Consider the following 65,974-nt stretch of genomic DNA (forward strand, 5'->3'; position numbering starts at 1 on the left):
GGGGGGGGGGGCTGTGTTATGAATTTGGTAGAGCAATATGTAGAGCAGAGTAGATCTGAGTAGGTAAAATGCTCCGGGATGTCGCGATAGCTAGAACCCACTATGTACCTTTAAGTTAGTATGTGTAGGCGTATGCCGGGATAATTGCGTATATATTTCCTGTACGGGGACAGGAAGTGCGAAGTAGTTAGGGCGATAAGGGTAACTTTGTGTGTTTTCCCACCCCTGTGGTCAATCCAATGTCCCTTTTGGCACCGCACCTCGACAGTAGGAATTCATGCCCCTAGCGCACCTACATTAATTAATTCCCTTCCCTTTCACATCAATGGAACACCGACCGAAACGCACCCTGCTGAGACACGATGAGAAGGGGGTGGATCTTTTGACGTCACGGGGAAGGGCGGACGAATGGACGTCACGTGGGGGCGTGACAGTGCGTGAGGGAAGTGACGACACGAAGGAGAAGAAGAAGAGTTCGGAGTTGGACACGAGGCAGAGCAGACGCCATTTGGGGGAGCTGAGAGGATTCAGTCGTGATAGAGTGCACTGGACATTTTCCCCTCTCGTTCCTTCCTGCCTTCGTTCCCTCCATCTTTCCTGCGATTGGATCGCGTGCTTGCGTGGGCGGCTGTCGTGCCGAGGTTCGCCCCGTTGGTGGCCGTATTCCATTCGTGGCCTCTTGCGTACCATCGCCAACCATTCACGATTTCCAAGGCGCCGTGCAGAGACGACAGCCCCAGAAACCGTGGTCCTTCGGACGGGGCGAGCGTTTGAGAGTTGCGGGGCGAGAGGACTGGGGTCGGCGAGCGAGGCGCGTCGGGGAGACCCTTCCCGCCCATGTGTCAGGGCCTAGCCATCCGAGGCCTGCACGATCTCCACGCTCCCGAGCGAGCAGAGCTAAGAACGCACCACACACACACACACCACACCCTCTTTGTTCATTTCGTCGTCTGCCCTGTGGTTTGTTTAATAACTCTGTTGAGCGGGAGTACTCCATATAGGGGGTTTAGAGCATCATATTTCTTTGTTCTCGGAACCGTTAATAAATCCTTATATTATTTTCTGAATATATCTGAACGCAGTTTCCTGTTGGATTTTAATAGGTAAGGCTGCGGAGCTTTGCTGTGTCCGCCATTCCGCGCGTTTGTGTTTGATTTGGAATCCGCTATTGAGTTCTCGCCTCGGGAGTTAAAGCCTCGCAATTGGCCATCCGCAACTGTGGTGTTAATCGCGGTTGCGTGACAATACTTATGCAAGTTAGATATTTCTGTATTTCATTTTTGATTATTTTGTAAAACTTTCTAAAAAAAAAAATCCACTTTGACATTATGGGGTATTATGTGTGGATCAGTGACAAAAATATCTCTATCCATTTTAAATTCAGGCTGTAACACAACAAAATGTGAAAAAATCAATGGGGGTGAATACTTTCTGAAGGCCCTATAAACGGCAATTAAATGCTGATGCAAGTTCCAAGTTTGAATACACAATGATGCATTCACTAGGTAACTAACTCAGTATGACACACTCCCTTTATTATGTCTTATGTATCCGTTTGGTTTTGCTATCATTAATGTTAGCTCTTACACGAGCCTCGATCTTGTATACAAAAAAAAAATGACAGTGCTGAGACTTTTACCTTGAAGGCTTAAAATAATTATGGAGGGAATTTATGTTGTAATGTTGTTAATCAATAGCTCCAATAACCGGTATCTTGTTTTAATGAATGCGCTGAGAATAAAGACTGCATTGAGTGAGATATCAATAGCGTAAGGCTTGAGAATGCACAAAGTAATGAATAATTATTTTGTAATCACACATACAAGCCGCGTTATTCGTAAAAACAAAGGTCCGGTTCAAATTCGAACCATTGTCACACATACATGGTCTACTTTGATTCCAAATCAAATGTCAAAGGTGTAATATGAAAATGAATCTTGAAGTTGATCATTGTACTTCTTTTTTTTTTTTTTTTTAACATAACTTGTAAGTTAAGTATTTGTTCATGCTGAATATGTATGTCAGGAGAAGTTCGAATGGTCACACTTTATTCTTCTATAAACAATTAGAGAATTGATTTCTCATTAAAAAAAGGCAAATTAAAAACGTACTCTTTGCTTCATAATATGGATATTGTATATCCACGTAAGCAAATTAGTAAACCATTCCATCATTTGTATAATTAGAAACTATTCCATAATATGGATATTGTATATCCACGTGAGCAAATTAGTAAACCACTCCATCATTTGTAGATCATTTATATCATTAGTAAACTGCTCCATAATATGTACATTGTACGTATATCCACGTGAACAAATTAAGAAACCGCTCCATTATTTGTACAAGTAGTAAACCGCTCCATCATCTGTATATCCATGTGAGCAAATTTGTCAACCACTCCATCATTTGTATATAATTTGTATAATTAGTAAACCAGTCCATCATTTGTATCATTAGTAAACCACTCCATCATTTGTATAATTAGTAAACTGCTCCATAATATGGATATTGTACGTATATCCACATGAGCAAATTAGTAAACTGCTTTATCATTTGTATGTCATTTGTTTCTTTAGTAAACCACTCCATCATTTGTATATCATTTGTATAATTAGTAAACTGCTCCATAATATGGATATTGTATTTCCACGTGAGCAAATTAGTAAACTGCTCTGTAATCTTACTATAATTCACCAAATGTCTGTCCGTTTGTCTGTCTGTTTGAAGGTGCCGTAAAAACTGCTGAACCGATCGCAATGATATTTTGGGTGGATAATCCTGGGATCTCCAGGAGTAAAATAGGCTATTTCGTTTTCCCAATTTCAGCTTTGGTCTCCAGCATTCTCAGGTTTGGACTCCCGCATAACATTCGCGTTCGCATAACGTTCATTGTGACGATGTTCTTATTGTGACGATGTTGTTTTCCCGGGTGCCGCACAAACGGCTGCACCGATCGCTGCACGGCTGCACCGATCGGACTCGGTGACCTCGGACAAAGACCTTTTATAAGGACACGGGTTGAATCCCTGCTTGAGAGAATTCTAACCCATTTCAACTGAAGGAAACACGTATCGGGAGTACATACGACATAGCGATTGTGAACACGATTATCGATCACTATTCACGATCACGATCATCACGATCATAGTGTATCGATCACTGTGGGACATTTGGTGAATTATAGTAAGATACTGTTTAGATTTTGATGATTTGCGTGTGATATGATTTAGCGGATGTTTATATGAATCGTTTAAAATAAGAAAAGCCTTCAACTTCTGATATTTTACCTTTTCATTTGGGCCTCCCAATTGAAGTCCCGCCCGTAGGGTGGGTAACGTTGCTAGTTTGTATAATTAGTGAACCACTCCATAATATGGATATTGTATATCCAGGTGAGCAAATTAGTAAACTGCTCTATCATTTGTATATCATTTGTATAATTAGTAAACTGCTCCATCATTTGTATATCATTTGTATCATTAGTAAACTGCTCCATAATATGGATATGTATATCCACGTGAGCAAATTAGTAAACCGCTCCAACATTTGTATATCATTTGTATCATTAGTAAACCACTCCATCATTTGTATATCATTTGTATAATTAGTAAACGGCTCCATAATATGGATATTGTATATCCAGGTGAGCAAATTAGTAAACTGCTCTATCATTTGTATAATTAGTAAACTGCTCCATAGTATGTTCATTGTATATCTACATGAGCAAATTAGTAAACTGCTCTATCATTTGTATATCCATGTGACTTCTCCACAGAGAGAGGAGAGGAGGGTGTGGCTTGGCATTTCCCGTGAGCAGTCTAGCACTGCCATCTCTGCCTAGGTAAGGGCAATCTCCTCCCACTTCCAGTCACCCCCACATTTTATGTTCGTGGGCACTGCGTGCGTCATCAATGACGTGCCATGCTCCTCTCCCCTCAATCACCATTGGCCGTTGCTCATCCTGGTGGGTGGGATGATTCCATCATGAACTCTCACCAGATCTCTAATCTGGAGCTGTGGTGATCTCGGCCGTTCTCCCGCAAAAACTGGCACATTAAGGCCTAGTGAACACTAAAATAATCATAAATAACGAATTCCAAAGGGTAAAAATTAAAATATTTCAACAAATGATTTGGGAGTGCATAAGCCTCCGGCCATTCGGTGAAATAGCCCATGATCACAAGGATGTATTTATTCCATTGGCAGGTGCAGGGTATGGGGCCCAATATGTCCATCACCATCCGCTTAAGGGGGACCCCACCTGAAGGAGCTGTATTGTTTTATATGCCGTTCATGCCGTCGCCATTTTGTTTTATATGCCGTTCATGCCGTCGCCATTTTGTTTTATATGCCGTTCATGCCGTCGCCATTTTGTTGTATATGCCGTTCATGCCGAACATATCGTCGAACCTGTCATATATCACAATCGCCATGCTCCACCTTTACGTTTTCATTCAGTGTGAAACACAAACAAACCGATCATCAAATATCGAAAGCATGTTACGTCTCTCCAACAATACGGTACAGTACGTATAGGCCTTAGGCATTATGACTCCCCTACCGCTTTGGACAAATTAAGCCCAGGTTTCTTAATACAGTGGTATCGTTTCAATCGTATCGTTTTCATAATGATAATAATAATATTTTAGTAAATACAAATATAACACTTTAATCCCAATGTCCTGAATGGAACGTTGATGAATTGAGGTGGTGTAAAAACAGAAGTAAGGAATTCACCTTGGTTATTTTTAAATAATATAATTTTTGTAATAATAACGTAACGTTATTATTATAGTAAATCTAATCGTAACACTAATCCCTTTGTAGTGACTGCAACGTTACTGGAGGTTAAATATATATCTTATGTATATTAAAGTAGCGGAAGTTTTGTGTCCGACCGTCATGCTACGTCATTACGTATATGATATCATTACGGCGTAAACACCAGCTCGCTGGAGAGCTGCAGGAAAGGTCATTCCTCTTTGGGGTATATAGATTACAGTCGATCTATGGTCGAGTCTCAAGAACATTGGGTGTGTTCATTTACCAAGTTTCTTATGGAGAGATCGCCAAGTGGGTAAAGCATTCGAGCAAGCACTCCATTCAAAATCGTTAAGGAACAACTGGCTTGGCAAGCGCTAGTTAGCAGCTTGGTAAATGAGCACACTTCCAACCCTTGTGGGGTATATAGATTACAGTAGATCTTCGCTCAGTTTCTATAAGTAAAACTTACCTCATGGATGTCGGGATTCCTCCAAATTTCTTTGTTTAATGTTATAAACAGCATTAGCGACTGTTTAAAAAGCTTATCATGTGTGTTTGTGGTTTATAATATTTTACAAGCCCGGCTAGGCCGCTGTTAGACTTTTGGTCTTGTTTTTACTATCCTTCTTGAATGATAATTTTGTATTCTCATCACATTTTCTGGAGACTTTTACACAGAAATTTCATATTAATTGAGGAAACAATCAAGGAAAGATTGGAATCTGTTGGAATGTTGTATTTATTGGCCTTATAGCCACATCCTCAGCACAACACGAGTCATTGTAACATAATGTGTATCAAGGAGGGAGATGGAAATATGGAGGGTGTTGGAGGTGGTAGGTATCCCTACCTGTAAGGGATAAGGGTGTGAGGATGAAAAGGAAATTAGGAGAAGGTGAACGAAGAGGATTTGCGAAAGGTCATATTTAAGGTTTCCAGGTGATGACACCTATGGCAACCTTGACTGCATGTCGCACAGCAGGAATCTGGTCGAAACGCAGACGCTCGAGCAGCTCAATCTCACCGAGCAAGGTCTCCCGAGCTTTTGGGCACTCGCCCAAGACCGTAAGCGCTTTGACGCAGTGGAGACGACCTTCTTGGTAGTCATCTCTCAACATCTTGAGGAGTGATTCCACAGCTCCAGCTTTCACCAGTGCAAGTTTTCCTGGAAGGTTGGGGCGTATAAACAGGTGGCACATCGAGGAGTTTACCACACTGCCAGATCCATTGACATTCCACAGCAGTGTTCAATCCTTCTCTGCATGATTTCATAGCAATGGAGGCACACACAGGTTCAAGCAAGGCCAAGGACGGTGGACAAAGGTATTACTCCATCATGAGCGTGATCGATTGCCCACATATTAATCATTTAGCTCGAAATTGGCTGACTTCTTTACATTTACCTGATGAGCTTCAGAGTAAATATTCACTCTCAGAATGATTTGAATCATCTTTTGATGATGTATTATTGATGATGCCAAGATGCATCTCAGAGGTACAAGTGTATTTTCAAGACATTGATGGGGAAACAATGGATGCGTATTGTACAAGCTTTCAGGGAATTATATCACATATTCAATTTTTATTTACCTTCTTTTGTGCCTTTGTTTGTCAAACCTTGAATGAGAAAATTCATTCCCACCAGGCTGGGGAAAAGTCGAGCCCATCATCTCGGAGCAGAAAAACATTGCGGCGGCTGGATGTCAATTTAACTTGGATTTCTCTCACGCTACTCAATCTATCAGCCATACATATTTCATGCTTTTGGAGGACACCAATTGTGGAACTTGCTGTCCTCTTGTGGATGTGAAGTGCGCTACAGGTGAATCGTGCACATTTTTGGTCTTGCCCTTCAAAGACGACGTCTAACCTCACATCTCACACCTCACAATGATATATAACCACCTTTAGAGGCCATTTTTCCCCGCAGAGCAGGGGTTGGCCTTTTTCGGGCAGCGTGGTCCCCTTTTTGAAGCAATGTTTTACAGCCGGATGCCCTTCCTGCTGCCAACCCTGTTAGTCACCTCTTGCGACACACAGGGAATTACCAGTGAATTGGTACTCAATTTCCCGACCTCGGAAGGATGACAGGCTGAGTCAACCCCCCTGGTGTTAATTCAGCGATTGATCCGAGGATCCCAAGCCGGCACCCTAACCGCTAAACCAACACCAGGTTCACACCTCAAAATGTATACTATGCACAAACAGGCGGGAAGTCTGGTGCTTATCAAAAGGAAACACAAACACAGTCAATTGATGAAAAATCGAATGGATGCTTCAATAAAGACAGTGGAATGAAGTGACGTGTGTATACAGTCACGTGAAAAAGTAAGTACACCCCATGTAAAGTTTTGACTTTTTCAACATATTTCAACATACAGCTATTTGATCTTCATTTCAACAATATTGATAGATAAAGGTGATATAATATAACAAATATCATGAAACATTTACATTTTGTAGTCGGTTGTATAATTTAAATAAACATAAATGCAAATTTAGCGTGTGGAAAAAGTAAGTACACCCTTGGCTCCAATAGGTGGTATTGCCCCCTTTGGCAGAAACAACCTCAAGTGGGCGTTTCTTATAACTGTCTACCAGTCTCTGACATCGACTGGGAGAAATTTTTCCCACTCCTTCATGCAGAATTCCTTCAGCTGTGGGATGTTTGAGGGGTTTCGTGCATGCACAGCTCGTTTCAAATCTCCCCACAACATCCCGATGGGATTTAGATCCGGGCTTTGACTTGGCCATTCCAGAACCCTCCATTTCTTTCTTTTCAGCAATTCCTTGGTAGATTTACTGGTATGTTTAGGGTCATTGTCATGTTGCAAGGTCCACCTTCGGTTGAGCTTCAACTCTCCGACAGATGGCCTCACATTATCCTCAAGCATCTTCTGGTACAATGAAGAATTCATAGTGGATTCTATGATGGTGAGCTGCCCAGGCAATGATGCAGCAAAGCTGCCCAAAAACCATAATATTTCCACCACCATGCTTTACAGTTGGTATCGGGTTCTTGTGGTCAAATGCTGTCTTTGGTTTTCGCCAAATATGTCTTCTGGTACTGTGGCCAAATAGCTCTACATTTGATTCATCTGTCCAGAGCACATTGTTCCAGAAGTGCTGGTCTTTGCCTAGGTGTTCATTGGCAAACTTTAGTCTTGCCCTGATGTTCTTTCTGGACAGCAAAAGTTTCCTCCTGGCACACCTCTCATGTAGATCCAATTAGTGCAGCCTCTTTCTCATGGTAGACTCGTGCACTTTGACATCAACAGTAGCAAGAGCTACCTGTAGGTCCCGTGATGACATTCTGGGGTTCTTAGAGATTTCTTTCAGCATCTTGCGGTCTGCTCTCGGGCTGAACTTGCTGGGGCGGCCTGGCCTGAACAAGTTGGCAGTTGTTTGGAATCTTCTCCACTTGTAGATGATCTTCCGGACAGTCGAATGATTGATTTCAAATTGTTTGGAGATCTTTTTAAATCCCTTCCCAGACTCGTAGGCATCTATAACCTTCTTTCTGAAGGCCTCAGAGAGCTCTTTTGATCTAGGCATGGTGATGCCGCACACTTCAACAACAAAGAGCAAACCAAACTAAATGTCTGAGGTTTAAATAAGACAGGTTCCTCCAAGATCCTCTCTAACGATGTTCTAATCATTTGCACCTGAGCTGGTGCACCTGATTCTAATTTTAGGTATTTGAAGTAGTGATAAATGTCGGGGTGTACTTACTTTTTCCACATGCGAAATTTGCATTTATGTTCATTTAAATTATACAATGGACTACAAAATGTAAATGTTTCATGATATTTGTTATATTATATCACCTTTATCTATCAATATTGTTGAAATGAAGATCAAATAGCTGTATGTTGAAATATGTTGAAAAAGTCAAAACTTTACATGGGGTGTACTTACTTTTTCACGTGACTGTAAGTAAAGATGGAATCACTTAATCGAGCAATTCTCTTTTCTTCGATGTAGTAAGCTTATTCTCACATCGGTAATCGAAATTAACATACACATTCCAGAAAAATTAAGTTCCATATCTCATTTAATTTGTGAGCAGTTGATTTGGTCAGGTTAAAGGCATAAAATGATCTTTTGAGAGATACCATGGGATCCTGAACATCCACAATTTCAATGCAGGTTAAACGGGTGGTTCTCCATCACTAGTGTCCGTAACACGCTGTGCTCTGAGATGAAGTGCCCATTGCAGACGCCATGTTGGCACTTCGTTCCGATTTGATTCCATAGGACAGGGGTTCTCAAACCCCCAGGGTCATGACCCGAACTTGAAAACCCCTTCCCCCTCAAAATCCCGATTTTTTTTACAATTTTTATCATAGGTAATGGTACCAAGTAGGTACTGGTACCATTTGCATTGCGAGGCAAATGTGATTTCAAATTTTGGGTCATGGACAAAAAAGTTTGGGAACCATTGCCATAAGGGAAAGAAGAATAGCCTCACTGTGGTTACAAAATGCAACACAAATTTTTTTTTTCACCTCCCCTGTCCACTCAGCTCCCTCGTTACTGTTTATGATTTTATACAATTCATCTCCGACGGTTTTAATGGTTTGGTTCGATATCAGTTACGAGCCTGACAGACAGCTGGGTCTGGTTTCAGGCACCTAGTGTACCCACTCTGTGCAGGAGCAGCAGGAAGGGTTATGTTATTAGCCCCTTTGGGGTATATAGATTACAGTAGATCTAGGCTCGAGCCTCAAGAACATCAGAGGTGTATTCCGTTACCAAGTTTCTGCATTCCAACTCTCTCTGTGGGAATGAATCTTTTGTTCATAAAAACCTGTACGTGGCCAATCAATGTACGGCAGACACTTTGCCATTTTGCGTAACTGCATTGGCTTAAAAAATCCGGTAACGGGCTGATTGGGAAGCGCACATTAAAAAAATCCGGTAACGGGCTGATTGGGAAGCGCACATTTAAAAAATCCGGTAACGGCCTGATTGCGAAGCGCACATTTAAAAAATCCGGTAACGGGCTGATTGGGAAGCACACATTAAAAAAATCCGGTAACTGGCTGATTGGGAAGCGCACATTTAAAAAATCCGGTAACGGGCTGATTGGGAAGCGCACATTTAAAGAATCCGGTAACGGGCTGATTGGGAAGCGCACATTTAAAAAATCCGGTAACGGGCTGATTGGGAAGCGCATATTTAAAAAATCCGGTAACGGGCTGATTGGGAAGCGCACATTTAAAAAATCCGGTAAAGGGCTGATTGGGAAGCGCATATTAAAAAAATCCGGTAACAGGCTGATTGGGAAGCGCACATTTAAAAAATCCGGTAACGGGCTGATTGGGAAGCGCACATTTAAAAAAATCCGGTAACGGGCTGATTGGGAAGCGCACATTTAAAAAATCCGGTAACGGGCTGATTGGGAAGCGCACATTTAAAACATCCGGTAATGGGCTGATTGGGAAGCGCACATTGAACGCGCATTTGGCACCATTCAACGCTATTTTTTTAGGGAGGTGCGTACGGGCTTGATTAAACCTTCCTAATAATTTAACACTCGACCTAAACAATGGCAATATGACGTAACAAAGCCAGACAGTGTATAATCAGCAGGCCTATACCCTATATATAGAGGCCTATACAGGCCTAATGTATAAGGCCCACCAGGAAACATAATGGCGACCATATAATTTTGTCTCAGCACTATGGTGGGTGGAGTCAAGCGACAGGTGTGGGTATGGTTGGTTGCTGTCTGACCAAATGGGTGCATATTTTAAAAATCGACCCACAACAATAACCCCAACAATCGCAATGGGAAGCTTTTGTAGACAGACATGTCGCAGGTAAAAACAAATTTACCGTTGTGTTGCAGGTCAGAGGAAATAACACGATCAAGCAATAATATACACCGGTAAGGACTTCATTTGTTTTGATACTTCAGGTTATGCCATTAGAACGACGTAAACTATATAATAATACGCTTGTTCGTCCGTCCGTGTATAACGCTCTTTTCCACCCATTGGTTGGACAGGTGGCCTGACTCCACCCCCAATAGTAACCTGAAAAATCATAGGGTCGACATTTTGGTGACATACGAAACCAAAGATATCTTCAGAACTGTCATTTTCACAATCGCCATGACATCTCGATAATTTTCCCTTCAGTGTAAAACTACAACCAAAGCGACTGATAAAAGGATCATCAGATAACGAAAGGTTGTAGCCCACAGGTGTCACAGGCGTTGTCGTTTGTATGCAGCACAAGGCTGTGGGTAGCATCATTGGCAGAGGGGGCGGCTGTGCCACTGATTGGTTAGTCCTCTGTTGGTTCGGGCAGGAATTTGTACATTTATTCATGGTGACGGTAACAGCTCGCCCACTCTTTGCGAAGGACACCATGGGATCTTTAACGTCCAGCAACAAATGCTAGCAGACGGGCACCTGTTTAATGTTCATCCGAGGGACGCACACACGTTTATGAAACACCCCACCTGTGAAACACAGGGATGACAGTTTTTGGCTGGGTCGGGATTCAAACCCAGGCTAGACAGTTTAGTTGTGCGTACCTCCAAGCCATCCTATCAGCCCTATGGGAGTTGTGAAGTGCACAGTATAGTTGTAGGCCTCAGGCTTCAGTCCTTAAGCTTCAGGCCTCTGGTGTCAGTTTATGAGCCAGTGCAATAATTGGAATCTAAACGAGCTAAATCACGACAATACGAATATAATACTAATAGGAGTATCCAGCATTGCCCTATGATGTTCTCATCCTGTTGGCATTTTGGAGAAATCAATTTGGTTTATTTTCTATTTTTTGTGGATGCCTAAAGCACTTCCCTACATCCACCAAGGAATATTTATATTTAATATTATAATTTTACACACACACAAACAGTGCATTCAGAAAGTATTCAGACCCCTTCACTTTTTTCACATTTTGTTATGTTGCAGTCTTATGCTGAAATCGTTTAAATTCATTTTTTCCCTCATCAATCTGCACTCAATACCCCAAAATGACAAAGAGAAAACAGGATTTTAGAAAGTTTTGCAAATTTATTAAAAAGAAAAATCTGAAATATCACATTGACATAAGTATTCATACCCTTAACTCAGTACTTAGTTGAAGCACCTTTGGCAGCGATTACAGCCTCGAATCTTCTTGGGTATGACGCGACAAGCTTTGCACACCTGGATTTGGGGATTTTCTGCCATTCTTCTCTGCAGATCCTCTCAAGCTCTGTTAGGTTGGATGGGGACCGTCGGTGGACAGCCATTTTCAGGTCTCTCCAGAGATGTTCGATTGGGTTCAAGTCAGGGCTCTGGCTGGCCACTCAAGAACCTTCACAGAGTTGTCCCTAAGCCACTCCTGCGTTGTCTTGGCTGTGTGCTTAGGGTCATTGTCCTGTTGAAGGTGAACCTTTGGCCCAGTTTGAGGTCCTGAGCGCTCTGTATCAGGTTTTCATTAAGGATATCTCTGTACTTTGCTCCATTCATTGTTCCCTCAACCCTGACCAGTCCCCCAGTCCCTGCTGCTGAAAAGCACCCCCACAACATGATGCCGCCACCACCATGCTTCACCTTTGGGATGGTATTGGGCATGGGATGAGCGGTTCCTGGTTTCCTCCAGACATGACGCTTAGAATTGAGGCCAAACAGTTCAATGTTGGTTTCATCAGACCACAGAATCTTGTTTCTCACAGTCTGAGAGTCCTTCAGGTGCTTTTTTGTAAACTCAATGCGGGCTTTCATGTGTCTCTCACTGAGGAGAGGCTTCCGTCTGGCCATTCTGCCATAAAGCCCAGATCGGTGGAGTGTTGCAGTGATGGTTGTCCTTCTGGAAGTTTCTCCCATCTCCACACAGGATCTCTGGAGCTCAGCCAGAGTGACCATCGGGTTCTTGATCACCTCTGTTACCAAGGCCCTTCTCCCCCGATTGCTCAGTTTGGTCGGGCGGCCAGCTCAAGGAAGAGTCCTGGTTGTTCCAAACTTCTTCCATTTAAGAATCATGGAGGCCACTGTGCTCTTGGGAACCTTCAATGCAGCAGAGATTTTTTTGTAGGCTTCCCCAGATCTGTGCCTCGACACAATCCTGTCTCTGAGCTCTGCAGGCAGTTCCTTCGACCTCATGGCTTGGTTTTTGCTCTGATATACATTGTCAGCTGTGAGACCTTATATAGACAGGTGTGTGCCTTTCCAAATCATGTCCAATCAATTGAATTTACCACAGATGGACTCCAATCAAGGTGTAGAAACATCTCAAAGATGATCAAGAGAAATGGGAGGCACCTGAGCTAAATTTCAAGTGTCATAGCAAAGGGTCTGAATACTTATGTCAATGTGACATTTCAGTTTTTTATTTTTAATAAATTTGCAAAACTTTCTAAATTCCTGTTTTCTCTTTGTCATTATGGGGTATTGAGTGCAGATTGATGAGGGAAAAAATGAATTTAAACGATTTCAGCATAAGGCTGCAACATAACAAAATGTGAAAAAAGTGAAGGGGTCTGAATACTTTATGAATGAATGAATGAATGAATGTATGTATATTTATATTACATACACACATATACACCACGGGCGGATCCATGGGGGGTTGACTGGGTGCAGGAGATCTCCTCCCCTCTCCACCCATACCTTTTTTTTTACCTCCGCCATCTGGAATGGACAGAAGTTGATTTCACCGCTGTCAGTTTGTTTGCATGCAGGATATCTGAAATGATGATTTAGATTAAATATGCTGGGCAGGTTGAGTGTTTGACATGGACAAATTGATTTCAATTTTGTGAAAATCCGAATCCGGATACGAGAATTATTAATTTTTTAAAGTGATTCTTCGCCATTGAGAGATACGGCAACAACGATATATCGAATGATATTTCAAAAGGTTGTGGATGGATTCGGCCGAAACTTGGTGGGCAGGTTCAGTGTATGACTAAGAAGAATTGATTCGATTTTGGTGAAGATCCGGATCAGTATCCAATTACGATAATTATATATTTTTATAATTGATTCTTCACCATTGAGTGATAGGTTTAAAAACGATATATAGGGTGATATCTTAAAGTTGTGGACGTTATATATCTAAACTAGGTGGATGAGTTGGTGAGGCGACCATAAGAAGCCGATTCGATTTTGGTCGAGGCCCGAATCCAGATCCGGTTTATCAGTGGGATACAAAGCATAACCTGTTCAACCTGGTGGAGGTATGCTCCCTACCGAGTGGCGTTCGAGTCTGTCACGTCTGTAACCAGGTAACCAGGTATTAAATCACCGATAATTCAGGCAGATAGCGAAATCCCGCGGGATTTAACGGGCCACGGGGTTTGGCAGCGGAAGTACGTTCGCCGCGTGGGATTGTGGGGGCTTCATGTTCGAGCGGGAATAGCGGCGGCCATTGTTCGTGAAGCTGTTATATGCGGGCGCGTTTGAGGCGAGACCAACGGTAAATATGCTCGCATTTTCCATTGGAAAACATGTTTGAGTATAAAGTGTGACGGCGTCGTGTTTGATTTACGGAATGTTGCGCATAATAGTCGGAGGGTTTTGGATCCGAGAGCTGAGCACATGTTATAATGTTTCAGGAGGAGTGTAGGTTTTTTTCCTGGTTTTGTACTGGTTTACAGCTGGTTTTGTTACGAGATACGACGCATAGTTTTTGTGACAAGATCAAAGTTTGCTTTGAAAGGGTGGGGGGGGGGTGTGGGGGGAGGGGGGGAGGGGGGTGTGGGGGGGGGGGGGGGGTGGGGGGGGGGTGTGGGGGGAGGGGGGTGTGTGGGGGAGGAGGGGGGGTGTGGGAGGGGTGTGTGTGTGGGGGGGGGGGTGTGTGTGTGGGGGGGTGTGTGTATGTGGGCTGGTGTGTGTGTGGGGGTCCGTCCATCCGTCCGTCCGCAGCATAACTAACTACCCGATGATATCACCCGATCTTGATGAAACCTGGGTGGGAGGTTGATATCATGATCTAGTTGTGTCCTGCCTAGAGTTGGCGTATTGCGCCCATTGTGGGCGGAGCCACGCCCAAAAAATACGTCTTTTTAGGGGGTAATCGAGTTCAAGCTACATCTTCTCCTAGGGGTTTGGTAGAATCTGACAGGGCTTTCGGTATTTAGTTAGGCCAATGTCATGTGTCTAGCCCCACGGAGCTCGATTTTTCATTTTCGCCCCAAGGTCAGAAGGTCACGAAATTTAGAAAAGTCGATTTTTGATAGTTTTATTACATTGTTTGCTTCCTGGTAGGGTGAAATGTCGTACATGATCTTATATTATCACATACATCATGAAATACAAGTTTTCCAAAAAATGTCAGAATCCTCGACCTTTGACCTTTGACCTTTGAAGGTCACAAAGGTCAAATTTTCAAAGTTTTTAGAATCGAACCGAATTTTCGGTATTGTGTAGCTAACTAACCTCATAACTGATTATACATTATTTTCTATCTCATTTCAAGGTCAGTAACCTTCGTTTTGACATTTCAAGGTCACAAAGGTCAAATTTTCAAAGTTGTCGGAATCGAACTGAATTTTCGGTATTGTGTAGCTTAACTAGTCTCATAACAGATAATACATTCCTATTTATATATTTTCAATGTCGGTTTTGACCTTTGTCATTGAATACTGCTCGCTCATAAACCATCGTCTCTCCTGACTTGTACTTTTTTCCTTTTTTTTTTTTTTTACATCGTTGTTGTGAAGATCCATCACAAAGATTCCAAAACCTTCAGCTCTACTTCAGAAGTAGTTGGTCACAGGCCCGAGGCCTTTTAGTTGAGTACCATACCTCAATTTTCCTGAATTTTCCTGCAGGGAATGTAAGTTGATGGTTGGATATCACTTGCTCCAAATAAATTTACTGTTTTCCTCGACTCATTTGCAATTTCTATTGTTTTGTGTACTTGGATGTGACCCTCTTTGAGATATTTTCTTTAACAAATGTAAACAAGCAGAACATCCATGATGGATCTATCATTTAAAAAAAATTTTTTTTTTTTTTGTATACAAGATCGAGGCTCGTGTAAGCTAACATCAATCGCACAAAAAATAAAACGGACACACAAAACATACAATAAAGGGATCTGGAGACAAGATGTGGAGAGAGAGGGAAGCACACAAGTACAACAGCAGAGGACATGGACAACGGGAGATCTGTGGGCGTAAGGGGGGCTTGGGGGGGGGGTGAGGAGGCATGAGAAGGTGGGGGGGGGGGGGGGGAGAGGACACTGCACATGGACACTGCTCGGACCTCCAGGAAAGAAATGTCAGTATTTTAAAAAGAAAAAGTGGATCTGGGGTGATTAAGCGGGGGTAGATGAGATCAAGGTTTTGGATGGGGAAGACAAGAGATGGTGGTGAACAGTTGTTTTAAAAACCTGGAGGGCGGTGTGGGATTAAAGAGAGAGAGGGTGTTTGTTCCAGAGGCGGGAGAAAAGAGGAATGAAAGAGTGAAAGTGAGCAGAGAGTCTTGATTTTAGTGGTTGCACCCGAAGAGGGTTACTGGCAGATCTTGGGCGACCTGTAGGAATATTTGGGGGACAGAGCACTGATAGAGCTGGGGGAGCTCTGCCGGAGAGGAGTCGGCAGAAGACAGAAAGACCACTTACCTGATTGCGGTGAGTGAGTGAAAGGCCCTCGGAGTTAGCTTCATCGCGGGAGATTCCAATCAAAACCAAATTGTCTGTCACAAACAAAACCAGAGTTTCCACTTGGTGTGTCGACTCGTGTATTGGTTCACGAGTTATCAAACAGTGTGACCACAATATTCGTCATGGGTAAGTGTCTGTCTGTCTGTCTGTTTGTCTGTCTGTCCGCAGCATAACTACCCGATGATATCATCTTATCTTGATGAAACTTTGGTGGGAGGTTGATATCATGATCTAGTTGTGTCCTGCCTCGAGTGGGCGTATTGTGCCCATTTTGGCGGAGCCACGCCCGAAAAAGATGTCTTTTTAGGGGGTAATCGAGTTCAAGCTACATCTTCTCTGCGGGGTTTGGTGGAATCTGACAGGGGTTTCGGTATTTGGTTAGGCCAATGTCATGTGTCGAGCCCTACGGAGCTCGATTTTTCATTTTCGCCCCAAGGTCAAGTTCACATGGTCACGAAATTTAGAAAAGTAGGTTTTTGATGGTTTTATTACATTGTTCGCTTCCTGATAGGGTGAAATGTCATACATGATCTTATATTATCACATACATCATGAAATACATGTTTTCCAACAAATTTCAGAATCTTCGACATTTGACCTTTGAAGGTCACAAAGGTCACATTTTCAAAGTTGACGGAATCGAACCGAATTTTCGGTATTGTGTAGCTAACTAACCTCATAACTGATTATACATTATTTTCTATCTCATTTCAAGGTCAGATAACCTTCGTTTTGACATTTCCAGGCCAGCACCACACACAATTACGTACAGCTGGCTCTTAAAGGCCTGCGCACACAACGCATTGGGGCCCTTTGTAAACAGGCATGTACACCGCATGTCCGGGGCCGACACCTGCCATGTGGGCCTCCGACCCCCCCAGTCCGGGCCTGTTTCAGTTATAGTCCGTCCTTTGTCATTGAATACGGCTCGCTCGTGAACCATCGTCGTCTCCTGACTTGTCTCAACTACAAACAAAAGTTGCTTCCTCAAAGTAAGACGTGCATTGATTTCTGCATATTGCAGGCCATGAGCTACCACTTTGGACAAAAACACCAACAAGAAGACAAACGAGCCACACATTACAGATTCAAGTTGTATGCAACCTTCAGAGTCCCAGGTATCATCTTTTCTGGCCCTGGAAACTGAGTTGCCCCGGCACCATCGTGCATCTCCACATCTGGTGCCTCTCCTCCAATGATGCTTCTGCCACTGCTAGCTCCTGCCAATGACTTCGGACCTGCTCGTTGAACTACAGACCCGCTTCACTGAGCACACGAGATGGATCATGCAGGCGCTGCACCTCATCCCATCTGTGAACTGCGGATTTCAAACAAGATGACCTGCCATCGCCAATATTAGTTGATACAGAGGTGCACAGTCGTCAGTTGGAGTGAAAATGGAAGTCAACATCAGAGGTCGCAAACACAGCAGCAAAAACCCTCAAACAGACAGACAGATCATTCTTCCCCGACATCCACTGCCTGATAGGTCTCTTCTGCACGATGCCCGTAACTGGCGTAACATCATGCGAGTGTGAGCGTCCATTAGCGGAGTGAGACGTCTGCAGAGACAAGAATGTATGAAGATAAGATGAATGGAATGCTACTAACGCACATTCGCTATGGCATGAATTTAGATAGAAATGGCATGATTGATGACTTTGCCAGGCGAAATCCACGAATAATGGAGCTTCCTCTAGTTGAGCTGGTGCACTACCAGAGCTGACGATGTACACATAGTAAACCTTCACTTCACTCAGTAGGCCGGCCGGCCCAAGCTTACATTAATCACTGTTGAGGTCAATATCTGTCTTTTAGCTAAATATTGTCAGGTGAAAAAATAGAATAGGCTATGAGCCAGACCCCCCAAATTGACCGGTCGGTACCATACAGATGGAGTAAGGCTCATTGTGATTTTTAGCAAGATATATGTCCCCTAGATATGAAAAAAAGTGATAGCAGTGTATAACTCTCGGCCATCTCTGTGTTATCACCCGAAATATTATTATACGCCCGCTTCGCTTCGCCAAAAAATGTGATATTTGCTAAAATTGGAATAAATATGTTTTTAAGGACCACAGAGTGCCGAGATCGAGATCGAGATCGTATTTGTTCGAGAGATCATGATAAACCTAGAGTGTGGAGCAAGTTTGCATGCATTGTGAAATATAATGTTGCTGATGTTACAAACCTACTTTAGGATACTAGCTAATACCAAAAATTACACTGAGATACCAAAAGTAGTAGACGAATAAACCTAAAATGTTCAAAAGCTATGTTTCGTTCCAAAATATCAAAATTAGGGGGTACGGTTGAACATATTTTACACTTTGCCAGAACCAGAACTCTGGGAGTTTTCATTTTTGAAATATTGACAAAAATGTACAATGTGAATTCTGAACTCGAAGCGATTTCGACCACTTTTTCACTAAATTTAACATATTTTTTGTCATTATATCAATATTTTGATAAATAACCCCCACAAATGTTCTATATTTCTATTACTATGTTAGTTGGCATCCAGTATGCAAATTATTGGCACTCTGTGGTCCTTAAAAACATATTTATTCCAATTTTAGCAAATATCACATTTTTTGGCGAAGCGAAGCGGGCGTATAATAATATTTCGGGTGATAACACAGAGATGGCCGAGAGTTATACACTGCTATCACTTTTTTTTCATATCTAGGGACATATATCTTGCTAAAAATCACAATGAGCCTTACTCCATCTGTATGGTACCGACCAACCCCCTTGGCTCATAGCCTAGAAGATGAATACATTGATTTGAATAAGGCTTGGTGGTAGATTTTGCGATATGTGAATATTTTAACCTCAAGTGAACCCCCCATAAAAACAATGTCTGGATCCGTCCCTTCACACACAGACGCAGACGCAGACGTAGACGCATCTCTTGTAGTATAGATGCATATTGGCAATGGCCATGTTTTTGTTTGAAACCCGGGTTTTTTTATTTATTTTTGGGATTGATCAAGGCAACAATCTGTTGCCGATACACCGCACAAATAAATACGGGCCATTCTTTTACGGGGCTTTTACTGCGGACGTTCTGCGGGTCCTTGTTATTATTTCCGACTATTTTCTTGTAAACGACTTGGGCAGGGACCATAAAACCCATGTCATTATTAAGAACTTTGTCCAAGGAGTTACGGGAATCTCACAAGATTATGGAGAAAACAGCTGTTGTTATTTACTTTTAACGATGTGTGTGTATATATGCATCAGGAAGAAGAAAATTGGTTTGGAGTCATTTATTGGAATAATTAGGCTGCTCATTGTCACACGAGAGACGCAATTCCACGGAGTTTCTGCATATCTTGCGGGATTGGACAGGCGATCATGATGGATCATGACATGTAAGACCCATGCTGTTGCTGTTTCAATCGCGGATTCTGTGAAGTCGGTGATGGCATGATGGGGGAGGGGAAAGAGTTACATATTCTGCTGTTTCAATGTGGCACAGAAGAAAATGTGTTATGGTCGATTTGGGAATGCCCTTTTGTTATTATATGTGAGAGGATGGGAGGACAGGGGATTGGGGTTGGGAGGAGCAAAGATGGGGCAGAGTTGGGAGGGGGGTTGAGGAATTGTGATGATGAGATTGGGAGGGGATTGAAGCCTGCAGGTTTGGAAGGGGAAGTTGAGGACTTGCTTGTGAGAGGAAGAGTTGAGGATTTGGGGTTTGTGAGAGGAGGAGTTGAGGACTTGGGGTTTGTGAGGGGAGGAGTTGAGGACTTGGGGCTTGTGAGAGGAGGAGTTGAGGACTTGGGCTTTGTGAGGGGAGGGGTTGAGGACTTGGGGTTTGTGAGAGGAGGAGTTGAGGACTTGGGCTTTGTGAGGGGAGGGGTTGAGGACTTGGGGTTTGTGAGGGGAGGGGTTGAGGACTTGGGCATTGTGAGGGGAGGAGTTGAGGACTTGGGGTTTGTGAGGGGAGGGGTTGAGGACTTGGGCTTTGTGAGGGGAGGGGTTGAGGACTTGGGCTTTGTGAGGGGAGGAGTTGAGGACTTGGGCTTTGTGAGGGGAGGGGTTGAGGACTTGAAATCACATTTAATTGTGCGGATGTTCCGCTGGTCCCTGATCGTACCAGATACAATTTTTAAAGTGTCTGTTTGTTACTTGCGAAATGGAAGATTTTTCAAGTACTTTGGTTGGTCTTGTGTATTTTTCTGTGTTTGTTTATCTATTTATTTGTGTGTCAATCGCCTACAGGTCACAATTTTAAACTGATCTTCACAAAATGGTAGAGTTGGCACAAAGGAAAAGCCAATTTATTTTGAGGTCAAAAGGTCAAAATAATCGAAAGGTCAACAACTTATTTTCATGATTTCGAAAGTATTGTGCTATGCATGACATATTTCGTGTTTTTGCTTTTTACTTACGAATTCTAAGATTCATCACCTCAGGATAAGAGGGTGCAAAACCGAATTAAATCTATTTCTCTTTTCATTTTTTCAGGTTCTGCTCATCTTGGGCTTTGTGAGGAAATTAGATTTCCAAACATTTGCGGGCACACAACTGCGACACCTGCACACTTTCCCCTCGGCACACAAAGACCACGGTCCATGAGTGGGGAAGGAAGACAAAGCAGGGTTGGCGGGGTGCAAGGGCGCAAGGGTACACATCAACACAAGGCAATGCGACATGAAGGGCGTGGGTCTCCCTTGACATTTCACGTGCCTTCGATACGGTCTGGCACCCCGCTCTGCTCACCAAACTCTCCTCCTTTGGTATCCATGGAAATCTCCACGCATGGCTGGCGGACTTCCTCTCTGGTCGTAGTCAACGTGTGGCCCTGAATGGGTTTCTCTCATCTCCTCTTCCTGTTCAGGCTGGAGTTCCACAAGGCAGTGTTCTGGGCCCTGTGCTTTTTCTGGTCTTCATCAATGATCTCTCTGACTCTCTTGAAAATCCTCTCTATCTCTTTGCTGACGACTCTAATCTCTGTCGCTCCATTCCTCATCCCTCAGATCGGCAGTCTGCAGCCTCCTCACTCTCTGCAGACCTGGACAAAATCACAGACTGGGCAAACAAATGGAACATGTCTTTCAATCCTGATAAATCTCACACTCTTACGATGTCTCTCCGAAAAGACCGACTGGAAAACCCTCCCATCCACTTTCTGAATAATCCTCTCCAAGAAGTTCTGTCACTCAAGCTTTTGGGTCTCACTATTTGCCATGATCTTTCCTGGGAAAACCACATTTCAAATCTGGCCTCCAAAGCCAGTCGCCGACTGGGCAGCCTCCGCCGTGCGAAGTCCTTCCTTGGCACACCTGAGCTCCTCACCACATACAAGGCTTTCATCCACAGCTCTATGGAATACTGCTCTCCCCTCTGGTCTGGTGCTCCTGCCTCACACCTAGCTCGTCTTCACGCTGTTGAAACCAAAGCGTTCAGAATCATTGGAATCTCCCGTGATGAAGCTAACTCCAAGGGCCTTTCACTCACTCACCGCAGGCTGGTTGGTGGTCTTTCCGTCTTCTACCGACTCCTCTCTGGCCTTGCCACCCCAGCTCTCTCTGGACTCTGTCCCCCAAATATTCCTACAGGTCGCACAAGATCTGCCTGCAACCCTCTTATGGTTAAATTGCCAAAATCAAGACTTTCTGCTCACCTTCACTCCTTCATTCCTCTTTTCTCCCGCCTCTGGAACAAACTCCCTCACTCTCTTCAATCCCACTCCACCCTCCAGGTCTTTAAAACAGCTGTTCACCACCATCTCTTATCCTCCCCCATCCAAAACCTTGATCTTTTCTACCCCCGCTAATTTCGGTCCCCTTGTGTTTTCTACCTCTCCCCCTCCCCTCCCCCCCCCCCTTCCCATGCCTCCTGCCCCCAAGCCCTCTCCCTCCCACACTTATCCCTGCTCTCAAATGTTGTGGTTGTGTGCTTCCCCTTCTCTCCCCATCTTGTCTTCCGCTCCCTCTTTTTGTATATTTTGTATGTCTGGTTGATTTGTTTGTGAAATAAATGTTAGCTCTTTCACGAGCCTCGATTCAGTATACAAAAAAAAAAAAAAAAAATTTAGGTTAGTGGCATTGTGATAAGTCCCACCTGAGATAGAAAAGGTCACACATTGCATATAAAAAGTCCCACATGGATTAGAAATTGTCCCATGTGGATAGAAGAAAATCCCACATGGATAGAAAAAATCCCACATGGATAGAAAAAATCCCACATGGTTAGAAAAAATCCCACATGGAATAGAGAAAGTCCCATGGGGGGGAAAAAAAAAAATCCCAAGATGCATATAAAAAGTCTCACGTCGAATAAAAAAAGTCCCACATGGAATATCAAAAGTCCCATGTTGCATATAAAAAGTTCCACGTTGAACAGAGAAAAGTTCCACGTTGCATATAAAAAGTCCCACGTTGCATATAAAAAGTCCCACGTTGCCTATAAAAAGTCCCACGGTTTATTTTTTTTTTTTTTATTTTTTTATTTTTTTGTATACAAGATAGAAGCTCGTATAAGAGCTAACATTAATAACCGACCGACAAATGCATTGTTATCCCTTATCTGGTCCTGGGCCAGCCTTATACTGGCTCTCCACATCAAGCTTGATCACCCATCTTGCCAACAGCTCAAGCGTTGTTCTCTTTGCTGCTCACTAACATCCTCCATCGCCATCCTCTGCTGGCATACCTGATGCTGGATGGCATCCTTGAGGTCCACCTTTCACTGCTATATTCTAACATCTGATGTGTGTAATTCTAACATCTGAAGCTCCACTGGAGCTTCTTTTGCTTCATCTTGTCTCATTCTGCTCTCTCATCAGAGGCTACATGTCAGATTTTTTTCTTTACCTTTTGTGGCTCTTTTTCCATAATATGAGCCGAATGGTTCATTTTTCAAATATTAACATACCCAGGACTTGGTAACATTTCGTTACCCATGTTTGTCTGATCTCTGGGTGACTTTTAACAGTCTTGTTTGCATTCCAGGTTTTTATATGTTTTAGATTCAAGCCAGTTAATTACTCTGATTTCTCATGGTAATCTCGCATTGGAGAAACTTCACCTTGATCACCTCTCGGCATAAGCATGTAATTTTTTTCAGAAAACCCAAGGATTGAGCTAACCGTAGCCAATCCAGAGATTAATGATGGGCTAATCCACGGCTCAGAAGATGGCCACACGCTGGTTAGCCCAAAGCACAATCGTATAAAAGCTGCTCATATTGCTTCTCAGGTGTAGTGGAAAGTTAAGCCTGAAGCACAATCGGAAAACTGCTCGTTATTCCTAATGGATCAACGTTACCGGATTTCCATTTTGCCTTCAGATACCGTTCTTGTTGATTGTTTTGTCTTAAAAGATCGCCTCCCATTACCTCATCCCTTTTGGATGTTCAAATATACTTCCAAACATAGTTGCATGATCCTTTAGGATAAAAAAAATCTGAAAAAACTACTAAATCTTAGCTTGTTCAACACAGAAATCCTAAAATGGCCCGGACAATATTATTGGCACCTTTTAGAAGTTGTTAGAAATAATAAGATTTCAAGCAGGTGATTCTCCTTTACTTTGGAATTTAACTCACCTTTGGTGAGTTGCAGGTGCCTGCAATATAAAGATCACTCATTCAACCAGTTTGAATAGAGAAAATGAGTCATTCTGCTGTTTTGTGTCACCGCAATGAGCATGGAGAAAAGAAAGAAAACCAGATAATTGTCTGAGGAGGTCAGACACAAGATTGTAGCGAAGCATGGACAATCTCAAGGCGACAAGTCCATCTCCAGAGACCTTGATGATCCTGTGTCCACCGTACGCAATGTTATCAGGAAGTTTAAGGCCCATGACTCTGTAGCCAAACCTCCCAGGACGTGGCCGCAAGAGAAAACTTGATCGAAGATTGCAGCAAAGGATTGTTCGAATGGTGGAGAAAGCGCATCGATCAACTGCCAAACAGATTCAAGCTGACCTTCAGAAACAAAGTACGACAGTATGACTTCAGACACAAAGGCAGCTCGATGAAAGGGGTTCCATGGGAGGAGACCCAGGAGGACCCCACTGTTGAGAGAGAGACAGAAGAAAGCCCAACTGGAGTTTGCCAAAACACACCTGAACAAGCCAAAATCCTTCTGTGGACAGGTGAGACTAAATTAGAGCTTCTTAGTAAAGCACATCATCTCTATGTTTACAGAAAACAAAATAAAGCCTTCAAAGAAAGAACACCTTCCCTACAGTCAAACATAGAGGAGGTTCAGTGATGTTTTTGGGTTGCTGTGCTGCCTCTGGCACTGTGTACCATGAATGTGTGCATGCCATCATGAAATCAGGAGATTACCAAGGCATTTTGGACGCAATGTTCAACCCAGTGTCAGAAAGCTGTGTCTCTGTCTAAGGGCATGGGTCTTGCAGCAGGACAATGGCCCCAAACACACTTCAAAAATCACCCAGGTATGGTTCAAGACAAAATGCTGGACTGTTCTGAAGTGACCAGCAATGAGTCCAGATCTAAATCCCATTGAACACCTGTGGGGAGATCTGAAAACAGCAGTTGGGAGAAGGCACCATTCAAATCTGGGAGAACTGGAGCAGTTTTTAACAAGAAGAGTGGGCCAAACTGCCATTAGAGATGTGTAGGAAGCTCATTCATGGCTATAGGAAGTGTTTAACTGCAGTTATTTTGTCCAAAGGACGTGCTTCCAAATATTAAGTCAAGGGTGTCAATAATTTTGACCAATGCCATTTCTTTTTATTTTCTGATTTTAAAGGATATATTAAGTTCTGATAAAAAAACAGGTTCTGTAATATTAACAGTGAAACTAGAACTGCCACTTTAAAACTGCTGGCAGTGATGACCAGTTTACTCGCACCCACCTTTGATGCAACCCCACTTTTGAATACAACCCCACTTTTGATACAACCCCACTTTTGATACAACCCCCACTTTTGATACAACCCCACTTTTGAAACAACCCCACTTTTGATACAACCCCACTTTTGATACAACCCCCACTTTTGACACAACCCCACTTTTGATACAACCCCCACTTTTGATACAACCCCACTTTTGATACAACCCCACTTTTGATACAACCCCACTTTTGATACAACCCCACTTTTGATACAACCCCACTTTTGATACAACCCCACTTTTGATACAACCCCACTTTTGATACAACCCCACTTTTGATACAACCTCACTTTTGATACAACCCCACTTTTGATACAACCCCACCTTTGATACAACCCCACTTTTGATACAACCCACTTTTGATACAACCCCACTTTTGATACAACCCCACTTTTGATACAACCCCACTTTTGATACAACCCCACTTTCATTGGACATGCTTTGACGCAACCCCTTGGATACAACCCCGACACACACACACACACCGCACACCACGCACACCCACACATACACACACCCACACATACACACATACACACATACACACATACACACAAACGCACACACACACACAAACACACACACCACACACACACACCCCTCCACACATACACACACACACACACCACAACATCCAACCCCCCCTCCTCCACATGCACACCCCAACCCCTCCCCCCACACACATATACACCCACACACACATCCCCCCACACACAATCCCCCCACACACACATCACCACACACATACCCCCCCCACACACACACACACATCCCCCCCTCCTCCACACACACACCCCAACACCCCCCCCCCCACATACACACATATACAGCACCCACTACACCCACAAACAAACACCCCCACACCCCTCCCCCCACACACGCACCCCTCTGCACACACATCCACCCCCCCTCCATACGCACCCCCCATACACACACACACACATATCCACCCCCCCCCCCACCCACACACACACAGACCTCTCACACACACGCACCATCCACACATCGACACACCACACACACATTCCCCCTCCCCCCACACGCACACCCCTCCACACATGCACACACACCCCTCCACACATACACCACACACACACACATCCAACCCCCCCCCTCCTCCACACGCACACCCAACCCCCCCCCCACATACACACATATCCACCCCCCCCCCACCCCCACATACCCACACACAAATACCCCCACACACACACCCCTCCACACATACACACACACACCCCGCACCTCCACACATACACACACACACACATCCGCCCCCCCTCCATACGCACACCACAACCCCCCCACCCCCACACACACACATATCCCCCCCCCAACCCACACACACATGCACATCCACATACACACACACACACACATCCCCCTCCCCCCACATGCACACCCCTCCACACACACACACATACACACACCCCCTCCACACATACACACACACACACACACACACACACACATCCAACCCCCCCTCCTCCACAAACACATATCCACCCCCCCCCCCCCCTTACACACCCACACACCCACACACATCCACACACATCCACACATCCACAAACACACACAAACACATCCCCACATGCATACACACACAAACACACATACACACAAACCCAGACCCCCCCCCCCCCCATCACCCACCACACACCCCTCCTCCCCACCACACACACACACACACAAACACACACGCACACATCCCCCCCAACCCCCCACCCCTAACGCACACACACACACACACCACCACACAAACACACGCACACATCCCCCCACCCCGAACACACACACACACACACACACACACACACACACACACACACACACACCACACACACACACACACACACACACACACACACACACACACACACACACACACACCCATCCCTGACACACACACACACACATCCAACCCCCCCTCCTCCACATGCACACCCCAACCCTCCCCACACACACACATATCCACCCTCCCCCACACCCACACATCCACACACACACATCCACACACACACATCCACACACACATCCCCCCGACACACACATCCCCCACACACACATCCCCCCCACACGCATCCCCCCACACACGCATCCCCCCACACACACATCCCCCCACACACGCATCCCCCCACACACACATCCCCTCCATACACGCATCCCCCCATACACACATCCCCCCCATACACACATCCCCCCATACACACATCCCCACACACACACATCCCCAAACACATCCCCCACACACATCCCCCCCTTCACACATCCCCCTTCACTCACACACACACACACACCACACACACACACACACACAACACACACAACACACCATCCCTGACACACACACACACACCCATCCCTGACACACACACACACACCCATCCCTGACACACACACCACACACACATCCAACCCCCCCTCCTCCACATGCACACCCCAACCCTCCCCACACACACACATATCCACCCCCCCCCCCCCACACCCACACCCACACCCACACACACATCCACATCCACACATTACCCCCCACACACATCCCCACACACACATCCCCCCACACACACACATCCCCACACACATCCCCACACACACCCCCCCCCTTCACACATCCCCCCTTTCTCTCACACACACACACACACACACACACACACACACACACACACACACACACACTCACACACACACACACACACACACACACACACACACACACACACACACACACACACACACACATCAAACCCCCCCTCCTCCACGCATACACCCCAACCCCCCCCCCCCCCCCACATACACACATATCCACTATCCACCCCCCATCCCTAACACACACACACACGCATAAACCCCCCCCCCCCCACACATACACATCCCTCCCCCCCCCACACCCACACACACACACACATCCCCCCACCCCACACACACATCCACACATCCACACATGCCAATCCATGCACTGATTGCAAAAAAAGCGATTTTTAAAAGAAAATTAACCTGAAATTGCAGAGACAGAATTATTTATTTTATCTGAGAAGCCAAACGAGGTTTCTTCTGCTTTAGTTGCTCACAACTTTGTGTCGAATGCGATCAAGTTAAAAAAAAGTCAGAATTTGACCAAATCTGTTTAATTCGTTTGTTAATATACCTCATCTATTGACAAATCTGCATTTGGAATTTTATTTGAGGTTCAAATGACCGCGGGAGATTGCGTTATCGTGATCACGTTCTGGAAGGACAAAACGGTGTGTTTCTTCTTCTTTCAACAATAAAGACATAGCTTTGAGACCGTACTTCCAATTATCTTGAAATTATGCATACTTGTTCCGCTTGATGAGAGCTACATTGCATTACAAATTCAAGTCGATCCATGCAGTGGTTCAAGAGTTACAAGCTTTTAAAAATTTACCTTCCATTATTTATTGCGGCCAAACCATGTGAGTTATCAAAACGTCTCAAGTAACATTGAAACATCCCCGCATGAGGAACATTTGTGTAAAGTTTCCACTCAATATCTTCACAAATTATGGAGGTGACACCATTTCTTGTTTGAGCTTAAAAACGTCATAACTCTGAAACCATGTGTGGGTTGACATCGAGCTCAGAGGCTTTTTTGTTTGTCATGTGTGTGCGAATATGCATGCCAGGTTTGGGCTCGACCCGTTCAACCGTTCCTGAGAAAAATGGTTTTTTGTGGTTTTTCAGGAAAAACAAGATGGCGGCCGAACCATGTGACGTATGACTTCGAAATTTTTTTCATTCTGAGTTTTTTTACCTAAGCATCTGGGAAAAAAATCCCATTTTCGGCGGAGAAAATTTTTTGTTTGACGAATTCTAACCTCTTAACGTTAGCATTTTTAATATACTCTATACACATGTCTTTTGTTCCCATTGAAGAGTTCTTTAGAATGAGCCATTCCTCATTTTTCCATTGAGCGGTTTCGGAGATACAGAGGGCAACGTTGAATGTGTTTTACAAGATGGCGCCCACACCACGTGACCTATAACGTCATAATTAGCATTAAAAAATTCTATGAACCGAGACGATCATTTGATGAAAATTTCCTGTCAATCTGACCAGCGGTTGCTGAGAACATTAATTATGAAATTTTCGAAGGTGCAAAATAAGGCGGAAGAATAATAAGAAAAACTCTAGCAGTAATAATAGGGTACTCTCCATTTCATGGAGAGTCAACCTAATAAAGAATTGTGGAGACCAAATCCTTTTCAACTAATTTTTAAAGGCAAGGCACCTCCATTTTTAGAGAAAATTGTGAGTTATTTGAAAAAAATTGCAAGGGTGCCAATATTTTGGGCCACGACTGCACATACACTGCTTGACCAAATGTATGTGGACACCCGAACATCACACATATTCAAAATGAATGGGCATTAATATGGAGTTGGTCCTCCCTTTGCTGCTATAACAGCCTTCACTCTTCTGGGAAGGCTTTCCACTAGACTAGATGTGAGAACATTGCTGCGGGGAGTTGCTTTCATTCAGTCATGAGAGCATTAATGAGGTCGGGCACTGATGTTGGGCAATTAGGCCTGGCTCGCAGTCAGTGTTCCAATTCATTCCAAAGATGTTCAATGGGGTTGAGGTCAGGGTTCTGTGCAAGCCAGTCTTTCACACCGATCTCGATAAAACATTTCTGTATTGACCTCGCTTTGTGCACAGGGGCATGTGCTGAAACAGGAAAGGGCCTTCCCAAAAATGTTGCCACAAAGTTGGAAGCACACAATTGTCTTGATTCTAGAATGTCGTTTTATGCTGCAGCGTTAACATTTCCCTTCACTGGAACGAAGTGGCCGAGCCAAACCATGAAAAACAGCCCCAGACCATTATTCCTCCTCCACCAAACTTTACAGGTGGCACTATACATTCAGGCAGTTGCGTTCTCATGGCATCCACCAAACCCAGATTCGTCCGTCGGACTGCCAGATGGTGAAGCGTGATTCATCACTCCAGAGAACGTGTTTCCACTGCTCCAGAATCCAATGGCGGCGAGCTTTACACCACTCCAGCCGACGCTTGGCATTGCACATGGTGATCTTCGGTTTGTGTGCGGCTGCTCAGCCATGGAAACCCATTTCATGAAGGTCTCGACAAACAGTTGTTGTGCTGACGTCGCTTCCAGAGACAGTTCGTAACTTGGTGGTGATTGTTGCACCCGAGGACAGACGATTTTTAAACGCTATGCGCTTCAGCACTTGGGGGTCCCGTTCTGTGAGCTTGTGTGGCCTACCACTTTGCGGCTGAGCTGTTATTGCTCCTAGACGTTTCCACTTCACAATAACAGCACTTACAGTTGACCGGAGCAGCTCTCGATGGGCAGAAATTTGACGAACTGACTTGTTGGAAAGGTGGCATCTTATGACCGTGCCACGTTGAAAGTCACTGAGCTCTTCAGTACGGCCCATTCTACTGCCAATGTTTGTCTATGGAGATTGCATGTCAGTGTACTTGATTACATTTATACACCTGTCAGCAATGGGTGTGGCTGAAATAGCCGAATCCACTAATTAGAAGGGGTGTCCGCATACTTTTGGTCATGTAGTGTATATGTATGTATGTATGTATATGTACAGTGCATTCAGAAAGTATTCAGACCCCTTCACTATTTTCACATTTTGTTATGTTACAGCCTTATGCTGAAATCGTTTAAATTCATTTTTCCCTCATCAATCTACACTCAATACCCCAAAATGATAAAGAGAAAACAGGATTTGCAAAGGATTTTAGGATTTTAGAAAGTTTTGCAAATTTATTAAAAAGAAAAAACTGAAATGTCACATTTACATAAGTATTCAGACCCTTTGCTATGACACTTGAAATTTAGCTCAGGTGCCTCCCATTTCTCTTGATCATCTTTGAGATGTTTATACACCTTGATTGGAGTCCACCTGTGGTAAATTAAATTGATTGGACATGATTTGGAAAGGCACACACCTGTCTATATGAGGTCTCACAGCTGACAGTGCATATCAGAGCAAAAACCAAGCCATGAGGTCGAAGGAACTACCTGCAGAGCTCAGAGACAGGATTGTGTCGAGGCACAGATCTGGCCTGGTGTTGGCTTCGTGGTTAGGGTGCCGGCTCGGGATCCTAGGATCCTGGGTTCGAATCCCAGTCGATCGCTGAATTAACGCCAGGGGGGTTGACAGCCTGTCATCCTTCCGAGGTCGGCAAATTGAGTACCAGTTCACTGGTAATTCGCTGTGTGACGCAAGAGTCGACTAACAGGGTTGGTGGCAGGAATAGTGCAGCGGCATAGCAAAAATTTAAGAAGAATTGTGCATTTTGTGATGGAAGCACCAAATTTGGCACAATGATAGAATGTTATATTTAGAACATTTTCAGATATGGAACCACTTTGAAATTCACCCAAGGTCGCCGCCATATTGGATTTCAAAATGGCGGCTTTAAAAATCTGTAACCCTTAGGGGGGGTGGCGGAAACAAATCCTACAGGCACAATTATTGCCCCATTCACCCTATATCTTTTCTAACATCAGTAGACACATTACAGCGGCGATTCTGAGCTCAAGGGAACATCTAGGGGTCTGGGGAGTGAAAAATTTGAAAATTTCGGCCAAAAATACCCCTAAAAGAGGTCATTTGGTGTCAAATTTCAGGGGGGGTCGTGTATTGTCCTGTAGATAAAACATGCTGGTCCGTTGATTAACCCCTAATTAAACGACTTTTTTGTTTGTTTGCTCCATCCAGGTTTCAATCATGTCGAAGCAGTTCAAGTTAGTTCATGTTACCAAGCATGTAACTTCAACGCCAAAGACGCCACTGGACTGGGAACTCTGTGTTCTGTGTCAAGTTGATATAGGAGAGTCCCTACAGTGTCCTGCTGTCACGAAAAGAACTGATGCAGGTGCTGGATACAAGACACTTGAAGACAATCTATCAGCATTCAATAAACTAGGCAAGCTGCCACAAGACGTGGACTTGCAACGACTGGATGAAGGCCAAGGGATAGCTGCCACTCTAGCTGCCCACCAAGCCAAGTGGCACAAGTCATGCAGGGTGAAATATAACACTACCAAGCTACAGCGGGTACAGAAGAGAAGTCATTCAGAGGGAAGCCCTATCCCCAGTACAATCACAGATAAGTACAAGCTTACTAGGTCTCAGGCAGCTTGTGTTGATAGCATATGCGACAATTTGTGCTTCTTCTGCCAGCAAGAGCTTGGTTTGGAGTTTCATCAAGCAGCGACATTGGAACTAGATAAACACGTTCGCAAGGCTGCAGAGTTTCTTCAGGATACCACTTTGTTAGCCCAACTGAGTGCTGGGGACATGGTCGCAAGAGAGGCCAAGTACCATAAGAAATGTTTGACATCCCTATACAACCGCGTGAGGGCAGCAAAAAAGCTTGCTGAGCAAAGCCAGAGCACAGTAGATGTCATTTCAGCAATAGTCCTTGCTGAACTGGTAACGTACCTAGAGGAAACTGCTAAAGAAGAAGACACTGCTCCTGTATTCAAGATGGCAGACCTCACCAAGCTCTACACAATGAGAATGGAACAGTTCGGAGTTGTGCTGGAAACACGAGTCCATACAACCAGACTCAAGGAGCGTATCCTGGCACACTTCCCTGATCTGCAGGAGCACAGGCAGGGAAGAGATGTCCTGCTGGTGTTTCAGGAAGACATTGGCAGTGCATTAGCCAAGGCATGTCAACATGATATTGACAGTGATGTTGTGCACCTGGCACGAGCTGCAGGGATTATAAGGAAGGATATGTTCCAGTCATCTCAGCCTTTCAATGGGCCCTTCTCAAACAAATGTCAAGAAGAGTCTGTGCCACAACTGCTGCTGACAATGGTCTCCATGATTTTAGAGGGCGCAGGCATCAAAGATCAGGCATGTCAGTCATCGGCATCGGCGTCTGTGACAATAGCTCAACTTCTCAAATACAACAGTGTGAAGCATGAGAGGAGAGGTGCAGGCACAGACGTACGACACAGCATTAGTCAAGAGACTCCTTTGCCAATATATCTTGGCTTGATGCTTCATGCCCATACGAGAAAGAGGGAACTGGTTGACACATTATCTGGACTAGGGATCAGCATTGCCTATGATAGAGTGCTACGGATCTCTGCAGAGCTGGGGAACGGGGTCTGTCAGCGCTTTCGGGCGGAGAAGGTGGTCTGTCCCCCAAAGCTCCGCGGTGGAGTGTTCACCACATCAGCTGTGGATAATATAGACCACAATCCCAGTTCCACGACAGCACACGACTCCTTCCACGGAACTGGTATTTCATTGATACAACATCCAGACTATGACAATCAAGGCACAGACCGAGGTATTGTCATCATCGGGGGTGTCTCAAATGTCAAGACTGTGGAGGACCTTCCACGGTATTACACAGATGTACAACCAGTTAGTTCACTTGCCAAAAGCCACCCTGTACCAGCTGGAACCCAGGCGTCGCTGCAGAGGAATCCTGCACAAGCTGAACTGGATAAAGAGAAGAGGTGGCTCCAGACTGTGAAGGATGCATGTGACAGTGGTGACACACAGAATCCAGGAAACATTTCTTGGGCTGCACATCACGCAGAGAACCAATCGGCCAAGGATACTAGTATCACAGTCACACCCACTGCCTTGCTTCCCCTCTTCCATGACCAAGCCCACTCAGTGGCAATCATCCGCCATGCCATGGATGTCGTGAAAGCAGCGATCAATGAGCTAAACCCTGGACAGATACCCGTCGTCACACTGGACCAACCACTTTATGCGATCGCCAAGCAGGTGCAATGGAACTGGCCAGACACACATGGTGAAGATCTCTTTGTGGTCATGCTGGGTGGTCTACACACAGAGATGGCAGCTTTGAAGACAGCAGGAGACTGGCTGCAAGACAGCGGTTGGACACAGGCATTGGTTCAGGCAGAGATAGCAACAGCTGGCACAGCAGACTCCTTCTTGCGTGCAGCTCACGTCAGCCGTACAAGACGCGCCCACCAAGTAACTGTTGCTGCCCTACACATACTGCAGCATCGTGCATATGGCATATACAACGAAAGAGCAACTGCAAGAGATGAGGAACCATTGGAGTTTGAGGCATGGTGTGACCAGAGAGCAGCGGCATGTCCACAGTTTCAGTACTGGGCCACTGTACTTAACCTGGAGCTCTGTATACTCCTCTACATACGTTCACTGAGAGAGTCCAACTTCACGCTGTACATGGACACCCTACCAGAGCTAGCTGCATGGTTCGCTGCATTGGGCCATATCCACTATGCTCGCTGGTTACCAGTCCACATCAGGGACATGGTTGGCATTGCAGAGAAACACCCAGATGTTGCTGCCAAGTTCCATGCGGGGCACTTCACATCCAAGAAGACTAGGCATGCTTTCTCCGCCATCTCCCTAGACCAGGCTCATGAACAAAACAATGCCACGGTCAAAGGCGATGGCGGGGCAGTGGGCCTAACTGAAAATCCAAGTGCCCTTCGACGGTGGATGGAGGCTGGCCCCGAAGTTGCTCGGGTCATCACAGAATTTGAGACCTCACAGCAACTGCGCCAAAGGGGAGAGCACACCCACCACCATGAGCAAACCGACAGTGTGCAGAAGAAGTTCGTCCAAGATGTCCGTGCACTGACAACAGTCATCGAAGAGATGGGCAGCCCCTTTGAAGAAGAAAGCACAGATTTGCTGGTCCTGGGCACACTGGAGATCTTGGGCCCAGCTGTTGTAGATACTGTGCGTACAGCTTTACAGATTGGGAGAGATCAGTTCCATTCATTTGAGAAGGAACGTCTGGCAGACAGATCCAAGCCACTCAATGATGTCATCAAACGCAACAAACTCCCGTTGTTTTCATCCATCAAGGTCAAAGCTGCCCAGAAGAGCAAACAACAAGTAGCCTCTGCAAAGAGTGATTCAGAGCTCTTCTCCAGACTATACATCGCATGCCAAACCAGAGATGGGGGTCTCGAGCAGTTCTTCAAACATGAGAACAGCGCACATCCGCCAGCACTCTCGCAAAATGGACAGCTCCGCTTTGGTTCCAAAGCTGACTTGTTGCAGCCCTTAGAACAGCTTGTCGAAACAAAGTCGGACCCACCACAAGTATCTTCTGTGATCCTCGATGGAGCTGTAATAGTTCAAATGCTGAGCCCAGGCCAGACCAAAACATTTCTTGACTATGCCACAAAAGACATCTTGAAATCCAATATGGCGTCAGTAAATCAACTTCTAAGTAGAACCATTCAATTCCTTGACCTCAAGTTTGTACATCCAGACACTAAAATCAAGGCTGTAGCTGGTATAGAACCAGAAATATTTGTAATTAAAGATTTTTAAGCCGCCATTTTGAAATCCAATATGGCGGCCACATTGGGGTGAATTCCAAAGTGGTTCCATATCTGAAAATGTTCTCCATATAATATTCTATCATTCTGCCAAATTTGGTGCTTCCATCACAAAATGCACAATTGGTTTGCTATGCCGCTGCACTAGAAGGGCATGCGGCTGTAAAACATTGCTTCAAAAAGGGGACCATGGTGCCCGAAAAAGGCCAGCCCCTGCTCTGCAGGGAAACATGGCCTCGAAAGATGGTTCTATACACCTTGATTGGAGTCCACCTGTGGTAAATTCAATTGATTGGACATGATTTGGAAAGGCACACACCTGTCTATATAAGGTCTCACAGCTGACAATGCATATCAGAGCAAAAACCAAGCCATGAAGTCGAAGGAACTGCCTGCAGAACTCAGAGACAGGATTGTGTCGAGGCACAGATCTGGGGAAGCCAACAAAAAAAATTCTTCTGCATTGAAGGTTCCCAAGAGCACAGTGGCCTCCATAATTCTTAAATTTAAGAAGTTTGGAACAACCAGGACTCTTCCTAGAGCTGGCCGCCCGGCCAAACTGAGCAATCGGGGGAGAAGGGCCTTGGTAAGAGAGGTGACCAAGTACCCGATGGTCGCTCTATCTGAGCTCCAGAGATCCTGTGTGGAGATAAGAGAAACTTCCAGAAGGACAACCATCACTGCAACACTCCACCGATCTGGGCTTTATGGCAGAGTGGCCAGACGGAAGCCAAACAGTTCAATCTTCGTTTCATCAGACCACAGAATCTTGTTTCTCTCAGTCTGAGAGTCCTTTCAGTGATTTTTTTTGCAAACTCCAAGTGGGCTTTCATGTGTCTTTCACTGAGGAGAGGCTTCCATCTGGTTGTTCTGGTTGTTGTTGTTCCAAATAACAAAAAACAACAAAACAACAAAAGTCCTTGTTGTTCCAAACTTCTTCCATTTAAGAATTATGGAGGCCACTGTACTCTTGGGAACCTTCAATGCAGCAGAAATTTTTTTGTTGGATTCCCCAGATCTGTGCCTCGACACATTCCTGTCTCTGAGCTCTGCAGGTAGTTCCTTCGACCTCATGGCTTGGTTTTTGCTCTGATATGCATTGTCAGCTGTGAGACCTTATATAGACAGGTGTGTGCCTTTCCAAATCATGTCCAATCAATTGAATTTACCACAGGTGGACTCCAATCAAGGTGTAGAAACGTCTCAAAGATGATCAAGATGAATGGGAGGCACCTGAGCTAAATTCCAAGTGTCATAGCAAAGGGTATGAATACTTATGTAAATGTGACATTTCAGTTTTTTCTTTTTAATAAATTTGCAAAACTTTCTAAAATCCTGTTTTCTCTTTGTCATTTTGGGGTATTGAGTGTAGATTGATGAGGGAAAAATGAATTTAAACGATTTCAGCATAAGGCTGCAACGTAACAAAATGTGAAAAAAGTGAAGGAGTCTGAATACTTTCTGACTGTATGTGTGTATTTTGGTCCGGTTTTGTTCAACCTTGGCACAAAGACAATACATGCGAGTCTACATATGCAGATTTTGTTTTGTAATCCGACTAAAGATTGCCGACTGATAGCCTTTAACTCCGTACATCAGAATTACTAAAACCAAGGGGGCTATGACATTTTATGTCTTTTTGTCTCCCGTCGCACCGCGGAGCGAAAGGGGGACTATGGTTTTCCCCTCCGCCCATGTGTCTGTCAGTGCATGTGTGCGTGCGGGTGGGCGTGCGTGCGTGCATGTGTAAGCGAAGGACCACATTCGAATTTGGTGTGTGGGTGGAACCCACGTCAAAATCCAAGATGGCCGCCGCCATGTATGTCTGATGCCATGTATGTCTGAACCTTGTGAGCTGAATATCTTGAAAAATAAGCGAAGTACCAACTTCTAATCTGGTGTGTGGGTGTATCTCGGCACAAGCAAGAATGCCGTTTAAAATTGGGTCGCCACGTCAAAATCCAAGATGGCCGCCGCCATGTATGTCTGAACCTTGTGAGCTGAATATCTTGAAAAATAAGCGACGTACCAACTTCTAATCTGGTGTGTGGGTGTACCTAGGCATAAGGAAGAACGCTGTTTAAAATTGGGTCGCCAAGTCAAAATCCAAGATGGCCGCCGCCATGTATGTCTGAACCTTGTGAGATGAATATCTTGAAAAATAAGCGAAGTACCAACTTCTAATTTGGTGTGTGGGTGTATCTCGGCATAAGGAAGAACGCTATTGAAAATTGGGGCGCCATGTCAAAATCCAAGATGGCCGCCACCATATATATGTTTGAACCTTGTGAGCGAAATATCTTGAAAAATAAGCGAAGTACCAACTTCTAATCTGGTGTGTGGGCGTATCTACGCATAAGGGAGAACGCTATTGAAAATTGGGTCGCCACGTCAAAATCCAAGATGGCCGCCTTTCGTCTTCCACTTTGTCAACTCGCATCACTTCACCGACGGGGGACCTAGGCATAATGCTTGTTCTCCTTGTTTTGGAAGTAACCAGTCTGGACTTTTCATGAATGACAAGACGAGGGTTTCTGGAGGAACATGTGACCTGGGTAGCTTGGGGAGGGCAGAGGCCGGAGAGGGCAGGTGGACAAGGGCAGATCAATTTTCCACCAGTGTGAGAGTGACAGGCATTGGGAATGCAATGGTATGGGAGGCATTGTTTTTGACCACTTCAAGAGGAGCGAGATGGGAAGCATTTACGTAAATAAACCCAAATGCATACAGTACTCCAATAATTTGCCACTCCAATCTTTGTACATTCCATTTACTCTTCGTCTTTGCTTCTATTATTGAGACATTTCTCTGCCATCCTTCAGTACCTTTGGATGTGATCTACCCAGTCTTGTTTTTTGTTTTTAAGGTCAAACTTCTGATTTACCTCCTCACCTCTATACCCACTGCCAGACCATCTAAGTGCGCTCACCTGTTCCTCCAGCGAAGACAGTTGTTGGTTGTGACTGGCTTCCAGCCCTTTCAGTCACATAAAATAGCATTAACATAAAATGTCATAGCTCCCGTGGTTTTAGTAAATTTCCTGTACGGAGTTAAAGGCCGCCATTCGGCCATCTTTGGTCGAAATACAAAACAAAATCTTCTGCATAAGTATACTCTCATGTATTGTCTTTGTGCCAAGTTTGAAGAAAATTGGTCCATGGATGTTCAAGAAATGGCTGGGGACACGTTTAAGTAACAAAATGTCCGCCAGTCGGCGATATTGGATCTGATGTCGAAAACAAATGACGTTCCTATGTAAGCCATCATTCATTCTGTGTACCAGGTTTGAACAAGATCGGTAAATGGATGTCCGAGAAATGGTTGAGACGTGTTCAATATCAGGTTTTTTACAACTAAAATGGCCGCCAGTCGGCCATCTTGGATCGCATTGCAAAACAAAATGATGTGCATATTTAAACCATCATTCATTCTGTGTACCAGGTTTGAACAAGATCGGTAAATGGATGTCCGAGAAATGGTTGAGACGTGTTCAATATCAGGTTTTTTACAACTAAAATGGCCGCCAGTCGGCCATCTTGGATCGCATTGCAAAACAAAATGATGTGCATATTTAAACCATCATTCATTCTGTGTACCAGGTTTGAACAAGATCGGTAAATGGATGTCCGAGAAATGGTTGAGACGTGTTCAATATCAGGTTTTTTACAACTAAAATGGCCGCCAGTCGGCCATCTTGGATCGCATTGCAAAACAAAATGATGTGCATATGTAAACCATCATGTATTGTCTTTGTGTCAAGTATGAACAAAATTTGTCCATACATCTGAGGTATGGTTGTGGACGTACAGACGGACGAGACCCAATCCATAAGCCCCCATTTTGGACCGAGTCCAAAGGGGGCTAATAAACTCGTTTGAAATCTCTGCCATCTCACCAAGGCCTTGCTTAATATCACAGCGCACTATTTCAAATCGCTTGTGTACCTTTCCTACCCCTCTGCCCCTCTCATACACATGAATGTATTTACCCAACCTTTTCTTCCATAAATTCCTTGCTATAATGTCTTCTTTTTTAACTTGGGGTGAGGATGTCCCAAAGGTGAGAATTTGTTCCTTCATTCCCTCATGTTCTCAGGAAGTGCATTGTTTTTGCACGGAATGTGGTTGTGTTAACCTCTAACCAAGAAGGTTTGGTCGATGTAGGTTTCCACACATGATGTTCACTCCAGTAAAGGTTGGGATTAGAGGATTAAAGATTTGCTTTGTTTCGTCATACACACAGGTCTTCAGTTGTCACAACATTGAAAATGGGGTGAGGATGTTTCATGCTGCTCACCTCGTCTGGCTCGTTGTGAATGAAGGCCAGCGATGACAGCAGAGGGCGCGCCATGCACGCTCATTTTGTTGTATGGTCGTGATTCGGCTTCTCCTCTCCTTCAGGGAACACCTATTTGTGATTTATAAAGGTATGGCCGAACTCTTCACCTCAGCCCCATCCTCCCCATGTATATGACGCATGCAGGCATATTCCCTTCCCAATCGTCACCCAAATGTATTTCCCTTGTCCGCGCACTCCTCCCATACCCTTCTGTACCTTCTTATACCCAATAATCCTTGTTTTCCTTTTATACGTTTTTACTTTTCTTAGTTTATCTCCCCACCCCCCACCCACGTTATAAATAGATACACCCAAAGAGTGGCATCGTTGTGAGGAGTCAATACAACAACAACAACAACAACAACAACAACATGCATTTTAAAGGCCATTTTCCCTACTAGAGCGGGGGTTAGCCTTGCGGTCCCCATGACAATCTTCTCCATCTTGCCCTATTTTCTGCATCTCTCCTTGTTAACCCCCTTGCCCGCATTTCTTCTTCCACCATCTTTAGCCAAGTCTTTCTCGGTCTTCCCCGTCCTCTACTTCCTTCTACATTCATTTCCATCACTTCTCAACCAGTCACTTTCATCCTTCCTCAACACATGACCAAACCATCTCAACCTGTTCCTCTTCACATCATCCATCACAGGCTCTATTCCCATTACATCACTCATTGAGGAGTCAATAACATCGGATTACCCATTACATCTTTACCTCCGCCGCCGAAGCGAATGTTTCCCACCTCTTTGTTCCTCCTGAAAACGAAGATTCCCAGTATATTGGTTGGTCTGCTCTATTATTCTGTCTGTCTGGCCATTTGTCTGTCTGTCTGTCAATCGCATACAGGTCACAATTTTACCCGGATCCTCGGGAAATGTAACCACCTGGTAGAAGTCATCACAAGCTGGAAGCCTATTGTTTTTGAGGCTAATTGGTCAAAGGTCAAGATCACATAAATCGTCATTCCCATTCGATCTATATATAAAACCGAAAAACATGGATAGACGGTGAATCCTCGTCCAGATGAAGCCTCCATCAACCCACGTGAGTGGCTATTAATTACTTATTATTGGACTGTGACTACGTCTAATAATTACGTACTATGACGTGCTATTAGAAGGTACCTTGTAGACTTTTAGACCTCTTTTGACCCTTTAAGACCATTTTATCCTTTTCGACACTTTATACCCCCTTTGACCCTGTAGACCCAGTCAGACCAGGAGAGCTACTCGACACTGATTCCGTTCACTATTTAGTCATCCTGCAGGTGCGCAATGTACGTCATGATGCACCTGCAAAATAATAAATGAAATGAAAAGACACTTTATTAGGCTTTGTAGACCCCTTTTGTGTTTACGGTCTTGTCCATTATATTTCATATGCTTTATTATGTTTGATATGTATTATAGTTCAGATGTCGATTATGTGAAAATGTAAAACTTGAGATGTTGTACTACTTGAAAAATATCATTTGGAATATTCCTCCAAAATGGTACCGGTAACTAAAATTTGAGGGTTGGGCACACTGACTAAATGTACAAACGTGAAGTAATCGAAAATTGCAGGGAAAATATCAAAGATACACAACTTTAAAGTTTAGGGACACATGCGTCCCTTAGTTCTTGAAGGGTGAAGACCCTTTAAACCCCTTTTAGACTCTAACTACTATTGGAGCATAACCTTTCGACCCCTTATCGACCCATTTCAACCCTTGTATAACCTTTCAACCCTTATAGACCCATTTCAACCCTTATAGACCCATTTCAACCCTTATAGACCCATTTCAACCCTTATAGACCAATTTCAACCCTGATAGACCCATTTCAACCATTATGGACCCATTTCAACCCTTGTATAACCTTTCGACCCTTTATAGACCCATTTCAACCCTTGTATAACCTTTCGACCCCTTATAGACCAATTTCAACCCTTATAGACCCATTTCAACCGTTATGGACCCATTTCAACCCTTGTATAACCTTTCGACCCCTTCTAGACCCATTTCAACCTTTATATAACCTTTCGACCGCTTATAGAACCATTTCAACCCGTATATAACCTTTCGACCCCTTATAGACCCATTTCAACCCTCATATAACCTTTCGACCCCTTATAGACCCATTTCAACTATTATTATATCCTTATCGACCTCTATAGACCCCTTTGGACCGCTTAGATCCTTTAGACATTTATACACGTTAAGACACCTGTATGTAGACCTTTAGATCCTTCAGACGCACGCCACACAAACATCCATAGTCTTCTTGCAATATGCAGACTGGACTTTTTCAGAAAGTAATGTGCAATCCCTATAAGGGTTTTGAATCAACCCTGTAATATTCACTTAATCACCGCAGGCAGGTTGGTGGTCTTTCCGTCTTCTACCGACTCCTCTCCGGCTTTGCTCCCCCAGCTCTGTCTGTGCTCTGTCCCCCAAATATTCCTACAGGTCGCACAAGATCTGCCTGCAACCCTCTTACGGTTAAACTGCCAAAATCAAGACTTTCTGCTCAACTTCACTCCTTCATTCCTCTTTTCTCCCGCCTCTGGAACAAACTCCCTCACTCTCTTCAATCCCACTCCTCCCTCCAGGTCTTTAAAACGGCTGTTCACCACCATCTCTTATCTTCCCCAATCCAAAACCTTGATCTTTTCTACCCCTGCTAATTTCACCCCAAATCCACTTTTTTGAGGTGACTTTTGACTTCTTTCCTGGAAGTCCTTGGTGTCCTTGCGTTTTATACCTATCCTGCCTCCCCCCAGGCCCTCTCCCTCCAAAAACATCTCCCGATGTCCCTGCTCTCAAATGTTGTGTTTGTGTGCTTTCTCCCCTTCTCTCCCCATCTTGTCGACCGCTCCCCTTTTCATATACTTTGTTTGCTTGTTTGTTTGATTTGTTTGTTTGATTTGTTTGTTTGATAAATGTTCGCTCTTTCACGAGCCTCGACTCTGTATACAAAAAAAAAAAAAAAAAAAAACCACCCAACCAGAGGGTCAGTACCCTGCTTGTTTGAACAGAATTTGCATATTGCGTCACCCAATTGCTTAGCCAATCCAAGCCTCGAAGCCTTTTGTTTGAGGTCGAAGGTCAAGATCATGTAAAATCGTCAATTTTCATTATATTGACTTGAAATTTGACAATTTGCGTATCGGGTGACTGAATTGGTTCACCAATCAGAAACTAGAAAGCTATTATTTTGAGCTTCAAAGGGCAAAGTCGCTGCTATTGATTTCTCAAGTACCGATCCATGACCCTTTGTTTGTCTGTCTCTGAGCAGGATGTCTCAAAATTTTATGGACGGATCTGGACGAAATTTGGTGGATAGGTTGGGTGTGTGACAGACAAATTTATACGATTTTGGTGCAGGTCCGGATTATTTTTTTATTTTTTTTTTAATTTTCAAGCGATTCGTCACCATTGAGAGATGGTGCCAAAAACTTAGTGGATTAGTTGGATCAGTGACAAGAACAAGCCGATTAGATTTTATTTCAGGTCCAGATCCATATCGGGCGCATCATGTCATGAATGAGATATAAAACGTAAAATGTTAAGCCTGGTGGAGGTATGCCATCTACCGAGTGACGTTATAGTTAATATATATAACACCTTCGAACCTTGAGGTGTCCCTTCCTTCGTACATTTAAATACAGAACTAACGGAGATTAACAGGAAGAAGAAGCAAAACATATGATTAACCTGCATGACAATGTCAATAAATAATTATTTAACCTGAACTGCAAACATTAGCATGTCTGCTCGACTTATAAGAGACACGGCCATGTTGGTACACCAAGTCCCCTAGCTAAAGAGGGTTGATACTCGATGACGGTCGTATTCTGTTTTCCAAGCATGTTCAATTTTTTGTCGTAAATTACTGTTTCAATTTCATGCCCAAGCGCTACCATCAATTAATCGATATTTGATGAGCGCCGTCACAAAATACTCTTAGTTGGGAAAATCAATTTTCAAAAATGAATGCACCACTAACCTCAATTCCCAGCAAGGCAGGGCTCAAATTAGACATTTTAATAAATGGAATTAAATGCGTAAAGCCAAGAAACTTTTTTTGAATCAACCCTGTAATATCTGTTTTATAACAAGTACAAAAAGTTTTAATTAAAACAAAAGCCGCGTCGATGTTACACAATGCCTAGATGTAGCTGTGCCTATAACGTCGATGTTATAGGCACAGGACATTCCTATTGATTCGATTACTTGATGTTATTTTTGTGCAAAGTGAAAATATATATCGGCAATTTCCCATGTGTGGCGACGAATTTTTAATATATCTCGGCATTTTCCCATCTGTTATTTCAGGCGGTGTATGACTGACCATGCCGCGATTAAAAAAAATATATCTCGGCAATTTCCCGTGTGTGGCGACACGTGAACGAAGCTATGCTCCTCTCTCCACATTATTGTGACGACGTATAAATTAAATATTTCATCGTGACGATTGTCATCAAATGGACGAATTTTTAATATATCTCGGCATTTTCCCGTCTGTTATTTCAGGCGGTGTATGACTGACCATGCTGTGATTTAAAAAATATATATCTCGGCAATTTCCCGTCTGTTATTTCGGGCGGTGTATGACTGACCATGCCGCAATTAAAAAAAAAAAATCTCAATGGACTTGAAGTTACAGGCCTTTGAGAATTCATTTTGTTCTATAAAGGGCAACTTTCATCGGATTTTCTTCCCGTTTTTTTTCAACCGAGTCTAAAACTATGTTAGCGACTGAAAAATGAAATGATATATCGAATTTGATTTGAAATAAAACTGTGTGAGAGAGGAAGACACCACGGGCCTACAAAACAGGCCTCAAAGCTATGCGAGTTAATAAAATGGTGGATATTTGTTTATATGAAGCCTCTCCCAAAATGGGTGGAGCTATGGTTCCCAGAATGGGTGGAGCTTCGAGGTTTTGTCTTCTCTGCAAGAACAACAAGAAGAAGAAGAACAAGAAGAAGAAGAAGAAGAACAACAACAACAACAACAGCAGAGGGCACTCTATGAGCAGCGTCTGCGACGCGGCTAAAAATGTAAGGCCAATCAAAATGCACATTAATGTTGTTGGGAAAGAAATGTAATGAAACATCTCATGGACCCATTTCAAATGGAATTTCTGTCAATTATCCATTTGATAAATCTGGGCTGGCAAGAAGGCCTGGGCTGGCACATACGCACACTCGTCTCTAAGCTGGCCAACTTGGGATCCAATGCTAATCCAGATATAAACCCCCATCCTGGCACTTCACAGGTAGAGTGATTCATCAATGCATGTATCATTCCTCAGATTGACTTTAAACTTGGCATCATGTGTACTGGCATCACTTGATAGATGTTGAAGATTCCATGGTGCCTTAGCAAAGAGTAGGTGAGCTATCAATGGCACCATGAACAAATTCCAAATTCCTGCCTGCTTACTGGAATATCAGGCATGGCTAGCCAGTTCGTGAAAGACTTCGGCCAAAACCTCCCCAAGCCAACCCCACAAGCGAATATTTGAGGCCATTAATGAAAGAATAAGAAGCAGATCCATTTTATGACGACGTGTTCTGTGCCGGCATGCATTTATGCGATGCACACCTCAATATATTGCATTATTACCCTGCGCTCGCGAAGCGAAAAGCGCGGTTAAGCAATCGCCCTAAGGACATGTGCCGTGTCTGCATTTTAAAAATCCATTTTCTCAGCAACCGTTGGTCCGATTGACATGAAATTTTACCGTAGGAGCGCCTCTGCCTGTAGATTTATTTGCTGATAATTATGACTTTATAGGTCACATGGTACGGACACCATCTTAGAAAAACGTTCGACCTCTATCTCCCAAACCGCTTAATGGAAACAATTGAATCGTGGCTCATTGTCAAGTCCTCCCCATGGGGAATAAGATATGTCAATGATGATGTCATCTTTGCTTTCATTATGACGTCATAATTCGACAAGTACAATGCTTTATCTGATCAGTATGGAATTTTTTTTCCCTCTGCAACTGTCAGTCCGATGGACATTAAATCTTCACCATAGGAGCACCTCCTCCCGTATAATTTTTTCAAATGATAATTATGACATCATAGGTCACGTAGTACAGGCACCATCTTGGAAAAAACGAAAAACTTTACACTTCTATATCTCCGAAACCTCTACATGGAAAACAAGAAAGAGCAATCAGAGATCGCAGACTCTCGCCAGGATGTGTTTTAGTGTTTTTTAAGGCTTTTGTGTCCAAACAAATATGGCGGCCTAAACACGTGACCGATGACATCATCATTGTTTTTTTTCCTCCACCAATTTATTCCCAGATGACGCTCAATAAATTTCATCTTTATCGGATGAAGTTCTGTACTTGTCGAAGTATGACATCATAATGGAGCCACCTATGACATCATCATTAACATATTTTATTCCCCATGGAAAGTTCTTTAAAACCCCTTAAAAAACAGAGAATTGGCTTGCACCAAGTCCTTCTCAAGACTGCGCAGGGTAAATATTCTATGAATACCATCTAACTGTTGTTAGTGACAAAAATGGTTGTCCATGTTCAAACATGTAGGCAACAACAACTAGAAGGGCATCCGGTAGAGCGCATACCTCCGCCAGGCTGAACAGTTTACGCTTTGTATCCCACTGATAGGCCGGATCTGGAGTCGCACCTGAACCAAAATCGAATTGGCTTGTTCCTGTGGCCTAACCAACTCATCCACCAAGTTTTGTAATAATCGGTCCACAACTTTTTTGAAATATCATGCTATGTATTGTTTTGGCTGTATCATCAATGGTGAAGAATCACTTTAAATTAAATAATTCTGGTATCTAGATCCGTATCCGAATCTTCACCCAAATCAAATCGATTTGACTTTGTCGCACATCCACCTCTCCACCAAATTTTGGCCGAATCCGTCCACAAATCTTCAAGATATCATGTGATATATTGGTTTTAGCCCTATTACTCAATGGTGAAGAATCACTTAAAAAATGATCTGATCCGGATTTGAATCTTCACCAAAATTGAACAAATTCTTCCTTGTCACATACCCAAACTGTCCACCAAATTTCGTCCGAATACGTCAACTTTTTGAGATATCCTGTTCACAGACAGACAGACAAACAGACAAGGGTGAAAACATAAGCTCCGCCCACCTTTGGCAGCAGAGGTAATTAGTATCATTGCCCAGCAGGTGATAATCTCAAGTCTGATATTTTGACCTCGAGTGCTCTTCATCAAACAGTTCATGCATCCCAGCACAGTACTCTGATCCAACCTCAATTGATGATTCCCTCTCCTGGTCCAATGTAGGGCGAACCCCCAAACTTTAGTGTTACTTTGCTTCCCACAGCAGTTAGCACACCTTCGTGAAATTTCAGTTTAATTGTCCACTAACCTATCGTTCAAATTGTCTGCTGATGCATACCGACACAAGCCTTGACAATTTTTGAAATCGTTGATTTTCTTGAGTTTTTGAGGAATGTGTTAAAACTTAAGCTTAATATGCAATTAAATAAGACAAATTGTTGAAGAGAATGAGAAAAATGAGATGAAGTTTGTAACTTCTAAAGATGTAGCTGGGATGTGGATTCAAATGAAAAAATGCTTGGATAAAGACAGCCAGCAATATTTGTCGAATAAACTCTGGCAGGTATCAAAAGGAACGAGAAACATGGTGAGGGAATATTAGAGTCCAAGGTGTGCTGGTGAAGGATAAAAGAAAGGTTTACACATCAACATTCATAAAATGAAGGTTATGGTGAGTGTCGAAGGAGAAAGGAAGGAAAGCGAACAAAAGCTTTTTTCATCATGTGGAAAATAGAGTTGGAAGGAATTCAATTTGATGTAGGCAATTATAGATGGTGTCACAAGAGGTGCCAAAAGTGGCAAAAACAGTAAAGATCCTCAATATGAATAAGATTCTAACTGTTTGAATAGGGACATAGTGATAGCAAAGAAGAGTGCATGAAAAAACCTTAAACACGTCAGAAGGCAATAATAAACATTTCAAAATAGTGAGGGAGATGGGAAAGGAAAGAAGAGGTGTGGTCGAAGTTAATAGTTTGAAAAACAAAAACGGACATCTTCTCGTGAAAAAGGATGTCATTGATAAGTGTCATGTATGGAGTGCAAATATTCACCGTTGTATCCCTACACCGGGACCGGGTTGGATCCCTACGCCAGACCTCGGATGGCGCTGCTGTGAATCGGGCCTGGATCGGCAGAGTGAATAAACGCGTACGACAATTGATCGCAGTTTGTCGAGATACCTTACATGGCGACGAGGATAAACATCTAGACCATGACTTCTTTCGGCCATATCGATGAATTCGACCCTCATGAGGGGGATTTTGACACGTATTCTGAGCGGTTGTCTTTCTATTTCGAGGCGAACGGCATCGCGACCGAAGGCCGGATGAAGGCCGTCTTCCTGTCCGTTTGCGGAGGTGAGACGTTCACACTTGTTAAAAACCTGATTCGGCCTCGGACAATCCAGGAGCTCACGTATGCAGAGCTCAAGGCCGCTTTGAAGGAACATTGCAACCCATCTCCTTCAGTCATCCTGTGTCGGTTTAATTTTTACATGTACAGACAGCAGCAAGGTCAGTCGATCGCAGACTTCATTGCACACCTCAAAAAACTGTCACATCTGTGTGAGTTTGGGGACACGATCGATGACATGCTTCGTGATTTGCTGGTGGTTGGCATGTCCGATGACCGCACTCGTAGACGCCTGCTTGCTGAGAGAAGACTGACGTTCCAAAATGCCAGAGACACCGCCATTTCCATGGAAAGTGCTGAACGCAACGCTACAAGCATCGGTGCCACTCGCTCGGCTGGTACCAGCCCTGCTGTGAATCGGTTGGATCATGTTCAGCCAAAACGTTGGAACAGCGCTCCTCGTCAGAAGCCAGTGCAGTCTCAAACCCACAACAACTGTTTTCGGTGCAACGGAAAGCACCCTCCGGAGACGTGTCGGTTCAAAGATGCCACCTGCCATTTCTGTTCGAAAACTGGCCATATTGCTCCAGCTTGCATCACTCGCAAATCGGGAAAAGGAAAAGCTGCGGACAAGATTCATCAGTTTATCGGTTCGGAGGAACCCGAGCTTGACCAGGTGAGCTCTGTTTCCGACAACTCAGAATCGTATGACCTGCTTCATATTGATTCTCACCATAGGCGGGACCCTCTTCTTGCCAATGTTGTCGTCAACAATCGACCATTGCAAATGGAGGTCGACACTGGTGCGGCCGTCTCGCTCATCAGCCATGCTGTTTTCACAAACCTGTGGAGTGATGCTGACCAACCCCATCTGAAACCTACTACCTATGGACTCTCCACCTATACAGGTGAGAAGATTGTTCCCTGCGGTACATGTGACGTCACGGTGGGCTACGATAACCGTGAGTTTCACCTACCCCTGATCGTCATTCCTGGAAAGGGCCCTTCCTTACTCGGCAGGAACTGGTTGAGCATAATTCGACTGAAGTCGGAAAGCATTCATCAACTCCGGGCAGCCAACGTTTCTCCTACCGCAGCATACACACTCAAAAATGTGCTGGATACGTACCCGGATGTCTTCAAGGATGAGCTTGGAACCTTGAAAGGACATACGGCTAAACTCAGGGTTGACCGGGATGCCAATCCTATATTTTGCAGGGCTCGCCCAGTCCCTTTCGCCCTGCGTGAGCGGATTGACAAGGAACTGGATCATCTTGAAAATCTGGGGATCATCGAGCAAATCCAGTATGCCGAATGGGCGGCGCCCATCGTTCCGGTCATAAAATCGGACCAGTCCATCCGCATATGTGGAGATTATAAAATGACCGTGAACAGGTGTTCTTCATTGGATAAATATCCAATCCCGAGGATCGAAGACCTCTATGCTCGTCTCACGGGAGGCAAGACTTTTACGAAACTCGATCTCAAATCCGCCTATCTACAGCTCTGCTTGGACGAGAATTCGAAACAGTATCTTACCATCAACACGCATCGTGGGTTGTACAGGTACCACCGACTTAGTTTTGGAGTGAAATCTGCACCTGGAATTTATCAGCGTGTCATGGACAGTTTGTTTGCCGCCGAACGCAACGTCGTTTGTTACCAGGATGATATTCTGGTTACTGGTCGTACGGACGCGGAACATCTACAGAACCTGGAGAGAGTTCTGAAGAAGATTTCGGACTCCGGCCTACGTTTGCGTCGAGACAAGTGCAAGTTTATGGTGCCATCAGTCACGTACCTGGGTCATACGATTGATGCCGAGGGTCTACACCCGACAGATGAGAAAGTCCGAGCTATCAAGGATGCTCCTGCTCCACGAGATGTGACCGAATTGAAGTCATACCTCGGTTTGCTTCAGTTCTATGGCCGTTACATCCCGAATGTGACCGACGTTTTGGGCCCCCTTTATCGGCTTTTGAGGAAAGGAGTCTCCTGGAGCTGGGGGTTTACTGAACAATCAGCATTCCAGACCTCTAAGGATCTGCTCAAATCGTCCAATGTTCTCGTTCATTTTGATCCAGAGAAGGATCTTGTGCTGACATGCGATGCCTGTCGGTATGGAGTGGGGAGTGTATTATCACACGTGATGCCTGACGGTACGGAAAGACCGGTTGCATTTGCATCCAGAACGTTGTCCCCGGCAGAGAAAAACTATTCCCAACTTGACAAGGAAGGATTGGGAATCGTTTTCGGCGTCGGCAAATTTCGCCAGTACCTTCTTGGACATCATTTCACGATTCGCACTGATCACAAGCCGCTGATCAGTCTGTTTGGTCCAACTAAGGCGACGTCTGACACACTACCGCCCAGGATCATCCGCTGGTCCCTGTTTCTCGCTGCTTATGACTACACCATATGTTATAAGCCCGGTTCGTCTATCACAAATGCAGATGCCATGAGTCGGTTACCCCTTCCAGAATCCGTTGATGATTCGCCTACACCAGGATCCATTATCGCACTGATGGATCATCTGGAAGATTGTGCTGTCGATTCCGGCCAGATCCGCACTCATACTCGACGAGACCCCGTTCTGTCCAGGACTGTCCAGGCTGTACAGCTTGGATGGCATTTGCTACCTGAGGGTGACCCAGATTTTGCGGCTTTTAAAGCACGTAAAAACGAACTCAGCGTGGAAAATGGTTGCCTACTCTGGGGATGTCGTGTCGTGATCCCGAAAAATCTGCGTTCCAGGGTCATGGATGAAATCCATGACTGTCACCCCGGGATTGTGAAGATGAAATCACTCGCCAGAAACTATGTGTGGTGGCCGAATCTTGATGCTGATATCGAACATCATGTTCGACATTGTTACCCCTGCCAGAGCACCCGGAATACACCTGCAAAAGCGCCACTGCATCCCTGGGAATGGCCCAGCGAACCGTGGCATCGCCTACATCTCGATTATGCCGGGCCTATTAACGGCAGCATGATTCTAATAATTACGGACGCGCACACAAAATGGATTGATGCCTATGTGACGCGTGGTACTACGTCAGCCATTGTCATCGAAAGACTCAGACGCTGTTTCGCCACTCATGGTCTGCCCAGGATGATCGTGAGTGATAACGGTTCATGTTTTTCCAGTACCGAGTTTGCCAAGTTCACACGTCGGAACGGCATCAAACATAAGTTTGTCAGCCCACATCACCAGGCTTCAAATGGCTTGGCCGAACGATCCGTAGGAATCATCAAATCCGGATTGCAGAAACTTCAGGAGGGAACCCTGGAAACAAAGCTGTCTCGTCTCCTGTTCAAATACCGTATCACGCCACAATCAACAACCGGTGCAGCTCCGTCTGAGTTATTGATGAAACGACACTTGAGATCGACACTTGACAATCTCAAACCAGACATATCATCAAATGTTTATCAGAGCCAGCTTAATCAAAAGTTGGTGCACGATAAGACGTCCAACAGTCGATGTATCAACATTGGAGATCCAGTGTTTGCCCGAAATTTTGGTGCAGGTGCGACGTGGCTACCGGGGGACATCATCGAGAAGCCAGGTCCACTGTCCTGTGTGATTCGCCTGCAGGACGGCCGCGAAATTCGTCGACATCAGGACCACATAACCTACCGTCACTGTGAGTCGATGGAGCCTGTAGCATCGTCACAGTCAGGACAACAGTTCGACCCGCCACTGCCGGAGATCGTCGTGGCCGCTCCAGCCGGCTCGGATGCCCCGAAAACCTCTGCAAACGCCACACCCTTCGTGGAGACCAAAGGAATCACCTCGGACTCTGTATCCACTGGTACACCGCGACGCTCAATGCGTGAGAGAAAAGCACCCGACCGGTTGAATCTTTGAAGATGTTTTTTTTTCACGTTGACACATATTTTCACATGTTTTGGAAATGTTGCTTTTGAAATGTCAATTCTGGAAATCTAGCACTTATTGCTCGTGGTAATTCGTTGATGATGATTTTTCATTATTTTCATTCACGTTGATTATTCATTATTTTCACGTATTTTCATGATTCTCATAACCGTTTGCACACATATTTTCACATGTTTTGGAAATGTTGCTTTTGAAATGTCAATTCTGGAAATCTAGCACGTATTGCTCGTGGTAATTTTGGACTTAAAGGGGAGGATGTCATGTATGCAGTGCAAATATTCACCGTTGTATCCCTACACCGGGACCGGGTTGGATCCCTACGCCAGACCTCGGATGGCGCTGCTGTGAATCGGGCCTGAATCGGCAGAGTGAATAAACGCGTACGACAATTGATCGCAGTTTGTCGAGATACCTTACAATAAGGATGTTAAAAAGATGTTATTTTGAGAGAGATGTTCTCTCTTTGAGAGATTATGAAGAAAATGTCTTGAATGAAAGAAGCGAATGAGCGAATGACCTGAATTGTGATGAATTGGAATGGCCAGGAGGAGGATGTGAAGAAGTTGAATCACTAATCAGCATGTTCAAAAAATAAACGTTGCCTGTCCAACTGGATTCATAGTCGAAATGATAGAGAAGGCTGAGGACGTAGGATGCAAATGGATGATAGTTGTGCAAGAAGATCTGGGAAGAACGAGGGATCACTGAAAATTGGGGCAAATGGCACAATTACACCCTTGTTTAGATGATGGGAGGCCCTTGATGATGTTCCTCTTACAAAGAAGTTAAACGAATTGAGCAGGTATTGAGAGTTTATGAAAAGGTTGTTGTAAGAAGACCAAGAAAAGTTGTAAATATAAACAACAACCACTTTGGTTTATGCCAGGAAGATCAACAACAGATGCTATTTGTATTTTGTGACTTTACCAAGAGAAGTATTTGGTAAAGAAAATGAGACTTTTTCTTTGCTGGGGTATCACTGGAGATTTGGTAACAACGGCTGGGATATCGATTTGTAAAAAAATGTGTGGCACACTGTGGGATCTGTGAGATTCTTACGGCCCTCTGTGGGAGTGCTTCGGTGTGACTCCAATGGCCCGCTTTGGGAGTGTTTTGGTGTGATTCCAATGGCCCGCCGCTTTGGGAGTGGTTCAGTGTGATTCCTACGGTCCACTTTGGGAGTGGTTCGGTGTGATTCCTACGGTCCGCTTTGGGAGTGCTTTGTTGTGATTCCTACGGTCTGCTTTGGGAGTGGTTCGGTGTGATTCCAATGGCCCGCTTTGGGAGTGGTTCGGTGTGATTCCTACAGCCCGCTTTGGGAGTGGTTTGTTGTGATTCCTACGGTCTGCTTTGGGAGTGGTTCGGTGTGATTCCAATGGCCCGCTTTGGGAGTGGTTCGGTGTGATTCCTACGGTCCGCTTTGGGAGTGCTTTGTTGTGATTCCTATGGTCCGCTTTGGGAGTGCTTTGTTGTGATTCCTACGGTCCGCTTTGGGAGTGCTTTGTTGTGATTCCTACGGTCTGCTTTGGGAGTGGTTCGGTGTGATTCCAATGGCCCGCTTTGGGAGTGGTTCGGTGTGATTCCTACAGCCCGCTTTGGGAGTGGTTTGGTGTGATTCCTACGGTCCGCTTTGGGAGTGCTTTGTTGTGATTCCTACGGTCCGCTTTGGGAGTGCTTTGTTGTGATTCCTACGGTCTGCTTTGGGAGTGGTTCGGTGTGATTCCTATGGTCCGCTTTGGGAGTGCTTTGTTGTGATTCCTACAGTCCGCTTTGGGAGTGCTTTGTTGTGATTCCTACAGCCCGCTTTGGGAGTGCTTTGTTGTGATTCCTACGGGTCTTCTTTGGGAGTGGTTTGGTGTGATTCCTACAGCCCGCTTTGGGAGTGGTTTGGTGTGATTCCTGCGGCCCACTTTGGGAGTGGTTCAGTGTGATTCCAATGGCCCTCTGTGGGAGTGCTTTGGTGCGATTCCAATGGCCCGCTTTGGGAGTGGTCCGGTGCAATTCCTGCAGCCCACTTTGGGAGTGGTCCGGTGCGATTCCTACGGCCCGCTTTGGGAGTGGTCCGTTGCGATTCCTGCAGCCCACTTTGGGAGTGGTCCGGTGCGATTCCTACGGCCCACTTTGGGAGTGGTCCGGTGCGATTCCTACGGCCCGCTTTGGGAGTGGTTCGGTGTGATTCCTACGGCCCGCTTTGGGAGTGGTTCGGTGTGATTCCTACGGCCCGCTTTGGGAGTGGTTCGGTGTGATTCCAATGGCCCGCTTTGGTGTGATTCCATCGGCCCTCTGTGGGAGTGCTTCGGTGTGATTCCAATGGCCCACAGATGCCCTTTTGCAGAACTGAGCGTGGGAGTCGAGAAAGTCCGAGCGTGATGGTAGTCAAGGAGCGTATTTGGTCGAGCGTGCTGAGGGTTGAACGGAATGATTTTTGTGAAAGAATCGAGTGATTATTATTATTTTTATTTTTGTGTGAAAAAACCTTTTTTTTAAAACTGGTTTTATGTTTGAGCATGACTTTAAGGTATTATGGAGAGTGGGGAGTGTGGGACATATGGAAAGAGAGGGGGGGTGTGGAAGGAACAGAAGAAGGAAGGAGGAAGTGAGTGGGGCAGAGGTACGGATGTGTGAGTGCCTCGTTACTGGGGGGAGGGAGTCGAGTGTGGAGGGAAAAGGGCAGACAGGGGGAGGGGAAAAGAGTGGATAAAGAGTGGTGTATGTGCGTGCGTTCACACAGGATTATGATAACAGCCTGGGGTAGCAGGTCAGCCCAGGCAGCGCTGCTGATTGATGACCAAAATGTCCTAAGCTTATCAAGATGTTACTGGCTCTGCCAGGTGGGCAGCGGTTCAGAAGTGAGGTCCGGCGAGGTAGTTTGAAGGAGGGATCAACGGAGGGGAGAGGAGTTGAGGTGGTGGAGATTATGCAGAGAAGGAGGTTGGAAATTGTTGTGTGGGCAGCAGACCATATGTAAAGGAGACAAGGTGAGGAGGTTGGTAGTAGGATACAAGTTGTTGCACGCGGGTAGGGATGGAAGGAGTAATGGCGTAGGAATACCAGTAGCAGAAGAGATCAACAGGCAGGTGGTCGGTGTGCAAAGGTGGGAGGGATGGATAGTTATGGCATGGGTGTTGATAGAGGCAATTGGTGTGTGTTATGTCGATATATGGTCCACAAATGGGATGGACTGAGGCGGAGAAGCAGGAATTTTGAGACACAATGGAGAGGATGATGTGAATGGGTGAGCCAGAGGTGATGGTGTGCATTGCGGGGAACTTTAACGTGCATGTTAGAGTAGTAGAGCAGCAGAGTCGTGGTGTCGGGTGAAAATCAATGTACTGTTAAATTTGGTTGGGGAACGATGAATAGAGGGTCAAGAGCTGGTGGACCTGGTGGCAAGGAATGGGATGGCCATAGCTGATTCATTCTTTCAAAAGTGGGAAAGCCACAAGATTACCTGCAGGAATGGACAGAATAGAACAGAACTGGATTTTGGTGGTAGTGAAGAAGTGACAGCTGTGGAGGGTTAAGGATTGTAAGGCAGTGGTGGGAGACTATGTTACCACTCAGCACAAGCCGGATGGTGTTTGTGGTGAGGATGAAGAAAAGGAGGGAGGTTAAGAGCAGGGGTCGGAAGATTATTAGGTCAGGGAAGTGTCAGGGAAATGTTGCCATAGAGTACAAGGAGAGGATGAGGTCCAGGTATAAACAACTGAGCGAAGAAGTGGAAGGTTTGGAAGAGGAGTGGTAGAAGTCTGGAGAGGCGTTCAGGGGAATTGCAGAAGTTTTGTGTGGAAGGACATCAGGAAAGGGTGCATCGAGGGAGAGAAACCGGATATGGTGGATAAAGAAGGGGGTTTGGAAGAGGATAGAGAGAGGCAACCGGATACAAGGTTGCTGCACCTGTATCGACAGAAGAAGAAAGTAGCAAAGAGAGCCTTGGATAAGGCAATTTTGGATAAGGAATGATATTGATGAGGCATACAACAAGTTGGAAGGTTATGGTGGGAGGAGGATGATCTATAATGGTGATTGGTTCTTGACAAGGATGGGGATGGTAAGGACATGAAGGGGAGTTGGGGGAGGGCAGTGATTAACGATGGTGGCGGGAGGATCGGGGCCGAGAGGGGTGCAGTATTGAAGGGGTCGAGTTGAAGGATATTTCAGGGAGCTGTTGAACCGGGGAAGAAGCAATGGTGAGCTGGAGCTATGGAGGAAAGTGGAGCTGGTGAAGATCACGAAGGAGGATGTGCGGGGACAGCATTGAAGAGAATGAAGAAGAGAAGAGCGCCAGGCATTGATGAGTTGTGTGCAGAGATAATAATTGCAGAGGCAAAGTTTGAGTCAGTTGAACGAAGAGGTTGTTGTATGTATGTATGAGAGATGGTTCAATTCCGGAGGAGTGCAGGACAGGGTTTATTGTGCAGATATGTAAGGTGAAGGGGGATGTTCATGATCTGGGGACGTACAGGAACATTACACCCCTTAGTCATGTCATGAAGGGGCTGAAGATGGTTCTGGACGGAGGATAAGGCAGAGTGTGGAGATGGAGATCGGAGAAGAGCAGCAGGGGTTTTGAAAGGGTAGGGGAACAACAGATGGGATGTTGATGCTGTGACTGCTGGTGGAGAAGAGGTTGGAGGTGCAAAGTGAAATAGCATTGGGATTTGTGGATCTGGAGAAGGCCTATGGCACTACCCCCGAGAGAGATGGTGATTGCGACACTGAGAGGGATGGGAGTGCCAGAAGCAGAAATTGGGTTGGTGGAATGGATGCATGTACAAGGGAATGAAGGGAAGAGTTTTGGTTGGTCCTGGGATGTCGGAGGAGTTCAATGTGAACATCGGTTTGAGGCAGGGAAGTTATGTCAGCCCACTCATGTTTATCATAGTGATGGAGGTGGTAAGCAGGAAGGTGAACATGAGGGGTTATTCTGGGGAGGATGTTTTATGTGGATGACCTGTCTGGTGTGGTGGAGAGTGGGCTGAAGATGCAGGAAATACTGGGGGAGTGGAAGGAGGTATTTGAGAAACAGGGGACTGAAGGTGAGCATGGAGGAGACTGAGGTGATGTGGGTTGGACAGCAGAGAAGAGAAATGAATATCAGGATGGAGGGGAAAGAGATCAGACAAGGAAATATGTTTGACTTATCATCCCTGGTCACTGTTCCCCACAGCTACTCAGAGACGGAGTTGTGGAGGAGGATTCAGGTGGGTGTGACTGCATGGAGAAGGGTGGAGGGATCGATGGCTGACAGGATGATATCAAGGAAATTGAAAGGGAAGGTTCTGATGTTGTGAGTAACGCTGGCCTACCTGTACAGTCTGGAGATGGTGGCACTGTCAGAGAGACAACAACAGAGGCTGCAGGTTTGCGATAACAAGTGGGCCAGGAGGATTGTGGGAGTGCAGAGGGAGGATAGAAGGAGAATGGATGAACTGAGGGAGGAGATTGGTGTGCAGATGAGCTTGATGGGGAGATTGGTGAAATGGTGGCTGAGATGGGCTGGTCATTTGGTGGGGATAGGCGAAGAGAAAATGGCAAAGAGAGCTGTTAGGTTGAGGGAGCAAGGTAGAAGGAAAAGAGGTAGACAGTGGTTGAGATGGAAGGATTTTGTGAAGATGGTTATCAGTAAGGTGGGGGTGGTTGGTGAGTGGAGAGAGTTGGCTGAACACAGAGGGGAGTGGAGTCTCGTGGTCACAGCAGCACAGACGCTTGGTACCATTGGACCTCATCCCTTATAAAGGGAAGAGGAGGAGAAGATGTGAGAATCAATCATTTCAAGAATAAGATGAAGAACAAAAATAAGTACTCCTGATCTCAGAATTTAATTTATCGAAGGTGAAAAGTTTGTTACCTTGGACACATGATGGAGATATCAGGAGGAGGTCTTTAGATTGAGAATAGTCAGCCAGGAATAAGTGGAGACAAGAGATGGTATCATGAAGCACAGAAACATTCCATTACTTGTAAAAGTTAGGGTTTTATAAAGTCTGGATCCGACTGGTATTCATGTATGGAAGAGAAACGTGAGCAATGTGGATCGAAAATATGAAAGGAATGAATAGAACAGAGATGAGAATGATACAATGGATCAGTGGATTGTCTCTGAAAGAAAGGATTCCGAGCTCGGACATCAGGAAGAGTGTACAGTGAAGACTTGGTGGTTGTGGTCACGTGCTCGGGAGGTGGGATGATGAAGCTGAAAATAAATCGACAAAGCTCGCGCTGGAAGGAGGAAAGCTGAGAGGACGTCCTTTAAAAGACACGGATTGAAACTGCAAATGAAGAAATGGCATGTTTGATTACGCTTGAAAATGATCCGTATGGACGATTGACCAACCCCTTGAAAAAGGGGGAAATGGTGTTGAAACGTTCGTTGTTGTGGTTGTTGTTGAATGTGTTGCGATTGTGATTCAGCTCCTTGGGCCCCCACACCTGGACACTAATTGATCAATTGCTCACCTTCAATGTTCACTCCGAGCATCATTATTGCTCCGGCGGAGCAGGCACGCACTTCCAGCTCAATATCTGCGAGCATCTCCACGAGGGCCGGTACTATGCCTTGTTGAATGGCCTCTGTCACTCCCTCTTGGCAGACACTTTACACAAACAGAGATGACAAGGGAAGAGTAAAATGTTCATGTACAGTTAGAAAAACTCACAACAACTGGTGTTACTCTCTGTATTTAGTAACATCTTTGTCAGACATAATGGCATGTCTTTTTTATTAGGGAAACCTCCATGGAATGTTTGTTTTACCAAATGTTTTGCAGATGTTCAAGTTTTTTATTCGTGATGTGGAGCCCACCTTGCATCCATGATGTTGCGGGCTGCTTTCGCCCGTACAACGTGGTCTTCATGAGCAAAAAGACTTTTGAACAGAGTAATTTCTGATGCCAACAGAGGTTTCTTGATGTCCACGATCAGGCAATAGTGCAGCGTATCCAAAGCTTCTTTGCACACTTTGGCACTTGAATGTTTCATCAAGTCCACCAGCTTGGCGATGAGGCCTGCATTCATAATAGCTACCGCACCTGTCGGTAAGAAGCACCGATACATTATTGTGTGACCAATTTTACAATTACACCACCATTCCCCAAGATTACATCACACCATATTCCTTATGATGTGATACTACGTTTGTATGATACATTCCTTTGATTTTGTGGAGAATGTGCCCAAATTAAGGTGAGACAGTCTTCTTTGACAGGTGGGGTATATCATTGAATTATTTCCACACAAACATAAATGTGACATCAGTTAGTGATGATATAATTTAACGCAATTATTTTAATGTCATCTTTGATACAGGTCGTGTGGTTCATGGTCGAGCAGAACAATATGGGCAAAGGGTCAACAAGTAGGATGAAAGGGAAACAGAACGACAATAAATGTAAGGAAATACCATCATGAGAGGAGTTGCAGGTAAAAGGGGGGGCCAGGGTCTCAGCAGGTGTCGTGAAGCCCATAGGTAGAAATTGAAGCTAAGCAGAGGATGCACGATGAACTAGCCTAGTGCACAGAGTACACTTGTCTGTAATTGGATACAATAAGTATTCCGGTAATGTAGATATATGTCATCGATGTCCACCAAGAACGAGATTAGTCCCACAGCTCTATCTTGGGAGATGCCAACCTCTGGAGGTGGATATTGGGAGAGAATGCGGTCCAAAACAACCTGCTGCTTGTAAATGAACTGCAGATCTCACCGCTACTTCAAAAGGTAACCCTGGATGCCATTTGCTGATAGTTTGGGATGCTGTGCAGGTGTCAGACAGAATGACATACCAATTGAGATGTATAAGGGAGATCATCATGACGTATTGCTTAATATTGAGGCACCATTCTTCGGAATTGTGGTAACTTTAGTGACTTTTCTTCACACATGCAGGAGGGCCTTGAAAAATGAACTGGAATAGAGGATTCAACAGATTAGGTGAACAAGTCTTGAGGAGGAAAGCACAGAAAACCAGTAGAACCAATGCGGTGGACGAGTGAGTGGTTGGGATAGCTGCAAACATGGAGGTATTAACTAATGGAGAAGGACAAGTAAAATGTTTAGAAACGTGGAGAAAAAACACATAAAACGTCATAGCCCCCGTGGTTTCAGTAATTTTGCTGTACGGAGTTAAAGTCCACCAGTCGTGTGTGTGTTCGTGTGTTCATGTTCATGTGTATGCTGGACATGTTTTAATGTGCTGTTAATGTGTTAAAGTGCTGTTAATGTGCTGTTAATGTGTTAATGTGCTGTTCATGTGTGTGCTGGTCATGTGATGATCATGATCATGTTCATTTGTGTGCTGGTCATGTGTGTGCAATGCATTAATGTGTGTGCTGTTCATGTGTGTGCAATGCACAATGCATGTGTTGTTCATGTTTATGTGTTCATGTTAATGTGTTCATGTTCATGTGTGTGCTGTTCGTGTGACTGTCTGACAACACTGGTCTTTGGTGAACATCAAAGAGCCCAAAGTGTATTTTGTGAAAAGGAGGCAAGTTATTTCCGTCACCCTGAACAAAATTGCAAACTGTTTTGACTGAGTTGAGTATCCTGCGATGGAGTGGCGATCGTTCAGGCCCGCCTGAAACGTTTCTCTATGTATCATGAATGTCCCAAAACTATATAAGGTCCCACAGCTTCACAACGGTTGACCATAATGGTCGTAATGAGATGACTTGCCGGATTTGAACCAGACAATTGGAACGGACGAACAGATTTGAACGGTTGTAGGGGGGGGAAATTTTTTTGGGGGAAGTTTACCGCCATTGATGCAGCGTCTTTTACACCACCCTACCCAAAACGTTACATTCGTTGTTTGTCCTTGTTGTTTGTATACTTTATGACATTCGTAAGTTTCCTGTTTGTAATGATTTTCAATTCTGTTTCACTGCCAGACAGTTAGATTAAAAACATTATCTAACTCCTCTCTGCGCATGCACAATCGGGAGAAATTCAGAGCCAAAGTACTGCTAAACTGCAGGTTCATTTTATTATCTGTTATCAAACATATCACGAGTTATATTGTCATGAGTTATCAAACAGAATGACCACTATATTCGTCATGGGTGTGTGTCTGTCTGTCTGTCTGCAGCATAACTACCCGATGATATCATCCGATATTGATGGAACTTGGGTGGGTGGTTGATATCATGATCTAGTTGTGTCCAGCCTAGAGTGGGCGTATTGCACCCATTGTGGGCGGAGCCACGCCCAAAAAAGGCGTCTTTTTAGGGGGTAATCGATTTCAAGCTACATCTTCTCCGAGGGAGTTGGCGGAATCTGACAGGGGTTTCAGTATTTGGTTAGGCCAATGTTATGTGTCTAGCCCCACGGAGCTCGATTTTTCATTTTCGCCCCAAGGTCACAAGGTCACGAAATTTAGAAAAGTCGATTTTTGATGGTTTTATTACATTGTTCGCTTCCTGATGGGGTGAAATGTCGTACATGATCTTATATTATCACATACATCATGAAATACAAGTTTTCCAACAAATTTCAGAATCTTTGACCTTTGAAGGTCACAAAGGTCAAAGTTTTTGGAATCGAACCAAATTTTCGGTATTGTGTAGCTAACTGACCTCATAACTGATTATATATTATTTTCTATCATTTCAAGGTCAGTAACCTTCGTTTTGACATTTCCGGCCTGGCCTGTCCGGGCCTGTTTCGGTTATAGTCCGTCCTTTGTCATTAAATACCGCTCGCTCGTGAACCATCATCGTCTCCTGACTTGCGCATACTGCTAAACGCGCCGAGTCACGCTGGCTTATATAATAAAGAAAAGGCAGTTTTGTGTCCGACCGTCATGCTATATCATGACATATATGATGTCATTACGGCATAAACACCTGCTCACTTTGAGAGTTGCAGGAAAGGTCATTCCTCTTTGGTGTATATAGATTACAGTCGATCTATGGTCGGGTCTCAAGAATATTGGGTGTGTTCATTTACCAAGTTTCTTATGGAGAGATCGCCAAGTGGGTAAAGCATTCGAGCAAGCACTCCATTCAAAACCGTTCAGGAACGGCTGGCTTGGCAAGCGCTAGTTAGCAGCTTGGTAAATGAGCACAACTCAACCCTTGTGGGGTATATAGATTACAGTAGATCTTCGCGCAGTTCTGTAAGTAAAACTTACTTCACGGATGTCGGGATTCCTCCAAATTTCTTTGTTTAATGTTATAAACGGCATTAGCGACTGTTTAAAAAGCTAGTCATGTGTGTTTGTGGTTTATAATATTTTACAAGCCCAGCTAGGCCGCTGTTAGACTTTTGGTCTTGTTTTGAATGTCCCTTATTTTGTATTGTTTGGCGTTTTCTGCAAACTATGGAATGTCCCTTCTTTTCTGTCCTTTGCCACATGGCACATACCATATAAAGGGGCCTTTTCTATGCCCTTGGCATTTTACCCAAGAATACATACAACTTTACCTGATTCATTGACCTCACATTTTCTGTCCAAATTCTGTGGACTTTTGAGAAGGTCAGAATTCGACTTTCAATTCTGGTGACCTCTGCGACTGGATTGCGAGTGTGATCTTTTATAGCAGAGAGGATTTAACAAACGACAGAATATCTCCTTTTTCTGTTGCATCCTCCTGATGATCCATTGAGTGTTGCAGCTCTTTCATCCACAAGGTGTGACTTGGTACACAAAACAATTGAAAGGTTAACCTCATTACGACTAAAGTTATTGCTCCAGAGGTGCTGCTTATTTCTAACTTTTGATTTATGTATTCCGCGAGCCTTTTATTCTCAAATTGGGAGAGACTGGAGTGGGGAGGGTTAGGGTTAGATGTGAAGATGAGTCCAGGGTGGGGGAAAGCATCGTTAAGGGCAACGGTGCGCGTGCGTTGAGTCACGGTGCCACAAACTTGAGCTATGACGTCAGTCACCAAGCAACGCTTCTATTTGGCTGCCTTTGCTGCCTGGCAACTGTCTCTCGCTGTGATGGTTAGCATGGATTCGGCTTACGTCATATATATATATATACAGACTTGGCATTTAATATGGAATATTTTTTTGGTGGGGGTGAACTTACTTTTCAAGATGTTTTAGAACCAAAAGTTCATTGGAATTATGTTGAAATTATTCTATATTTTGTTAATGTGACCTTTAAAAGAAACAAAATCCACATTTGACATTTCAAAACAAATAAATTGATCCTTGAGAGTGATGTAAACTGATATCGAACTCAATTCATGGACAGTACTGTGTTAAACTTCTGTACGTTTTCCAGAAGTATCTCTATTTTGCACATTAGCCCAATTTTTTTTAAACAAAAACAAAAGCTAAATTACGACTGGGATTACGGACAGTAAAATTACAGTTCAGTACTTCGTGTAACCCCTACGACCATTCAGGAGAGCACGTACACGTTGAAGCATGCTGTTCACGAGATTTGCCAAGGTTTGGACAGGAATCGCTTGCCGTGCAGTGACAATAGCCTGCTGCAATTCACGCACAGAGGTCGGCTGCTGGTCCAAGTGGTCGATTTGACACTGTTGCGGATATGGGATTTGGCCTCCATCCATATCCGCTTGTAAATATTCCCCTATTTCCCCAATACTTCCCAACAATCCCCAATCCCCCATTCCCTAGTCCCATTGTCTGTAAACAACACTCTGTAGCCCCGACCTTCCCCTATTTCCCCCCATTAAATGTCGCACCCAGGTTCACCGCATCTCACGTAGACAACTATAGGACATCTTGCTAGTTATTCTTAGTCTATGTCAGTTAAGGACTCGTTTCCATTAATTCTGACTCTTCGTTGCACCAGAATGTGATTGTATGGCACCGTTAGAAAGTTTAGGACCTCCCAATACCTCCCCGCAGCTCTTCCTCATGGTACAACAACAACTACAACAACAGCGGCGGCGGCGCGGGGAGTGTGCGTCCTCACTCCGGCTTGGTTAGCCGCCATTGAACATGTGCTCCGACGGGGTTACCATGCAGGGGCTCGCTGTCAGCTCCTCGTCAAGGGCGGAGCCCGGTAACCCCCCGCACCCAATAGGAGCGGCGGACCGATTCCATCTGGGGCGGAGCTAACGAGCCGAGGGCGTGTGACTCCCCGCTGGACATGCGCAGGAAGAGGGAGGTGACGTCAGATGCGCATACACCACGGAGAGAGAAGACGCCACCTCCAAGCGCTGAATACCTCCCCGCATCTCTGGACTGGACCGAGCTGTATCCTGTCCCTGAGCCAAGGTGCACCTTGAGCTATCGACTGCCTGCCCTTCCTTGCCATCAATCCCTGTGTAAGTCAGTCTTGTCCCGTTTGTCTGTGGTCTGTCGGGGATAAGATAAGACTGTGTCTAAGTGCCCATCTTTCTGTGCTTTACCTCTTACCGTGTAATCTACCCGTTTCTGCATCACCAATATTATATCCTCCTCCGGAGGTCTTGAGAACTGTACCCCTTGTGTCGTTGCATTAATCCCAGCCGTTGTGTCCTTTCCTTCATTGATTTAGCATAGCGCGATTCGGCCAACGTTCGAGTGTAATCGGGTAAACTGTGCGAACACGGCGGCCATTCCGCTCGGTCAAGCAACATCTTAAGTCGTGTCCGTAACAACACGTTAATTCTGCCCACAGGTTCTCTATCGGATTCATATCCGGGGACATGGCAGGCCATTCCATATGCTCTACACCACGGTCAGCAAGAAAGTGTTGGATCATGCGAGCACGATGAGGCCGTGCATTGTCATCTTGGAAGACAACGTTTCCTCGAAAGGCTGCACGAGCAAATGGAAGCAATGTTTCTTCCAGAATGGCCCTGTACTTGAACTGGTTCAGGTTTCCATTCAGAACAACCAGGTCAGTTTTGCCCCGTGCATGAAAAGCAGCCCAAACGGTCACCCCACCACCTCCAGCTTGGACTCTTGGCACTATGCAATCTTTGTTGTAGGCTTCATGCACTTGTCTGCGCACTCGGACGCGGCCATCTTGACGATAAACCAGAAATCTAGACTCGTCACTGAAGGTCACGTGATTCCAGTGTCCTGGCTGCCATTGACGGTGCTCTCTGGCCCACTGCAATCGGCGCTGGCGGTGTTGTCTGGTCAGGCGTGACTTTCTCAGGGGATGCCTGGCACGATAGCCTGCTTGAACCAGTCGTTGGTTGACTAGCCTTCTGGATACAGGCACATTTGTCAGTTGCTGCCACTCAGCCCTAAGCCGATTAGCTGACTTGGTACGGCCATTGCGGACTAACCAGTGCAGCTGGCGATCATCCCTTTTTGTGGTTCTGCGGGGACGTCCTGGCCTCGGCATTGGAGGAGGGACACCCCTCTGAGCATTTCGTTTCAGAATCTTTGACAACTGACCTTGAGTGATGCCATACTGCCGAGCAATAGCACGCTCTTTCATACCGTAATTTCGTAAAGCCACCACTCTATGATAAATAGCATTGTCGAGTTGACGGACCATCTCCAGAGGAAGCGGCAATAACTTTTGGAGACGTGCAGCAGTTGTTTTCCAATAATACAGAACGCAACAACCCTTGTATACCCGACTGTGAAGCCAATCGTCAAATGCACCTGTCCGTACATTTTGCCACGCCACCTGTGATATAATCTTGTTGTTGACTTCTTGCTGCGGCAGACAATCAGTGACATGGTTCTTTTAACAAATAAATCACCAAAGTGTAAAAGAAACTCACCAGATTGACATACTGAGTTAAGAAAGTAAACCCAAGTCAAGGAAGAAAAAAAAATT

General features: G+C 44.8%; 1 protein-coding gene across 1 annotated transcript; it reads right to left on the reverse strand.

Moving 5' to 3' along the window:
* Positions 1–5,489: 5,489 nt before the first annotated feature.
* RSPH14 (radial spoke head 14 homolog) lies at positions 5,490–59,290 on the reverse strand. The gene is made up of 3 exons (XM_078768461.1): positions 59,071–59,290; positions 58,725–58,861; positions 5,490–5,932 (listed from the first exon to the last, which is right to left on the reverse strand). The coding sequence occupies exons 1-3, from the start codon at positions 59,280–59,282 to the stop codon at positions 5,694–5,696; spliced, it is 588 nt and encodes a 195-aa protein (XP_078624587.1). The 5' UTR covers positions 59,283–59,290; the 3' UTR covers positions 5,490–5,693.
* Positions 59,291–65,974: the final 6,684 nt, after the last annotated feature.

Source organism: Myxine glutinosa, chromosome 14, assembly GCF_964187855.1.
Source record: "Myxine glutinosa chromosome 14, kmMyxGlut1.1, whole genome shotgun sequence".
Classification (NCBI taxonomy): domain Eukaryota; kingdom Metazoa; phylum Chordata; class Myxini; order Myxiniformes; family Myxinidae; genus Myxine; species Myxine glutinosa.

Bases quoted from the DNA above. Each gene is read 5' to 3' on its own strand.
- RSPH14 (XM_078768461.1), bottom strand. From the start codon at position 59,282: ATGAATGCAGGCCTCATCGCCAAGCTGGTGGACTTGATGAAACATTCA. The intron at 58,862-59,070 runs GTGGGCTCCACA...GTTTGTGTAAAG, and splicing joins CGCAACATCATGGATGCAAG to TGTCTGCCAAGAGGGAGTGA. The intron at 5,933-58,724 runs GTGAGCAATTGA...CCAACCTTCCAG, and splicing joins GCTCGGAGTGAACATTGAAG to GAAAACTTGCACTGGTGAAA.